Raw genomic sequence first — 72,089 nt, 5'->3', positions numbered from 1 at the left:
ACATGTATTTCTGGAGCAGCGGAATGTATTCATAGTCCAATTACAGATATAAACATTTTGTATAACTTTTGAAAATTCCCTATTTACTTCTCTCTGCATTGTATCTGTCAAACTAAGGATGTAAGACACTGTAAGGTCATTCATTTAAATCTGTAACACAGCTGTGCATTTCATTGTGTCTGCATCATACTCACTATTCACCAAAGAAAGAACTTCGCTCAATTTCATTTTATGATCATGTCTGGCTGGGATGGAGTTAATCTTCTTCATAACAGCCTGTATGGTGCTGTGTTTTGTATTTTTGACTAAAACTGCTGATATCAGAGCAGTGCTTTGCCTGTTGCTGTGCGGTTCTTTCACAGCATCATGGCTTTCTCTTTTTCCAACTCTGCTCCCTAATGAGTAGGTTTGGGGTGTACAAGAAGTTGAGAGGTGATGCAACCAGGACAGCTGGCCCTAATTGACCAAAGGGATACCCCATGCCATGTAACACCATGCTCAGTAATTTCTCAGTAATAAAACAGAGCAGGGGGAGTTTGGGATGGTAGCCATTGCTTGAAAACTGTCTGCGCAACAGTTTCCTTGTGGGAGGTGATGAATGATTGCCTTTGCATCACTTGTTTTGTTTTTTCTTTCTTCTTCCTCTTTGCTTACTAAACTATCTTTATCTCAACTCACATATTTTCTTAATTGTTCTCTTTCTATTCTTTCCCCTGTCCTGCTGGGGGAGGAGAGATGGAGGGAGGGAGTGGTTGAGTGGAGCTTAGGTGCCTACTAGAATTAATCCACAACAGATTCTTAAAATGTTCATGCCACCTGACGTGAGCTACCAATAGATATGGTTCAGATAGTGAGGCTAGCCTAAGCTTTTCTCAGCTCCCTCTAAGATCAATTGAGAGGTACAGGTGAGGACTCAGCTCGCTTGTTTCGGACAGCCTTCTCCTAAGGGCTGACTTGCTATCTTTGTTAGTCCATCTCCTCTCATTGACTGAAGAAGGAACCTAGAAATTACCTCTGGTGCTGATGTTACTGAAGCCAGAGGACCAGTGTGGAGTTGGCGTGGGCAAAACATTTAGTATTCACTTCACTACTTGGCCATGTTTTGGATCCCCAGCCTTTGATTGCCCAGACAGAATTATGCACACACTAATACATACGGGTGTTGATATACATGTACTGTGTTTCTCAGACAAGAGTCCAAGGACAGAACTCCAGGGAGAATTGTCTCACCTTTCCTGTAAGGTTTGTGTACCTAAGCCACCAAAGGGGCTTTCAGTTTCTAGAATGAAAGACAAAACCTTTTAAAAAATAAAACATTTCAGTCTGCTGAGTGAAACGGATTAAAATCAAATGTTTGAAAATAAAGCCCTCCTCTAACTCGGCATATTTTCACAGCACGAGTCCTTCTCTCCAGCTTTGGTTTGCAGTCCAGCAACTTTCTGTAGCTTGTTCCATTGCAACAACTTTTGGAGAAGCTCTGTTGGGTCTTTGGGTGGGCTCCCTGTTGCAAGCTGGCATGCAGCTGCCCTCAGCCCTGTGGGCCCTGGCAGTCCTGCAAGCTCATTGCCTGCTGCAGCAGCCTCTGGCAGCTTGGACTCCGAATGCCCTCTCTCAGCTCTGTGTCTGCTCTCATAAAAGAAGCAATAGTCCTATTTGTCCAGTGAACTGTGGCTGAAGCTCTGTCAGAAGCATATAGTCTTCTATGTTAGTCCAAGACCATGTCATTTTAGAAAAGTATGATATCCTGTTCACAGTAAAATGTGAGCAGACACATGAAACAGCCCTTCCGTAAGAACCAGACCTGCCAAACATTTTTTCTGAGCATGATCACTAAATCTGATGTGCACAGGAGGCATTTAACTTCCCATACATGTGGAGACCACATGAGAAGAGGATGTTCAAGGGGTTTAGCCAACACATCCTGGAACCTGCGCAGTTGCACGGTGCTGGGCTGGCTGCATACATCAATCCACGCAGGAGCAGTGCTTCCAACCAAAGCACGCAGCAGTCTGAAATCTTGGACATATGACTGAGAGCATGCCTAGTGTCTCCAGATGAACAGCAGCCGAGTATAATCATCTGCCCTGCAAAGGCTCCCAGTCAGCCTAAGTATGTATTACATTTCCTCAAGGTCCACTTTAAAAGAGACTCAAGGTGAAAAATAAATATACCCAGTAAAATCTGGACACTTGGTAGGCATGCTCAAGTTGGGTTCTGTGGTGTCACAGCTCCTTTGAGAGCAGTACTCATGTTAGCTTGTCGAAATGTTAAGGAGACTTGTCTACATGGGGTTCAAACAAAGGAGGGACCTCAGTGTAAATAGTCATTTGATAAAAGTTGTGAAAGGAACAACAGAAAGAGATGTGTTGCCAAGCACAGTTCTGAGTTGCAAAGGGAAGTTATGGAAACATGAGGTAAAATAATATTTTTGGATATTGGAGAGTGAATAGTATGGAAGATTTTTGAATTCACTTGTATTTGTTTTGGAGCTTATTTGATTAGGACAGATAGGATTTGGATTTTGTTTTGTATTTTAAATTCTTACCACATTTTTTGGCTTTTAGACATGAAACATCATGGAAGTAAAATTAGGTTGAAATAATTACTTAGATATTCTAAGAACCGTTCTTTTCTTACATCCCTTTCTTTCCTTTGCAACACACCTATGTTAAAAACTCAGCACTGATTGTGGAATATAAAACAGTATCCTCAGACTGTACAAGAATATCTCTTGGATATTTTGGATTGTAAGTGCATACACAGGAAGAAAATCAGGGACATGCTGAACTTCAAAAGAAAAATGACTGCTGAGTAGGAAAAATATTTAAAAAATATTTGTCCTCTGCATTGCTGCTGTGCCTCTGGTGCTCACCAATAACCTTCCAGAGTGGCAATCTCAAAACCACCTTTATGAGGGGCCCAAACAGTGCTAAACCTGGAACTCACGTTCCAAAATGGAACATCATAGTGCGTGTACAAAAGGATCTCCTTCCCTGCAAAGTAAAAATCAGGTTGTAACTATGAGTACCTTATATTCACTGAAAATGTCATGCTTTTTTGGCTCACATTTCTGACCCAAATCCCCAAGAAACTGATGTTATAAGCAGCTCTCTGCTTTGTTCTTCTACATGCCATTGTTGAGACTTTAAGATTTTTTTTTCTTACCAGAGATAATACTGGTAAAATAGGTGAATCCAGAGTAAAATTTCTGTCCTCAGAGTTACTATATCTGGTACTGTGGAAGAAAATAATTAATTTTTTCTCTTGGAACATAGATTTTTACCATATGCAGAGCAGCTCTTTTTCATTGTTCCTGCTTTGATTTCTGTGCTTCAGACAGTTCCCATACTGGAGAGCTCCTGGAAATAATTTTGGAGTCAGAAATTCTTTCTGTGTAAAAAATTTGAGACTTCCTGCAGCTGTGAGAAATGAGCCAGCAGACAGGAGATTTGGATATTCTTGCCAACTCCTGCACAGTGCATGGCAGCAGAAAGGCACATAATATCATCAAAGTTCGATTGTGGAGGTTTTCCACTTGAGAAACAAGGCAGCAGTGAGTGTTAAACACTAGAACAGAAATAAAAATATCATCTGGTTATTCAGGACAGCTATGTATATAGCTTTTTCACAATGATTTCCATGAAGAAGAAACAGCATCAGGCATGGCACCTGGTCCATTTACTCCTCTGTCTGGCACATTTTTTCCCCCTACCCACCCCATAGCCTGGACCTGGACCACACAAAAGGGCTTCATCAGACTAGAGAGTGTCCAGAAAAGGACTACGAAGTTGGTGAAGGGTTTGGAGAGGTAACCATATGGGGAGCAGCTAAAGTCACTTGGTTTGTTCAGCCTGGAAAAGAGGAAACTGACAGGAGACCTCATTGCCGTCTACAGCTTCCTCACAAGGGGATGAGGAGGGGCAGGCACCGAACTCTTCTCTTTAGTAACCAATGGCAGAACCCAAGGGAATGGTAGGAAGATGTGCCCGGGAAGGTTTAGGTCGGACATTAGGAAGAGGTTCTTCACCCAGAGGGTGATGGAGCAGTGGAACAAGCTCCCCAAGGAGGTATTCACAGCTCCAAGCCTGATGGTATTCAAGAAGAGACTGGACAAGGTCCTCAGACACATGGTGTGAACTGTGGGGTTGTCATATGCAGGGACATGAGTTGAACTCGGTGATCCTTGTGGGTCCCTTCCAACTCAGGACATTCTATTCTATTCTATTCTATTCTATTCTATTCTATTCTATTCTATTCTATTCTATTCTATTCTATTCTATTCTATTCTATTCTATTCTATTCCATTCCATTCCATTCCATTCCATTCCATTCCATTCCATTCCATTCTACGATTGTGCCACATGAGCATCCTGAGTCCTTGCTCCAGATGTAAGGGAGAGCTGCTCCCAGAATGGCTCCTGCCAGAAGAACCTCAGGGGAACACGCTGTGCTCTAGAGATGGGAAAATACACCAACTGCATTATAATGCGATATCACTTTTGTTAGCGAGATAGGAAAAAAAGTCTACTTGTTTTATGAGGGAAATTCTAGTCCTAGGGAAAGTCAGGAAGACATTGACATCAGCTTCAGTGATGACGGGATTTCATTCCCTGTCTTTATTGTCAAATTTAAAGGCTTTTCAGGTAAATACACTAAAAGCATTGCAAAGAGAATATGAACCACTTGGATCAAATAACCTTTCATGAAGGTTTCAAACTGTTTACTTGCTAGTTTCTGAAACATTGTTTTAACGGTTGGGAAACCCACATTTCTCTAGTACAATTCCCATTAGCAAAACAACCATGAACTGGTAAATTGACACCATGCTATTCTGGTTCATCTGGAAATCTTAGCTGAGGCTGCTATTAGTTCAGGAGCCTGTTCACTGTCTGTTGGTTTACACATTGTAGGTTTCCCTAAGACATTTGTTTTAAATAAATGTCCAAACTGGACAAAGCCAAGGCCAAGGGTAGTAGTATCCAAGCTGTGGCAAGAAAGTCTATGAGGAGAAGAGGATTTAAGGTTAACAGGTAAAAAAATACACATGTAAAAGGAAAACAAATCATTAGCTATTGGACTAGAGTAGTCATAAAAGCTTCAACAGGCATTGCATTGCCATCATGAACTTTTCACTAAGGACTTCAAACACAGAGCTATGGTAATGTAAGTGAGGACCAAACTCCTGTAGCTGGCTGGATAGAACAGGCAGCTGGACCTTTTCTTTCCTTTTACGGGACCTACTCCAGCCACACTGTACCACGGCTCTTTCCCTACTTCTGCGATGCCATGTCTCATGTTGTCTACTAAATGCTGTGAGAACAACAAACAGAAGAAAACATAAATATTTGTTTCTTGCCTCCTAACAAATTTACAGTGTTTAGCTAAGGTTAAAATGCTTAGCCATATGCTTGTCATATGTTTTTTGCTGTGGCTTTGCTTTGTGCTAAATGATGGTTTTATCCATCTAGCATTTCAGAATTTGATTTAAGGGAGGGAAGGAGAGAGTGGTCAAATGTAGCTCATAAGAGAAAAATTTCTCCTTTCCTCAAGGGTGGAGAAAATGAAATGAAATTTAAAAAAATAATAATTCTTGCCTTATGGTACAAAAGCCACACTAATCACAGGATGGGCTTGCCGGGCCTCAGGAGTACCAGTGAATCTTAGCACTTAACATTTAGTCCTCACCTAAACACTTTCCTAGTACATGCTATTCAGTGCAATAATTTCTGAAGCAAGGTAGGGGCTGACCACACAATTCAGCATCCAAAGACATAGTACCAGAGTGTTTTGGACAAAAGCTGTCTAGTGTATGCTACATCTGCTTAACATCATCTACTGCTCCTTGATGGAGTTTAGCTATAATCTATACAATTTGTAAGGTTTTAGTCTGCTGCTAAAACACAGGCTTCTTCATTAGAGATGTACTAGGGTGTCCAAGGGATCCATATGGGGCTTGCAAATATGTTTCAGGATGTGCAGAAGATCTGTGCCATGCTGTGGGCATTAAGTGTTCATGTACAAGCAGCTGTATGGATGTTGATGAAGTCTAGAAAGTTATTTGTCTGACCACTGCTGAGTTATCAACCATAGAGTCAGGTTAATTACTCTGTATGGACTTCATTGACCTTATTGACTGGAGTGCCACTGAGTGCTCAGACGTTAGTTTATGAACAGAAAGCTGGAGCTGAATCCCACCCTCACAGAGCATAGTCCAGAACTACTTAGATCTTTCCATATTTAACTCTGCTGTTTTGTCATAGAGATATGGATCCTCTCTTCTACTTAGAAAACAGAGGCAAGACTTCAGTTTTGCAGTCCTATGCTTCTGGTCACTTTGAGCATTTCTCCACAAATTGATTTCAGCCTCCATGCCCACATGCCACAGCCTGGATTCCTCTGACAAGAACACGTGCCAGGGCTGTGTTGCAAGGTCAGCACTTCCCTGCTGAGGGAACGCTGAGTGCCATGACCAAACCCCTGCTACATTCCCTCTTGCTATCTGAGGTGTATCCTGACATCTCGTTGTATGTAATTAACTTTCTCAGTTACAGTGTTAGCCAGCTGCAGGATTTTTACTCAATGACACATTTACCTCCCTGCCAAAAGGGCTTTGTTTTTCCTTCTTTGTTTTGTTTTGCTTTAATTTGTTTTGTTTCTCTGTATCAAAGGCAGCCAAACACGTTAGCCTTTCTTTAGGGATTTCTGTGTTCTGTACAATTGTAACATATGCAAATCTTTCTCAGAAGGAACTCTCAAGACCAAGCAACCTCAATTACACATGTTTTTACTTCATGGCTGTGTGAGACTGACTTCCCAACTTTTGGTGTTCTTGGCCTGTGGCCATGGTCCACACTCTTCCAAAACCACTCTCTTCAGCTGTGGGCCATACAGCTAGTTTAGATGGTCTCACACTCCCCAGCCACAGGAAATTTCTGCAGTGTTGTTAGAAAATCTCCCTAGCATTGACATTGACAATACAAACAGTTGGGAATCAAATGTTTAGTTTTACAGAGAAGCATCGAGGTAGACTATTCTATTGGCAGAGCTGTGCAGCAGTCTATTTAGATTTCAGGCTTCAGTTGCCTTAGGTGAACTAACTGCTTCTAAAACCCCTAAAGTGAGATGTAGGCATGAACAAAGCAGTCTAAGGTATTTCGCTTTATTCTAGTTCTTTGAGAAGTGTTGATAAACACAAAGGTGAGCAGGCAGACACTCAGTGACCTGAAGCCTGCGGTGAAACCAGATCCATGCCCATCATCCCCTCCATGGGATCTTTCACATGGAACATAACTCACACATCCAATTTGTCTGAAGGCTCAGACTTCAGATCTATGAAATGCAGTTGCCTGAAGTGGAATAGATTTAAGGGCAATAGATGGGCAGGTACTGCACTTACTAGACAAATATCATTTTCCAAAGAACGCTTTTAAAACAAATTGAGTATTTCACTAGAGAAGATATATATTCACACTTATGTTCTTTGCCAGCTTCTTACAAGATAAACCTACACAACATAAGTAACATAAAAAATTACTGGTTGTGCTTTAGCCATTGCCAGCCTCTTGCATAAATATTGCAATCCAAGGGACCAGGGAGCTCAGAAAAAAATTTATAGTGCACATGACACCATGTTGGCAGTGTTGAGAGGACAGAACTTTTATCACAAATATAATTTTTCATAACATGCAACAACAAGCATTTTAAACAAACAAACAAAAACAAAAACTAACAAACAAACAAAAAACAAACAACACATATCTTTGAACATTTCTTGCATAGGAATTAAAAACAGCAAAAGAAACCACACAGCAAAATGTGGTACATCTTCGAATGTGGAAAATCCTGTTGTGAATCAGGTGGTTAGATTCAGATGCAGACTTCCTTAGTTCTCTCACATGGCTGAATATCATAAAGTAATTTTCATGACCAGTCAAGACATCTTTTTCTGCAGCTGAAATCACAAAAACTTTTTAGCTCTGAGCATTCCACACACACTGGGACAGGACATTTTTTACAGGGTTAGCATTGGGAGTTTTCAAACTGTTTTTTAAGGACTGATGCAGAGATTATGAAACAATAGATACATTTGCACTTCACAAGATTAAAATTGATTTATTCCTTAAAGTCAGACATTTTTTCCCCTACGAAACAGAAGCTGACATCACACACCAAGGAACCTATAGGGGTGGTATGCTGTGATATCTGTTTAAGCAGACTTGGCTGGGAAAATATTTTAGATTTGTCTCTCAATTAATCTTTTACTCTGATGTTCAGCTATGTAACAATGACGCTGTTCTACTCCAGACACATGCTTCTTCCCTGTAATCACTTTTAACTTCAATGTTTAAAAAACCAGTTTCTCTATTCCAATCCGCACTTTAGAATCTTTTCAGTACGATTATACATAAATTGTGATTCCAGAATCAATATTGCTAACCCTCCAGCCAGAAAGAGCTCAGTCTTTTAGATTTTGTGATGACTTTTTCAAGGTTCTTAGCTGCTCAAAAGAGAGAACTTTTTACTTGTAATATGAGCCAAATTTCATATAGAACTAATGAAAGACAATAAACACATCCACAGTTTAAAGAGACTCTCAGATAGACTATTCAAATAATTCTAAAGCCCTGCTGCCTTAAAATTCTTAATTTTCTGAAGGGACACTTCTGGTCTTTAATGTCCATGCAGAATATTTGTCAGGTCTTAAATAACAGTATTTTTTTGAGATGAATATAAAATAGGCTGAAACCTACCATACACTTATCTTTCTCTTACTTGTAATGATACTTGTTGTGTTAGGAAGTTACAGAGTGCTTGTAGTATTCACGTAATTACCTCTGTGATGTTGGTAGCAGTCCAGAGCAAAAGACAGAAGATGGCAAAATGCTCCTCTTCAGGTTATTAGTAGTGTTTGTACAAACCTGGACATCCAGATTACAGCCTAGTACAGCTAATGCAGTTTACCTAAGTATTTCCAAAATTGCTAGTAAGTCTTTATTAAGACCTTCCCAGGCTTGTCTCTTGTCCAGACTTTCAGTTTTAACTTTCAAACCCAGGCTACTTTTAAAAGACTCTCAGTGGAATGTGATTTCCTTTTCAATACTTAGAAGGCCTCATTCATACAGCTTCACTGCTACAGAATTGATAATTCTCCATCTTAATGAAGTGCAGAAGTACTTCTTACTGAGAAGATAATATTCTGTTGATAGATTTATAGTAACTGAAGAAAACCATACATTGTCCACTGAAAAGCCACCCACACAATTCCAGATGCTTAATCCTTTATTGAGAACAACAACAAAAGAAAGCCAGGCAACTTGATGTTTTTCTTGAGCAGCTCATCTGCTTCTTAACCTTCCTAATGTGAAATCCACCATGGTAGAATGGGATTAACACAGTGCTATATGCTACTTAGTCCAGTTTAAGTCCCACTTGTGTTTGGGAACCTAGGTGACACTTGGTTCTTTCACGGGTCTTGTGCAGCACATCAGAAGTAAGCGATGATTAGGGATTACAGGCCTAATTCAGGTAAAAATTCCTGGAGTAGATACTGGTTTTTTCCCTCTCCTGAAATTCATGGTTCCTTCTTACGCACGACCCAAGCACATCACATTATTTCAGACTTCAGCCAAGGACTTTCTTCTTTCTCTCCTTCCTGACTTCCACCTGGCTTAAAAGTTGGCCAGGTCGTTTGTAAATTTTGGTGTAAAATTGGTGTCATTGCAGTAACTAAGACAGGAGAGGGGAAAAAAAATATGCAAAATCTTGTTTCTGTACAGCTCAAGCTTGAGAGAGGAACTTTTCAGAGGAGAATGACTTTATTTTTTTAGTAAATTTCATGTCAGTTAGAATTTTGAACTTTATTCCAGTGATGACTAAGTCACTCTTTAGAGTTTATTTAAGCTGTTTTTTTGTTTTGAAGGATGGACTTAGAAACTAGCATGACATTTTTTGGCTTCATGTTACAGCCAAATTAGAAGACTGATGAGTGTTCCTTCTGTTCCTTAACAAGTTCATCTATGTGACCAATCACTTCACCTTCACCACCATGCTGCTTTCACCTTTCTCTGCCTTTGCTTTATCAAATGTCTTTTTTTCCTTTCTTACACACCACTGTTATGGCTTGCATTTTATATACTGTCAAAGATATAGTAAATAAACTCTAGACAATAAAATTACTAGTCACTGGTGGATAAACACTAGAATAATAATAATAAAATAATAATTTTGAAGCAACAGATTTGTAAAATATCATGCAACTTATGCATTTCTCCTGTTTCCTGAGCGTGCTTGTTTCCAGTTGAGGACCTTTCAAGACAATAGTGTTTCTTGCCCTCTATTTACAGAATGGGCCCTAATGATCACTGGAACCTCCAAGGAATACTGCATTGCAATCAACAGACAAAATAACAATGCACAAAAAGAGAATAACCTGTCTACCAGACCAAAAGATCTAGTTCTTCTGTCATTATTGCATAAATGTAATCAGATTTGACCAAAATTATTCATCTGGGTTTTCATTGCCAAGGAAGCTTTGGTAGACCATTTTGACCCAGACAAAACAATTATAGAGTTGTCTGAACTATAAATATTCCTGTTTCTTTCTTCAACCTTGGCTTTCATTCATTTTTCTTCTACTTAAGCAATACTATTTCATTCTGAAAGGTTCAAGGGGAATGAATCAAAAAATTAGTAAATAAAATAAATATAAGATAGATACATAACAGGACACTATGGTTTATCTAACCCTCACTAGTCATGAGAAAAGAGTTCTGGGGTCTTACAAAGGTTATACTGCTTGGGTAGATTTCCAAAGATTACGAAGATTGAGACTATAGCCTTGACATGGAATAATAGATAGTGTTGAGCAATCTCCTTGCAGTATGATGTGTTCATATGCTTATGAAGTAATTTGGGAGGTTAATGAGTACAAGAGCATGCTGCAGATTCTCCACATAATTTTAATCCTCTCAAGAGAAGAAGACGCAAAAAAGCTCTTAGCATATCCTGATAAATGGTAGCAGAGAATTTTTGGAGGAGGAAATACTGCTCCAGGGCCCCCTAGACACCCAGATGTGTCATTCTTGTCTACACAGTGCTGGACTGGTTACGTTACAAGACATATCTGTTGACAGTAGCTATTCCTTCCCTTTCCAGAAAGATTTTTAAAGCACTCCTGCAGTGCTTGCTCCAGCTGTCAGATCCTCAGGGCATCTTGTTACAAAAACTCTCAATCTAGAGAGCAATCCAGATCTCACTGTTCTTGGAAACAAGACTGATTTCATGATAAGCTCTCCAAGAGCTGACCTCTGCTTTAATGCAGAAGAGAATATCTCAGGTTGAACATTGTGGAATCAGCAAGGTAATCTTTATTTTGATAAGCAAATGAGACCTAGGCTAAAGAGCGTGGTAAATCAGGCCAAGGAACTCTGGCAAACAGAAACATTTTCCTGTCTGCATAGTAGACAGTGCAGCTGAAACTGGGTTTGTGACCTCAAAAGTCCCAAAAATTCTATTGTTTGTACCACATCTGTTGCTGGTGTGTTTTTACCCAATTAACCCACGAAGAATGCTGTGCAAACTATACTAATCTCAATACTTATATATCTCAGATGTAGTCTAGTCTGGAAAAAGACTGGATGAAATTTGTAAGAACAAACGATAGCTAATCTCTGAAAGAAAAAATCGCTCTGACAAATACAAGATGGAGAGTAACAACTCAAGGATGTGATGTGGGGCTAACAGTTGGTAACCATCTGAAACTGCCAGCACTGTTATACAGCTGCAAAAACCCAAACAAACAATGACTGCATAGTCAGAGTCCAGCCTGCAAAATAAATGAAGTTGTTTTGCTTTCCACTGCACTGTGTAGACATTGCTTAACAGAGTGCTATGTAATGGATAGGGCTCTGTATTTCAAAAAACATGTGAACTAACTGGAGATAGTTGAAAACTGATCAACTGCTTGGAAAACGGGAGTTAAAAGGAAAGGTTAAACAAACTGAAATCGGCAGAAAACAGGGGGAAACGTAATGGTCCTACACGGCTTGTACAAAGAGTTGTTAAAAGAAAGTCTTTTTCCTGAGGTTGTCAGTGGTAAGTATCTACCAGAAGTCATACAAACACAGTTAGTACTTCCTTGGATGTAACACACTTATTTTTTTATCCAAACACAGACTAGAAGTGAACATTTAATTCTTTTCCATTCCCTCAATTATTATTAATGTACCTATACAATAATGAGCGAATCTATATATTTCATTCCAATTGTAAATCCTTTTGTCCATTTGCTTCTTTTATAGTGTCCTAACTTCAATCCATATTGCTTTCATTTAAATAACTGAAAATTACACCAATTTTTATATACTAATATGGACACATCTATGTGTACATGTCATGTAAAGTGCATGCATGTGCATACCTGAAAATTCATCTACTGACCTCAAAAGAGAAAAAGATGTGTCATTGTATATCTATGACTTTTGCAAGCATGTTTAGTTGATTCCACTTTCCATTGAAACTATTTCTATTAAAAAAAAAAAAAATAGTGCCCTTGATCTGCATCTTTGACTTTGGGCATGTAATAAAAGATTTAAAAGATTTCCTAATTACTATTATCCACTTATTTTGAATTACTATGAAAAAGCAAGTATTTGATGACATTTTTCCCTGACAGGTTTCTCTGTTGCTTGATTCTTCAGTTCCTACAACCCAAATCCCTCCCCTACCTGAAGACATCTTTGGTTACAGGCTTATGATCTGAGGCTATGCTATTTATCTGCCAGCGCTCATATTAAGCACTTTTCTTGCCATATCAAAGGGAATATATAAATGTTGCCGTAACACCCTGTTAAACCATAAGTATCATCGATAGGTAGGGACTGACTCACAGAAATTAGGCATGGCCAAAGTGTCCTAGGCCACATGTTATGTGATCATTCACTTAATATGTATTAATTTAACAATGTAAATGTACACACCTTCAACATTAACCATGTTTTGGACTAGGAAGAAGCCATTACAAAGGCTTTTTGCACTTTTGAGAACACAGTGAGATTGCTGACCTGCAACTGCACTCAACTGCTGTGGAGTCCTTATTTCATGTACAAACCTTTCAAAAGGTGTGCAGGGATGAAAAGTGGTCTCTCCAAATGTGCAAACAGAGCTTCAGGAATGAAGGTGTTATTTCTGAATGTGTACCAGTAAGAGCAGAGTTGAGTTATATGAAAATGAGAAAACAATTTTTTATGACTTTCTAAATAAAATGCGGATGTTTCCCCATGACAGAACTTCTTGAAAGAAAAGGATGAAGCATCCACCAGTCCAGCCTGAGTCATTATCATAACTTGTTTGAAAAAGCCAAAGGTCATTTCTAGTGGGATGTCAGAAAAGACATCTCATCAGGCAAAAGCTGTCAAGTGAGAAAGAGGCAGCAGTTACTACAGAGTTATTAAAGGCAGGAGTAAGGACTGACAAATAACAGTGACTGTGGAGCAGTCACAGCCTGACCATCTAAATCCTCCATGCTAAATTTCAGTGCTTCTTTCTCCTGTCTAAATTCAGAGACTTCTTCAATTCCCCATGCACACACACAGAAACCCCCCAGGAACATTGTAAGTTAAAGAAAAGGCACTAGGGATTAAAGAGAGAACAAGGCAATCCCCTTCAATAGTTTGTTCCTTTTTATTGATGTCTCCGTCCAGTGACATGTAAATTTTGTTTCTTAATTTTACAGTACCCTTTAAAATCATCACACTGTCAGAAAGACAGAAGCCAAACATTTGAACCACAAGCATTAGGACTTGAATTTTGGTGCTTTACTTTCAAATAGCCTCACTTCTCTGAGTAAATGTAGCTTAATATATTTGGAGGAGAGTAGCAGTAAAAAATACACTCCTTACATCAAGTTGCATAACAGTTTAGCTACCAGTAAAAATGAAAATAATGTATTGCACATACTGGCATTGTTTATGGAATTTAGGACACTAAAAGAAAATCCATTATTGTAGTCCTGGCCTTAGTGAATATTTGTTGTATATGGAAACAAACCAAAACAAACAAACAAAAAATACCCCAAAACCCAAACCAAGACAAAACAAACAAACAAAAAAACCACACAAAAAAAACCCAAAACAAACCACAAAAAAAGAAACAACAACAACAAGAAAACTACCAAACAAACAAACAAACAACAAATAATGTCAACATATATCCAGAAAGAGCAATCACTTTCAAACCTCTTTATAGGTAAATTTACCTCATTATTTGTTTTACAAGGTTGGTGGCCAGGGTTTCTGAAGCTCTTTTTCGGTCTGCTTTTAAAGTGAGAATATGGTTCATCCTTCCTGCAGGGCTCCCCTACTTTTCAAGACCTTGTCATCTTACACTTGTACATAATGGAGTTGTTCAACTGTGGCAGTAGGTGGTCTAATGAAATATTAATACATTATAGCTTCAAGGAGTCCTTTGACTTCTTGTGTCATTTATCCTTCTCAATATCAAAGTGTTTACTTTGGACTGTTTTGCTGGAATTGCTCCTTGTTGTCTGATTGATTTGATGAAAAGAAGGACTAGCTGCCTCTGCCCCTTGGTCCCTTTCAATAATATAAATGTTTCTCTGAGGCTGGCAGCCTGTGCTCTCTCTAGGCACTGGTCCAGGTTTCCTCTGAGAAGCAGCTCTTTGATGACACGTAACCAACTTGGAAGAGTCTTGTTGACATCATCAGAACTGTCTTTCTTTCCACAATGGTGGTAGGAGATGTAACTCAAAGAAACATGAAACGCAAGAGAGAACAGGGGAAAGAATGGTCTTCCATGAGCTGCAGATCAAAAGCCTTGTTTCTTCTCCAGAATCAGAAATGGATATCTTCAAATCCAAACCAGGAAATTGAGGCTGTCGACCCGGCTGCAGTTGGGAGTCCAGCTGAGCTGCTGTTGTTTGTTTAGTGACAACAATCATTCTCAGCTAGGACCTACAGAAGACAATATGTGTTTCTAGAGGCAGCTGCTGCTGCAAAGTACTGAGTATCTTTATCTCCTTACTCTGATTGCAGTGGGAGCCGAGAGCTTTCAGCACTTTGTTGTTAGTGATCATCACCTCATGATTAGGTCCATGGACAATAAATGCTTTCAGATATTACCCCACAGAAGTGATGAAGAGTTGCAAACATGAGGTTCTGATTCTCGTTACTGTTACAAAGAGTGACTGCTGAAGCATTTATTTCCAATTTGAGTATTTGTCCGTATGTCTACTTCATTATTGGTATGCATACACAGTACCGGCTTGAAATTTGAAATCTTTGGCCAGCGGTATCTGCTGGGGACATCCCTTATTCTTACATGTCCACCTGCTGTGATGCCAAAAGTGTAAAGGGCGGTTCAGGTATAATAGTACAGTTCTTCTCAGCATTCACGTTCTCCCAGTATAACCATTTGTAGTGATGTTAATATACACAGTAGTTTTAGCTTAACAGTGCTAAGTAAGTAGTTGATCTCTGAAAATTCTTTAATCAGATTTAGTTCATAGTCAGAAAGCAACTGGATTGAAACATTGCCCATCTTTTAAGACAGAATTATTTCTTACTTAAAGAAAGTACTTCTTTAGAAAGAAGGACCTCAGAAACTGCAAGTAGTTAAATATTATTAGACATCAAAGGGAAAGAGTTTATAGATCTGCTAACTACACGAAAATATTTCAGTCTTTTTGTGATTTAGTAATAAAAAGAGAATCCACACAGAAGAGAAATCTTAATCAATCCCATCTGTGCAAAAATCATAAGTACTTAATAATCTTAGAAAAGTTGGTCAAATTCAGTTCTGTCAAGTCAATTAAAATTAGTCAATGAGCTTAAGAGTTCTGCTAGTGACTTACTAGCAAATGATAGACAGATAGACAGTATGATCATGCCAGCTTTGTTTCTTTGAGAAGCCAGGATTAGTAAAAAGCCTACTTCAGTTCCTAGTCCATTTTTCACTGTAAAATTGTTTTATAAGGTACAAATCATGTTCTGTATCCTTAATGGTTTATTTATTTTGACTGTTGTTTTTGTTTGTTTGTTTTTCTATTTTATATTTTTGCTGTGTAGTCTACAGACAAGGGAAAAGGTTTATGGTGAGAGCAATAAAGAAGTAGAAACCCTGGAGAAGAAGCAGCATCATGATGCTCTGCAATTGTCTGATTTTCTGATGGAGAACAGGTATCTTAGGACCAACCAGGCAGTTCTGGTAATGGTTAAAACTGATGCCAGCTCTAGACATCTGTTGGTCTAAATAGGATTACACTGACTTTCTGTGCCTGTCTAATAGTATAGTCAGGACCCTCTCTTCCCTTAGGGTCTGTGTAACTTGATGTCCTGCATGTTGTACTAAATACAGTCTCACAGTATCACTGTTCCTTTTTTTAAAGTTGGATTTAAGTTCACCACTGATATACTAACCAATTAACAGATTTTCATACTCAGCCTAATTTACTGTTGAAGCTCTGCCATTAATGATGAAGCACCTGAATCCAGTGCTTCTAGCAGGTTATGTAAAAGTTTCTTTAATTTTCCATGATCTTTTATAGAGTCACAGAGTGGTTGAGGTGGGAGTGGAAGGAGACCTCTGCAAATTGTCTAGCCCAACCACCCTACTGCAAGTTAGAGCCAACTGGAGCAGTTGCTCAGAACTGATTTTTGGTTCAATGCTGAGATTTCTTATATCCCAGCAATAGCCTGTATATCACAACAGCGTTCCTAATTTTTTAGGATATGATTTATATGTATTTCAATATCGTTAATATTTCTAGAATGAGCAATGTCAAGTGAATGCAGCTGCTATAGGATGCAGAATTGCAGCCATTTAAGTCGTTCCTTCTGGTCAGAGTCTTTTTGCCTAAGCTCAGAAATAAGTCATTAATGATTCCCTCTAATCAAATGCCTCAATGCAGGGGTGTGAGTAAAGCAAAAGTCAACTTCGATGAAGCCAGTCCAGTGAACACAGGTACTGAATCCATCTGAATCAGCATAGCCAGAAAGAAAAACTTTCTCTGTTTGTCTGGATAAAATTAAGTGCACCTTGAAAAACCTTTATGGAATCATTTTTTATACCCCAGTAATACTGCATAAGAGAAATGTTTTCACAAGACCATATCAGAAAAATATCTGTAGTGTTGTAGTCATTTATGAGTGGAGCACAACAGTAAAGATGCTTTCCTTCCTCATCCTAAAGAATAGTTCTGTCAGTGCATATCTTTTTTAGCTTGCATTTGAGGCTTTGAGATTTATTTCTTCTATTTTATACACCTAAATTAAAAGAAAAAAATTGCTCTAGGAAAGCCTGTTTTTCTTCACTAGCTAAAAAGGAAGTATAAGGAGTTAGGGCAGGTGTAGATATTTACTTCTCAGATAATTAAATCTCATTTCTGTTTTTGTTTGGGTTTTTTTTTCCATTTATTTACCAGAATATCATCTGTCTCGCACATCTGGAAACAGGGCATTTCTTACAGCTATAGCTGAAAATCGGGCATTGTGATACACAGACCAAATGGCCAGTCCTTTATGACCATCATTCCTTTGGGAAATATGATTTAACAGTCAACCTCAGCTCACTGTTAACGATCACAAATCATTTCTGTTTCGATCTGTAAGAGGCTTTGGTATTTCTAAGGTATGAACATGGATCAGTGGCTTTCATTCTGATCTGAAATGATTAAGAAAAGTTTCCCAAACAAAAAGTATCTATTTGAAAAATGCCACCTCTGTAAGTTCAGTCTGAGGAACGTAACTTCTGTATTTTATGTGTATGTCTAGTTCTTCAGCCTGTCTTTGCACAAGTGAAGCAAGAATTTGGCTCTCTGTTTTTATAATCTATTTAATAAAAAATACACAGTGATGAAGAAAGGCTAACAGCTGGATTTTGATGCACACAGCACAATGGTTCCCCAGGGATTCCTGCCAGGCATCTTAGGTGGTTCAGACACTGGCTGATGATCTCTGCAGACTAGATCCTATATTTCTGCAATTACTGATTATGACTTTGAGCAGAGTATTTTTCTCCTCCTACCCACATACTTTGTGTGGCTTGTCAGTCTTTATAAAATTTTGTGCAATTTTATTCCTGCTGTTTTCCCCACATTCATTCCTCAAAGCCACATCTGGTATGTTACGTGTCTCCATCTGAGAGATTTCTTCTGGCTTTTCAAAAGCTTCAGTAAGGTGATACTAGCATAGGTGCTTTGAAAAAGTGGAGGCCTCTTTGCAGCACATATCATCACAATACGCCTCCATCTGCCACTGAGCAAATAAGTTTAGTACTGATTTTTTTGCCTATGACTATTTTGAATCAGCAGCCATGCTTTTGTTAACAGGAATTTAGCAAGAGGTTAATTTTTCATTATGATTTACATGCAAACCCCTGTGCGTATGTGCACTTTGTACATGTCTATATGTAGGTTTGTCTATGTGCAAGTGTACTTAAAAATGGATATAGGCACATAGTGGCTGACCCAAGGTGAGCAAAATAAATATCCTTAAGCAAGTAATCAACAGAAAGCAATAGACTTTATTAATAGATTTTTGCAAGGTTTTGTGCCTCACAGTTGAACCACACAAACTCAGATGCCCTTCTCTCTCCTCAACCTGCAATATGTCTGTCTCATCACAAGGACTGAATTTATCCCTTTTTCCCACAGCAGCACCTCTGTCACTTATGTGGATCACTATCACTTTCTGAAAAAAAAAATTAGAAAACCCTCTCTTTGATGATTAAACAATTATCTTTATAGCATACAGTATGTGTCTCATTCAGTATAAAAATACAGAGGAATTTTTTTTTTTTTTTTTCCCAATGTACTCCCTGAAGTTTCACCAATATCAAAGTGAAGCATCATCAATGGAAGAGAAAGAAAGATCAAGTGATAAATACGTTTGACATTCACTGTCTTGTATGAGGCAAGTTTTGGTTTTTTTTTTTTAAATCCCTTTGGCTTAATACATTTAAAGAAGTTAATATTTAACCTGAAGAAAATTTAGAAACCCCTAAAATCCTCCATCAGGAGCCGCTCTTCAGTGTTGTGGGACCTGGCAAATAGTTGTACAGATCAGTCATATCAGTCTTTTTGTGTTCATCCTTCTCCAGTTTCCTTCTCAGCACCTGCTGGTTTGCGACACTGGGGAACTCTGCTGCCCACCACCTTGACATTGCTGTGAACTTCCAAGAACTGTGGCAGGGAAAAAAGGGAGCATTTTCTACCTTTTCTACAGGTTATCCCCAGGAGAAATAGAACAACTTCTCATGCAATAGTGACATCACAGTGCAGAATACAAACGTGTAAAAGCTTCAGATGATGAGATACAAAAATACGAATATGGTAGGAAATTAAAATGCTCTGAGATTGTTTCCTTTTGAATTAATAACTTTTTCAATGGCTTCAGTTTTATTTTACATTCCTAATGCAAAACACTTGCAACATAAGAAGTGTTGGGCTTTTTGCTAAAAGATGATGTATGTCCCTCAAAATTAGGAACATTTGTATGAAAAACTGGTAGTCCTAATAAGGCAAATTGACAACATTGAATTATCCCACATGGACACACCTACGCAGAGAAATGACTAGGGCAATAGAAGAGATAAATATGTCTCAGATACTTGTCATTTTTTACTTATTAATAAATTCACGGTGAAATGTTTACAGTTTCTTCTAAACACTAATCTTTCTTCTTGAGAGATACCAGTTCTGCATCTTGACTTATGTACATTGATAAAATCTTTTCCAAATCATCTGTAGTGTCAACATTTTAAAATGCATATAAATGTCTAATCAGAATCGGACAGAAAGGTAACTTCCTTTTAATAAGAAGGCCATACGTGCAAACAGAGCATTGATTTATTTTGAAGCTATAGAAAATATTGCAGTGGTTTTCTAAGTAATTTTCTATTTCTGCAGGGACTGCAAAAACTGCAGTGGCTCCAACCCTGTTTCGGGAATTAGGCAGGACCTAAACAGTTGATATGAAGTAATAGCTGATATGAAATAGGTTGTGATTTACCAACTGCATTGTTAAATCACAATATTTCGTTCTCTATTGGGAGAAACAATGCAAGAAAGAAAGAATGTACGTAACTACTGAGCTAAACAATGCACACTTTTGAGAAATAGCAGCCATCACATTATGAACTCATCCTGGACAGGAATTAAGAGGCATAAGCAATGATCCTTCACAGTGCTACAACACCATAATTCTTTGCACTGGAGTTTTATTCAGAACTCTTTCAAAAAATTATTTCACCCTCTGGGACATACAGGAGCATTATGAATCCCCAGTTCATAGAAGGAAAAAACAATGCTGGCATGAAAATTCTAGAAATAAACAAGTAAAACTGTTTAGATTTAATCTATCCAAATCATTAAGAAAAAAAAAAATCTTAAGCACAGCATTCAGGTGTTAAATCTGGAACTGGACTGTAGGCAGATGCATTGACATGAGAATAGGGTAAAGTATTTTAAGTATAGGCAACACAGCAGCCATGGAGCTGATCTGCAGACCTCAGTGTTTCAAGTAACTCTCTGTGGGTTTAGCACATTTTCCCCCTCTTCCCTGCTGGGGAGAGCTGCTTGCAGGTTTTCTTACCCTGGCTATGTCTTTGGCTGTCACAATGGGCCAAGTGAAACATGCCACATCTGCCAGCTCTCGCTTTCAGTAACTCAGTTGTACTATTTCTCTCGTCAGAAAGCTGTCAATGCCCACCGCAGATAAATGTGCTTGGTCTTCACTCTCCAGCTCTAAAGTACTCAAGTTTCAACAGCACAGAATGTCTTAACCATTGGTAGCCACTGCTCCTGAATATCTCTTAAAGCAATCTGAGATTTTGGTTTTGCCAGATCTTGAATCATTGTCTCTTTATGATAGGCAGATCCAACCCTAAAATTTCTACTGGATGGTGTTGCTTCTTTCAAGAAGGAAGCAGCAACAACTCCAGGAAGAAAACTAGATTCAATGTTCAATCAGAAGATTATCTGAGAGAAACCTGCCTTTCATGAAACTAAAAACTCTGGATTTATTTTTTTTCTCACTTATCTAAAGAGGCATTGGTCAAAAATGATCCATCGTAGCAGCTGACAGTATTTGCAGCTTTTCACTCTGTCCTTTGTTTTCCTTTATGTCAGGATGATTTAAAGAGAGGAAATCAGCTCACAAAGAGTGCCAAGACAATATCTCCTAAAAGTTACTCAATTACTATGTAATCTCAATGACTAAAAAAAATTTCCAAGTTGAGTTGCCTTGTTACAGCTGTTGCTAAGATTTGAAGTGTGATTTGCAATGCACGCCTCTAGCATCAAGAGACTGCTGCGTTCAGTGTTGCTGAAAAGAGTCCAAAAATGTCAGCAAGAGTCCAGAAATGTCTGAAAAGAAGTTCACTATCTTCTAAAGAAACATCAAACATTTTCACATCTAGGTCTACAAATATCAAGATAAATGGGTAACGTTCAATGACTGTCGATGAGATAAAAGGTTGTAAGAGATCTGTCCAAATCATTTGCCTGATACCAAATGTGGCTGGTAGCAGATGGCTAGGGAAATCATTAATAACAAGACAAGCACAAAATGACCTTTATCCTTTACAAAATACGTAGATTTCTGTGTGTGTGTGTCTGTGTGCATATGTCTATGCAAGAGCTAGACTTGGAGAAGGCCATAACCATGGGCAGCATCCTGTACTCAAACAGAATTGCAACATGACAGCTGATCTTTTCAGCAAGAAGAGAAAATTTGATGTACTGCATGTATCCATTACAGACACATGCACACAAGCAGTAAAAGCAAAGCAAAGCAGTAAAAGCAAAGCAAAGCAAAGCAGTAAAAGCAAAACAGAATATTTTTTTTTCTAACATGAAGTTTCATGACAAAATATATACTATTCACTCCTTCCCAAAGCCTGTAAGAAATAAAGCGTTTCAATGAAATTAAACAGTAACCAACCCAAAACTAGTACAAGGAAATTTATACTTTGTATCATGTATAATCAACCTCCAGAACTCTGAATAGGCTGAGAAATGGGATTAAAAACCCAAGATACTTGTATGAACAACAATAATATTTGCAGTTATGTTAGTGCAAAATAAGCCGTGCATGTACGAAAGCAGAAACCACCCATTAACTGCCTGGGGCTAGGAATGATGCTTCTCTTCCAAGTATGCTAATGTATGATTTTTAGTAATAAAGATTTTACACCTTCCTCTGGTGCATTTGATATAGGCAGCTTTCAAATAGCAGGATAAGGGATTTGGTTTAATCAGTCTCAGGTTTCTTTTGCTTCAAAGTTTCCCATCCTGATCTACAAGGGTGGTCTTCTCCACATTGGGAACAACACTGTGCCAAGTTATTACATAGTTATTTATTTTTCAAATGGCTTTAGAGAGCAGATGTTCCCATGTGAGCATTAGAGCTCTTCCTCTATGGGGGTTTGCAGCACAAGTTGAAACCTGTATCTCATCCAGATATCACTCAAGTCCATAGGAAAACTCCCACTGAGCTGACCAAGATGAGGATTTGGCCCAGTGACTGTGACAGTGTTCAGCTTCTGCCGCCATTGTGTAGCTAGCAAGGAGTAGACACAGATGTTAGCATTCATGATCCTAATATTTGGGCTACTTGATGTGCAAAATCACAGGTATACTCCTTGGGTGGATTTTTTTCCTTCCTTTCTGGAAGAAACTGTGGTAAATGTATTGGTCTTATAATGGACAAATCCTTAAATGCTATTAATTCAGCTTAACTTTTCAAAATTCAGAGGCTTACCCAAGGTTTATCGGAAAAACCTGTGTTTTAAAAATGATCAAGAAGTCTCACCAGTATTTAATTTTTGGGGAGTTCAGTATTTCGTTATTTCCTGGTTTTTTGGCTGTCCCAGAAACAGAAGATACATAAAACTTAACAAAAGTATTTTAAAAGGGAGGAAATTTATCACTGACTTTTAGTAGATGTGAGCCTCATGCTCAGGAGAACAAAAATTTCTGCCTTGTATCATGCAGGGGTCAGGAGCAGCATCAGCACCTGCTCCATTCTACTTACCTTTGTGAGAAAAACAGCATCTACAGGGATTTCAGGGCTGCTTCTTCCATAGCCATATCTCTCTGTGAATCAGAAGTGCAGAGGCTGACAAAAATTTAAATATGTATTTTTCCCAGGTTACCCAAATATTCCTGAATATCTTCAAAAGCCTGTTAGAACAATGGGCAGAGGTCAGAGGATGTTACTGCTTTATGTGAACCTGCTCGGTCACAGAAAAATATTTGCTGCTTTTGGTACTTCCCTTTCTTTTTCTCAAAGAACCTGTACTAGTACTGAAGTGTTGCTGTTATAGTTTCATGTGTTTACACTAGTTTTATTTCCCTGCATCTGTTTTACTGGGTCTTGTTTTGTTGTCATGAAGGGTTTTGGGTTTTTTCCCTTCAAATTGTCACTGAGTGTTTATTCTCAAAACTCTCCTATAGATCCATATCAGAGACTTACATGGGATTCTTGAGAATGTGTGTAACAGGATCTTTATCACTCTATTACCGAAACAATGTCAACCATTGATGTCCTTGCAGCATAATAGAAAAAAGCCACCACTCTACAAGACTGAACATCTCTGCTAGTTTAAAGGACTCATCAAAAGATTGTGCTGAAGACTACATGGCTTTCTTGTGTAACATTGTGACTACTGGCACTGGAACCAAAAGCCAAGGAAATCAAATAGCTGGGATGACTGTAAAACCAAGAGAAGCAAATACTTGGGAGATTCATGAAGTCAAGAAAAGTTAATAGTTGGGATACTTTTAAGAGAATATGACTTGAGTTCACACTTCCAAATTGCCGCTTTGGAATGCTGGGCATTCTTACTTTCCCTAATCCAATTCAAATTCCTCTCCCTGGGAGCAGTTCATACTCAGGGCAAAGACCTCTCAGGCTAAGAATTTTTTCTCGTATTTTATTGTTTGGTTAGTGATGATTCACTGGTTCCTGAAATTCTCCAGCAGGAAGGCAATCCTCGCTCACACCATCAAAGCCCAGTAACTCTGATGGGACTCACAGTGGAACCAGTTACAGAATAGGGTCATGTATTTGTTCAAACACATTGGCCAAGGAACAGTACAGTGAATGTGCATATGAGCCTAGCAAAAAAAAAAGCAGGACCAAAATTTCTGAGTTGCAATGCCATAAACAAAACTTGGGATAATTTGACAGATAAAGACCTGGGGGAATGATTTCTTGTCACAGAGACTAGGAAATCTGCTGTTTACAACCTTTGAAGACAGTCAGTGATGTGTAACCAAGCAACAAATTTGCTGATTTGCTTGAAACGAACTGGTTTATAGCAAGGCTTATTTAACTGAGGGCTTTGGGGAATTGAACATTTTCTTTAAAAAAACATTTTAAACTATAAAAAAGGTAAAGAGAATTTTGTTTATAAAACCTTTTTACAGTTTATTTCCTATCATTAATTTCTTAAAATATATATATATAAATGAGGATCTGACTAAATGAATCAGGACGTTAAACGATAAAGTTCCGTCCATGTAAACAAATAAATAATTATTTACAATCTTTGGCAAAATAAAATGAATTTTCATTGATCTCACTCTCTCACACACACTTGCAAGGAAAAAAAATGAATAAAGAAATTAAAAAATCATAAATAATTTACATAGAATAGGAAAATTATCATACAGTCCAAATATTAACATCTACTTCCCCCACACTGATGTCTTTCTCTGACAAAACAAAAAACCCTACACAGCCATTACAATCATTACATTTAATGAAGCCACCCTCCCTTCTGCTTGGGACTTGGGTATACAATTTGAAACACCAAAAGAAAGAAACTGAAATATTTAAAAACCTCATGAAGAGGATTTGGGGGGGTGGTGGGGGGGAGAAGGCAACAAAACAAAATTGAAACAAAAGGAAAAAAGGATTTCATAATATGAACACTATAAAATGTGCAATATAGCCAGCAACTGTGGAATCTTTTCTAATGAATATAGCAACAAAGTCTATTCCAAGGGAGAAAAAGTTGATTCAACATGTAGCTCACTGTGCCCTATAAGAAAGCAGAGGTACTGTATTATTCCATTAGTTAACCCATCTATGAATAAAATTACACCAGGATGTGTTCTGTCTGTGAACATACCTCATACAATTTAAACAAAACAAACCAAAATGTTTAACATGTTTATACTATTGTATATCTGAGTAACTGTTGTATCTGTTTATAATAAACACTGGTATCCCTTCAGCATTATTTAAGTTCTATATACAGCAGACATAGGTAACAATACAAAATATTAAAATTAGGATAACTGGATATATGTTAAGGTTCCATTTATAAATTCCTTATTATTTTTCATTTAACATTAAAGCATACAGGAATATAACCCATGAAACTATACTTAAGTGTATACCATGCTTTGACAATATCTACACATTGTGATAGGTTTTTAAAAATAGCTTTAAAATATCATTATTTGTGAATGTATTACTGATGCGTTACATGGCATGCTTTAAAATAAATTATCAGAGAAGGTAGCTTGGTGTGATAATCATAATAAATACTAACAAAATATTTATAAATGGAACCTTAAATTCATATGTTATCAAATTAAGTAATAGTGGCATTGCCACCTTTTCAAAAACCCACATCAGGATTCAGGATGTCAAAGTGCTTTTTACAGCCGAGGTGGGAAAGCGGTACAGGTTCATTTTGCTCCACGTGTTCATGGTATATTATTTATTACAAGGGAATGCAAAATATAATGGAAATGGAACAACTGGAAATAATTTTTTGAAAGTCAAACAACACTGACAGCTTTGGATATTTAAATGAATCTTATGTTTCATATGGGAGTTTCTAGTTCAGTTCTGTTTGGCCTGAATTAAGCTTCTACTAGACAACACTTTAGGTTGCAAATTTGACATTTTTATCAACTAATTTTAGTGAGTGTTATTAAGAGCATCCTCATCAGTGAAATAACATATTTTTGGATCAAGAAATGTTCATAATCTATCTTTAACATCCAATGGCATTTTTATTGTCATTATAGATACTGTTGGTGTGGCCCTCCACTACTTTGCTAAAGTTAGACCCAGAGGCTTTGTGTTGCTGAAGCCCCATCCTGATCAGAGCAAGGAATTGTCAACAGTACACCTAAAAAGTTATCTGAACACATTTTTCCTCACTTAAAGACAATGATAATCATCACCCCTCTCTTTTTCTCCATATATATATAAATATATAAAGTAATTACATTTTTAAATGTAAACGTCATTCCTAAGAAAAGACAAATAAACAAACAAACATGTTTTGCTAAGTTTTCACTCAACAAAAGTGTTCTAATGTATCAATCTGCTTTTGCTTCAGTGGTGGGTTGGACGCTCACATTTAGGTTTCATTAGTCCTGGCTGTGAGAAGGCACTTGGGTGGAGGGATGGTTGGTGCACCCCGGGCAGCTGGGAGGTACCTGGTGAGTGGAGCACGAGGACAGAGGACAGGAGGTACACAAAAATAGAAACTGGGAGTACCAGGATGTATTGAGGTGTCTAGGTTGCATAGCATTTACAGTACTTTGCTGGTAATGCAGCAACCATTGCTCAAGCATCTGAAAGAAATGGGGAAAAAAGATATTAATACTAATCATTTCATTTCATCAGGAAGTTAACCACACAAGAACCGAGTTCCATCATGATACAGTATAGGGATGCAACACAAAGAATCCTGCTCTGCATTTTCCTACAAATGTGAGGACATTTATAGAAAAAGAGGTTATCTGCCCATATAGACAGACACACACATACCTGTATGTGCACCTACATATATAAATGCATACAAAAAAAAAGAAATCACATATAAGAAAATCTGAGAAAGCATTGCTGTGTATCAAAACATTTCAGACAAGGCACTACAGACAGACATGCTCATTAAAAATATCTGTTCTCTCCTTTATGCCTCTTGAAAGAGTGGTGATTCAGAGTAGCTCTCTGCCCGCAGGACACACTGAAGTAGCCTACAAATGAAAGTGGATATACAGAGAATTCCAAATGCATATCTTGCTCAGAGATTTCTATCTCATTTTTTCCAGGTGGGTAGTATTAAACATCTGGGTGTTGTTACTCCAGTTGAGATGACTACAGGGGCAAAGGGCATTCATGGTAATTCAATAAAACAAAGTTTCCTCCATGCTATGATATAGCAGATCCTATTCAGTAACTAGAGGATCCTTTTCGCTTCCACATCTCATGCTTGCTCCCTATGTTGTCAAAGGCTTCAGCATTTTCCAGACATTCTGTGTAACTAACCTCTGCATTCATATTTGAGATCAGAGAAATAGACCATCTCTTGAGAGAAGACAAAAAGACCTAATCGTCCACCAGCAAAAGTTGTATCATAGATGGGTCCAGAATCCACCATGACTTGTTTCCCTTCATACACTAAGACTCTGTAAAGAGAAACATAATTTAAGTTAGACAAGGGTGATAACACAGTGTCCAGTGCTAAGGGCTGGTAACAGTTCCCAGGAACTGAAACAGAATTGATTTTAACAAGGCACCAGAAAATCTAACTTCATTGTAAGGATCACTTCTCATCTCTATCTCACGCCCACCTGGCTGGCAGCCATAGCACATTAATCAGAAGCAGCAGAGCTGTTCCATAAGTAATTTTATGCACACCATCTGCAAAATATTTCCTAATTCTTTATTTAGAACAGTCATGTCTCCTGGAATGAACTATGTCATGTACTAGCATTCACTGATAAGACCCTGTTCCTGTGAACTCAGAGGTTAGCACAAGACCTCGCCACATCACTTAGCAAAGTTTTCTTTACAGTTGTGTGAATGGCTGATTTATCTATCTTGAGGTACAAGGGCCAACATCAGAAATTGGAAGAACCATCCCTTTAGAGTCAAACAAAACATTAACTGGAGACATGCTGAACCTCCATTTCTGACATTTTCAGAGCTTAATCAAAGCTGGAAGGATTTGGACACAAACAGCTAGACTAATAATAAATTGGAAACTGGAAAAGGAGAACTTGGGATTTTTGTTTGTTTGCTTTTGGGTTTTTTTAGTGTTTCAGGCTACACCCTGGAGCCAAAAGACCTCCAAAGACACTTCCTCATTTTCCTTCTTTATCAGATAGACTGCACTTCCTTGAACTTGGATTCTCTACTTCTCATGGGAGACCTTGAGATAGTCAAGGTTCTTAGGCTCTCAGTCTTTTAAAATAGCTTTTAAGCCAAATGAGAAATTACTCTATAGCCTGTTAATTAGAGCAATCTCTGGAGGAAGGGATTATGGTTCTGCTTCAGTTGACAATACATTAGTTATACAAAGCAGAATAGCTAAACATGAGGATGAACACACTTGAGCAGCTTCCTATAACTCAAGGGTTGGAGACAGATATCTACTTAGCCAGAAATGCATATCCAGCATGTGCTTTACCTTGAAGACTTTTATTTTCTGAAGAGTGCCCCTGAAAACACCATTTAAGGGATGGTAAAAAGAACAGCAAAAAAAATGACAGGTTTTCATGGTCATGTAACCCTATTTAATGTCATTCTCAAAACTTCAAGAACCCAAAAGACACGGGAAGAGTTTAACAAATTATTCATTCCCCACAAAAAAAAAAAAAAAAAAAAAAAAAAGGCAGCTCTAACCATGTTAACACTAAATTGCTATTTCTTTACAAATAAAATGGTTTCATGACTACATTACTGAAATAATTTTATTTTATTTATTTATTTTCTACAAAAACACCCTAAAATGAAGGAATTTAATGTCCTGGATCATAGAACTTGTCAAGCTAGATTAATCTAATGGGATACTAATTGAAATGTGCTCTGTCTGACACTAATTATATTTGCCAAAAAAAGATAGAGGTAACAGCAACATGAATGAAAACCTGAAGTTTGCTTTTGACCTGTATCAGTCAATGCTTTGCACTGCAAAATGATGCATAAAAAATCCTCTTTTTTTTTTTGAAGAAAAAGATAACTTAGTTTATACAAATTTGTCTTTCACAGCCAAATGAAACTCCCCTGCTCATAAGCACAAACAAGAGATCAGGCTCTGTCCCATGGAAAATGTCCTTTACAGTTACAGTACTTAGTAGAAGATAAAATTGACATGCACAGTTAATGCTCATTCTTTGAAACATCAGATAAACAGCTGGGCTCTAAGGAAAGTCATATGCCACAGCTCCTTGCTGTGTGCATTACAGATGTGCTCATGGCTTCTTTTGCAGTATCTCGTATAAGCCACTATGGGAGACAGGATGCTGAAGTAGACAGGTCATTGGCCTACTTCCCTGTGGCAATTCTGATGTTTCTAATTAATTTCATTCATTCACATTCCAGAGGCTGGGTAGGAATCTCATGTTCTAATCTTGCTTTGAGTTTTGGTCAGGAATTTTTGGTCCCTTTACAGAAGAGCTATTGAGAAATAATTTTATTTTTCCTTTAATTTAAAAATATTTAGCTGATGTAAATATTGAACCACCCAGACTAAATTAAATCCATTTGAAAAGGGCAAAAAACTTTATTCTAAAGGTAACAAAATGTCCCCAAAATATTGGAAAAAAACTGTCACATGCTTCTCACCATTATCAGAACTAACAAAGAAACTGCTAACACAGCTTTTACGTCAGAGACAACAATTCTGCAACTAGAAAATATAGAGGTGCATAAACATTTCTTACTTTATTAATCCCGTTTTAGGCCTATGAATCAAATGCCACCTGTAAGCAGTATAATCTTTCCAGCCAATGTTCTTGGGATCATGCCACAAAGTGCGCACCTACAGTAGGAATATAAAGCCCTTATTAGAAACAGACTGTGCTCCAGTAACTGCACATTCACTACAGTAACCATAGATTCAGTCAAAACTTATTTGCTACACAGGCATGAACCTGAAAATAGTGTTCAACCCTTGATGATCATGATGATCACCAAATGATCATCAGACCTATTTTACAGGGCAACGCTAATGAAAATTTCTGTCTTAAATTGTTGATCAGTTACCCATCTGTAGTTTCATAGCTGGAGTCACTGAAGACCATTTTGGCATCGAACTTGACTTCCCTTGGGAAGTGCTGCCTGTTTGCACATACACCCCCACGCTGCCTAGTCAATACTACTTTTCCACGCTGTAGGAGTGCCTCCATCTAAGGAGGGGGACTACAGCTTGTGCAGATGTTACTGCCTGTGGCTTGCTCCTTGCAATCTCTTGCACTCAGTTAAGGTTCTTTTCCTGCAAGGAGCTCAAAACTGCGAAACTCCTATCCACATGTAAAGCCCCACTAGCTTCATTTCTAAAAGGCACAAGTTTCTTCCATGGCTGGGCCCTATTTGAAACAGCAGCAGTTTTTCTCCCTCTTTGTTTTCATTTCTTTTCTCTTTGGCTGTCACTGGTTACTGAACTCTAAGCCATGTATAATTCAAATGAGCTGGAATGCCAAAGAAGCAAGTGCCAATATAGAGATTCACAAAGGATTTGTGGATAACCGAGACCTCTAACTCCTTTTTTTTTGGACCACACCACATCTTCCCTTTCATATGTGTAATTTTTTCCATTCATAATTTTTTATACACGTGATGTTTTCTTTGAAACACAATACAAATGTCATTATTGACATTAGTAACATGGGAATTCAAGAAAATCTGATAAACATCTGTGAAAATTGAGGTGTGAAAGGAAATTCTTTTCGAGACACCTCCCTTTTTTTTAAAAAATATTAGTCATGCATCATTGGCCTGAGCTTTTAAATCTCTCACCTGTCCAGGGGTGTTTCCTGTGTGCCAGAGAGCATTTCTCAAGTGTTCACCAGCACCAGTTGTTGAATTCACTACTTTGAGTGACACACCAGAATAGCCATAAGCCCTGGTGGGTTTGTCCTCCCAGTAGGTCTGAGTGACCTGCTTCCACATCAGAACATAAAACCGACTGCTGGACTGGTAGCCAAACACAAAGCCAGCATAGTCATCATCACGGTCTGTGTTAACATAGAATGTCCCACTAAAGTCAACAGAGCTGAACTCATCATAGCCTGCAAGAGGACAGAAGAGACAAACCATTAAGTTAAAATGCTGGGTCCCAGATCTAGCCTGAGTTTTACCAGGTGTCATAAACTATCTTTTTCTGTTTCCTTACCTGCAGGATAGGAGGTAATGAAACTTGCCTACCTATGGCATAGAGCCTTCTGGAGAGAAGTAAGTTGTTTACAAGTGATGTTGAAGACAGCAGACACTATACTTATACCAAGTTCTTCAATGGGGTATTTTGTATGTGTCACAGTAAGAGATGAGATGAATGGTCGAAGGCAAACCGCATTAAGCTGGTTGTAATTTGAGCATATACACTATGCCCATGCGTCAGTCCAAAGCTTGCAGCACAAAAAAAGGTGTGCCTGCATACTTTTTTTTTCCTTTCCTTATCACCAGCTCATTGGTTACTTCTCCAAAGATGATGGCTGACAAATGATACTCACCTACAGCTATTCCAGGATCAGAGTTGGCAGTCTGCACCAGTTCCTTGCCTTGGTGGCGAATAACCCAGTTGGGATCAATCTGAGCTGTTCCCTTGGGGTCCAGGGGGACCATCTGGAACTTTCTGAAATCAGTTTCACTGATGGCATTGTTTTCAGGGCATACATCATAAATATCTGGGACACTGTCATTGTCAAAGTCATCTTTGCAAATATCACCTCTACCATCACCTATAAGAAATGTAAATAAGCAAATGCAAGTTTTAGCAATTTATTCAGCTTTCCTAAAAGCTCTACCACTGACAGAAGAAATTTATGATACATATGAGTATGTTATTCTCTTGTTTCTCAAATAACGCTCCAAATGACTCCAAATAAGGCTTCAGTCCTGAAAGTTCATTTGAATTGTTGCTGGTAATGGCTGTAAGAACTCATCAACTTAAATCAGGGCCAAAATTGTTGTTAATAAAATTCTCTTGTCAATGATCAATCTGGCCCCAGTCTATACACTGCTTTAGAATCAGGGTTAGATAAGCTAGAAGTTTGCTATGTGGATGTAATTCACTAATGATTTGTCCCAGATGTGGACACAACACCAGATTTTAATATGTGGATACAACACCACATTTTAATATGTGCAGTGAATTAATTCAAACAATAGAATTAAAATCTTAATCTTTCTGCATGTTACTAAATCCTTATATACTACTGAAGATATTAAATATTTTTTGAGACAATTTTATAATTGTCTCAAGATTCCTTCATGAACATTCCATCTAAGGTGCTTCAGATTGTAGGAGCATCACCTCTATATCAAAAGAAAGTGGGGACAATATCGCAGTGAAATATGCAAATATGTTTAGTCACGCTTTCACTTGTGGGTAGGATAATTTGTCTTAGAAAAATTTAACACTTCAAAAACCGTAAGAAAATAGAAAGAAGCACTGTATCCAACAGGACTGGCCTTGGAGGAATGGAAATATTAACTTTTGTTATATGAATCACATGAAGTTTTTTAGAGACCCTAAAAATACATCCACACAGCTCAGCTACAGTTGTGCTTCTGCTCAATGTTTCTACTATGATCAATATTTTTTTTAAATTAAAAATTATTCTCTTAATTTATCCATAACATTGGTAGAAACCAGGAGATGCGACTTGCCTTGAATAGCAGCTGGTAAAAGGAGGCATATAAAAAAAAATAAATCTATTTGTCAATGCCGCTGCTATTGAGTGTTATTCAGAGGCATACAATAGTACGAACACTTGAAAATAAAGTAGAAAAACTTGGCTAGACAAGTATCGAAAAAATTCACAAATGGTTCTGACTTTTACAGCAGAAATCACTGGATATTACACTGGGTACTAATGTAAAACCAGAACTGTCAGCTAATTTGTTTCTACCCTCATGTAGCATCAACTTTTGTGTGTGTGTGTATGTGTGTTTGTGACCGCTCTAAAAACATGGGAATTAACACAATGGGAAACAACAATGATTTAGCTCATTCAACATTGACCTCCTACTAGGTGCTTCACAGACAAATGGAAAACTATATTACTATGCCTAATCAACACAGTGTTATCCAACTATGAAGCTTTCAGAGAGAATGAGTTTTAGGCAACAGGAAAAAAAAAAAAAAAAAGTAATTCAGTAATCTGAAAAAGCTGAAGAACCTAATGTCTCAAAGACTTCCTGCAGGTCACATATGTGGTAAAATGGTCCTATTTTCCAACCTGGCTATCAGTCTTGGAGGACTCCAAATCCTGACCAGCTGTGTGCTCCTGCACCCATTTGCCTTAGTGTTTATTGGAGAAAAGAAAATGAAATTCCAATTTTATTTCCTTCAGCAATAACAAAGAGGTAATTCTTGAGTCACAGGAGAATCTAATTATTCACTGAAAGTCCTGCTGACCTTCATTTGGTACTGAGCTGCTGCTGACAACATTGATTCCCTGTCAAGGAAAGTTATAAAGCATTTGTTTACCCAGCCACGTCCAAGAGCTCTCTCCAGGGCTTCATCTTTATATGCTATAGCTCACATCTTCAAGATCGTGGGAGCATCTTTTGGTTTTATTTATTGCTTTGCCAAGATTTCTGTTGGACCTACCACTAATGACACTGATGAGTTGCCTCAACTGTTTAAATTTACATTTTTTGTGAATCCTTACTCAAAACATAAATGTAGTTACCCTTGCAAAATGCAGGTGACAGACAATTACAGCAAACTATCCCAGTTTGGGGGCACCCTTATTCTGGAATATTTCTGAAATTAAGGGACTATTCCAGAGATTGGCAAGTACAAAGACACTTTGAATATGCAATTGGACTGAGGGGTTAAGTAATTTAAGAACTACTACTGACTACCAACCAGAAACTTCCTACTACCTGCAGTTGTCTTACCAGGAAATCAATCAGGCCACAGGATTTTATCTTTCTAAACATACATAAAACTCAAAACAGAAATTGCTCACCTGTATTTATTGCAAGGGCCATTACTTATAGACATATTATCGCAGTTTTCAAAGGATCATAAATGTTTTCTAAATTACATCTATGATCATGAAACTATCACTATTTCATTATTAAAATACTGCCAAGCATAGAGGACTGTTTGAGAGTGATCAGCAACATTTTACCACAGAACTGGAGAAAAGAACAATTATGTATTGACTTTTTAAACTCTGACATGTACCTCATGAAGACGTACTTAAAGCTACTTAGAAAGCAAATTTGAGAAAGGCTGCTCAGAAATCTTTTTTACAAAAATAGCTAAAAACTAACAACAGTTTTAGGAGTTCAGGAGTTTCAGGAGTTCAGTTCAGGAGCCTGAAGAAATAGTCTGTTTTTCAAAATAAAACAGAGCAGCAAACCATATTTTTTCCATTTTAATTTTCAGAAGATAACTTGTTTTGAAAGTTAAGCAGCTCTTTTTTCTTTTTTGAAGACAATTGAAATCCAAGCTATTCAAAATATCTTCCCAGATTTGTAATATTTCAATTCAAAGTGAAAATCAGAAGTATAAATTTGTTAAAAGTGTTCTTCTATAAATAAACATGTGCATGTTTGAGACTCTGTCAAAGATGCTTTCTAATGCTCTAATCCTGGACCAAACTGGCCAGTTCAGTTCCACTGAAGTCCATGGTGTCTCAAATGTCAAAAGAAGCCCAGTTTGATGTAAAGTCTTTCTTTTTCATCACACATAAAGACTACAAGATTAGAATTGGATACCAAGAACTAAATTAAATTAATATGACATTATTCTTACCATCAGAGTCCTCCTGCTCAGGGTTGTATCTGAGGCGACAATTGTCTCTGTCATCTGGGACACCATCATTGTCATCATCAGGATCACAGGCATCTCCTTTACCATCTTTATCATGGTCAGCCTGGTTAGCATTCGGGATGTAAGGGCAGTTATCCTGATTGTTCTGGTGGCCATCTTCATCTATGTCCTCATTGTTGTCACACTGGTCACCAACAAGGTCATTGTCTGCATCAGTCTACTCCCAAAAAATTTAAAAAGTAAAGTTATTATTGTTACTTCACACAAAAGTATGGACAGCTTGGTACTTTATTTCTAAACATTTCTCTTCAAGAAATTCTCTGGAGACAAGTGATAGCATGACGACAACGGTGCTTAAGGCAGAAATGTTACATCAAACTAGTATGGCTACTTATTCTCCTATCAGTGTGTAAGATCTGGTGCCCAAGACATTTCAAAGGCATGTCTTTGGCCACAATCTTCATTGCACTCATTTCAGAGATCACAGGGGAGCATCAGTCTGGGCAGTACATTTTCTGATTGCTTCTGTATACTTGATATTACTTATCTGCACATGGACCAACAAACTCTGACATATCAAATGCAGCCCTGAGGCTGTACTCACTTGCCATGGGGCAAGAAAGCAATTCACCAAAGGCTTGAAGATGAATTAAAGGTATCATCACTCTGCTTCCCTTTCATTGGACACAGAGATCTGGCAACTCAAGATGTGAAAATGAGTAATGCAGATCCACCTCTGCAGTTCAACAGTAAACAGGAACTAAGGCCAATTCCTGTGTTCTTTTATCTGCCCTTGTTCTGATGTTACTATTAAGGAAACTGACTCTAACATTTACCTGGTCTGGGTTATGCATCAATGGACAATTGTCACACTGATCACCAACTCCATCACCATCTGTATCACTCTGGTCTGTGTTATAGACGTAAGGACAATTATCTCGTTCATTAAAAATGTCTATGAGAGAAAAAACAACATAAGATTGAAGAAACCAGAATGATAAAACATCAAGCACAGATAGTCATAGACTGTAGGAGTCATCAGTAAAGAAGCAAGGCTCTTAAAGGGTTCATAGGTTTTCTGATTGCTACATTATTACTACAACATGAAATACTGAAAAGACTAAAATTAGAAAGAGAAATGATGGTATCAATTCCACTTTTCTTGCTATGATAAAGTCTTCCATATGTATTTTCCTAAGGAATTTAGCTAGAGTGAGGGCCAGTCATGTCTTAAGAATTTAGCCCTTCTACATAGAAAAACAGATAAAGGGTTGGAGTATTTTTCTTTTCAGATAATTTGATTTGGATTTTCTTCCCACACTCTAAGAAATGGCATAGAACACACAACTATATCACGGTTTTGTACAGGAGAAGAGTTTTGTATAGGAACAACTGCATTAATGTTCAGTTGTCTCACCACTAAATAATTTAATTTTACCCAAATATGTGCACCATTTATTGTACAGCATGCCAAATTTTCAAAATAAACAGTTCCTCCTCAGGAAACTTTATTATACAACAAACAATCTCTGTAAAAAATTATAATATGTTGGAAAGAAACAAAATCCAGACATGTTGGCATATCTGTCTGGAAATGATACAAGGACTCTTTCCTTCATTATATGATCTCTGGATATTCGCATAATCTTTCAGCCAATAACATATGATACATTTTTCTTCAAATGCAGAACTACCATGAGTACTACTAAGAACCTAATAATCAGAAGGATGAGAGGATTTCAAAATGTTCAGATGAACTGAAGAAAATACAAAACTAGATTTCTTCAACTTCTAGTACTTGTGGATCTCATAAATTTGAAATGCTGCAGGGATGTGATTTTTTAAAGACATTTAAGTGCTTTTACTGCTCCTTAATTCTGATCAAATCTGGGTCATATAGGCATGTACTGGAAGATGAAATTAACACTTTTAATAATATTTTAAGATATAAAATATGTGTGTTTGGATTACTGTGGGCTTTCCATTATGTTCATAGAAAAGCAGATTAATTTCCTACAGATGTTGTCTTAACTGCATGGATGTTCTGATGTTCTTTTCCCTCCCTAAAAAGGGAAAAAAGTCAACAGAAGTGTTATATTAGACCCTGATTACTTTGGAACACAGATGAAGGAAAGATTTTTTGTTTTGGTTTGGTTTTTTTAAGAGTACACTGATAAAAAGTTGTTGTGCTTTATTCTTCAATACTGTAGTCATTTAGGGATTTTATACAACTATACTACACAAGAGTGATAAATGTCAGTCTTCTCTTTCTTGTCCTGCCTTTTTGAGCTGCTAGACCCAATTTTATTCCACATATAAAACAAGGTAGCCTGTCATACTGAACATAAAGCAAAGTATATTTGTGGAACAGCACTTAATTCTCAAAACTGAAAGCATACCATCGCCATCAATGTCCACAGCACATGAGTCGCCCTCCCCATTATTATCTGTGTCAATCTGCGCAGGGTTGTGCACATAGGGGCAATTATCACAGCGGTCACCAACTTCATCCTTGTCATAATCAAACTGACGAGGGTTGAACAGAAGAGGGCAATTGTCCTAGTAAGAATAAATAGAAGATTTCAGGATACAAATCACAACCCATGTTTGCGTACTATGAAGTGGTATCTCTTCTCATTCACCTCAGACAGAGGCCAAAAATCAAAATATTAATCCATTATTTTTTCAATGGACAAGCTGTACCTACACTGAAGATCTTGGTGGTAGCAGGTTGGCATCTGGAAAGCCTGGCTCACTGTCTGATTTTGTGGTTTTGTACAACGCATGCATGAAAAATGTATTCTGTATCTCACTAGGAGAGATCCATTTTAAATTGGATCTGTACTCAGATACTTTAAGGTAAGTGTATCACTGGTACATGCATTTTTTTCAAAAAATCAGAATGTGTTGCACAATCAGGCCAACTTCAGCTGCATATGACATTTTTTTTTGAAAAAATGAGAATTGTTACTCTAACTTTTTCAATCCACTATCAATATTCTCACTTTTAAACCACATATTTCGATTTTTCGATTTAAACAAAGATTGACGATAATAAAACGTGAACAGTTTCATAAAGAAATGTTAAAATGAAATACTCCTATTGACTGAAAATATTTTTTTCCTCTGAGACCACTGCTTTTAGTGGAATTTGGAAAATTTCATTTCACCTTAGTCCCTAATTTGAAAGTCTGCCAAAACAAGAATTCTTATGTTTCACACATTCCCAAATCACACATGGACTTTTGCACAGGCATGAGGAAGCACTCAGTGTGGAAAGCAAAGAAGAATGAAACCAAACCAAAGCAGTGGGAGTGGAGGCTACATCAGCATCATGGAATCTGAAGGGAGATCATATGGAAAAAATCTCTGTGAACTACTTTTCCTCTGCTAAAACAAAACCCATTTACTGGGAAATTTTTAGCACATTTTAAATTCCTCAGAAATACACTTTATGTACCCAAAGACAAGATATGGAGGCAAGCCAAAATTTTATACTGATCATAAAACAACTTTTGGCTACAATTTTTCAAATATATGTACTAAATCATATTATTTTATCAAATGATTGTTTGAGTTTTTATATATTCCAAATAGAGGCTCCATGAACACAGTTCTAACCCAGCTTTAACTGTCTGAAGCTCTAGAGCATCTAGGCTCCCTCTGAAGGGAACAAGGAGGAGCAGTAAATTCCTAACATGAATTCATTTATCCTAAACATGTTCAGAAAAGGCAGGATGAAGCCCACTCTTGAGATGCCTCTGTCCTTTTGCTGAATGTACAAGGAGAAGAGGTTTAGACTAACTGCCTACCTTTTGGCTCTGCAGGTAAATGAATTTCAGTCTTGTGGGGAGATCTGAAGGAGCAAAGCATGAACCAGGCAAGGTACTTTCCTCCTGTCATTTTCCCTTGATGCTGGCTGTGTGTTTATAGTTATTATTATTCATGATAACTTGTTTTCAAAATACTTCAGATCTAATATTTACCAGCTTTTCAAATACAATGGACATACCATTCTTCCATTGTAAAATAAAAAGTTCAATACCATTTTCCATTAAACTGTTTTCATGCACACAACTGAAGCCAGAACTGATACAGAGAACATAATTCAGCCCCAGGTTCCCTGGGTTGCTTTGCTGTGCACAGTGCTACTCTCCTTTGACACCACACAGCTGTACTCTGCACCAGATATCGTTCAAGGGAGGCAGAGCAAAATAACTCAGCTGAAGCTATGAACAATAAAGCTCTCATCTATTGCAATGTTTTTCCTTAAAACCAGATGTTTAAGTCAACTGTACTGAAAACACAGAAATGTATCTTACTTTGTCATCTTCGACACCATCATTGTCATCATCCTCATCACAGGCATCTCCTTTGCCATCTTTATCAAAGTCTTCTTGGCCAGAGTTAGGCAGAAGAGGGCAGTTATCCTGTCCAAAATAAATCAATACATTATGTCTACATTATGTCAGAATGACTTGCTTGGGCAGAAGGGTAGATATGGTACACCAGAGACTATAAAACAAGAACAATCAGTCACAAATTCTCTTTGAAGTGCCTGTTTCTTTGCTGCCAAAGATAGTAGTTCATTTGCTGCTTTCATATTGTAAAGTAAGTAAAATCCATCTGCAAATCATTCTGTTTCCCAGTTCTCCTTCCATTAAAGGGATGTTTCCAGTAAATTTGTGATGAAACTATCTAGCAGAGAACAAATACACCACACGCACACACGTGCAACCTTACATCAACTTTTTATAGACAACTCATGAACTATGTTTGAATGTTACATATAAAATGACCAGGTTTGGTTGCCAGAAAAATACAGATACAAGCCAGGAGGTGGTCTTCAGAAATAGTTGTTCTTATGGAAAGTTACTGGAATGATGTAGTACATAGCAATGAAGGGGAACAGTGTAAGAAAGGGTATTGAAAAATATGTCTTTATACTGTTCTGCAAAACAGTACCTTTGCACTCCCATGCTCCCTTGGCTTTGAAAATAAAACACATTTCACCAAGTCTGCTACAAAATGAGCATGTTGCAACAGTCAAAGCATAATGAAAGCAACCATCAGCTTGATGCTGAAAAGTGTTATTCACAACTACTTAGGAAAAAAGGAGAGAAAATTTGGTTATGTAATGGCATGTTTATTAACCTTTCTTTACTTACCTTCATACAATGGTATGTTGCATTAGCAGCACAGACCAAGTTATTATTAGGCCAGCCATCCAAATCTGAATCTTCACCACAGATGTGGCCATCACCAGCATAACCTGTTCTGCATTCACATTTGTACATTGGATCACTGAAATGGCCCAGATAGATGCACTCTGCAGACTTATGGCAGCTGTGTGTCTTGTCCTTGCATGGATTCTCGGGTTCACAGACCTGTAACAGAGCGTACTTATTGAAACATTATGATACTCACAGCCAGCTGTGCGTGCTTCAACTTTGTCAAAAACAGGACAGCTAGTTATATTCCTAAAGACAGGAACTTTGTCCTACTTGGGGTTAGTAAGTAGTACTGCTCTGTCAGTTCACAACTCCAGACAATGTGTACAATAAAAATAATTAAAATAAAGCACAGGAAAAATTGGACATTATTCAAAAAACAATTAAAGTGATTAACATTTTCAGAACTCTGCTTTCTTCCAGATGTCAGTAATTCCCAGAAGCTACCTGCAACAGAAAGTAGACTGTAGTCTCCTCTTTCCTTTAGTGTTCTGCCTGTCAGTATGCAAGGACTATCGTATTTTCTTAAATCAAAGAGACCCTAATGAAATCCTAAGTTCCCTTCAAGTAAGTTTTTGTTCCCACTTTCTTACAACTTTGCTTATTTCCATTGACAGTATCTGAGGATCTTACACAGAGGTTTTACGTTTAGACTTCCCATGTTGAGCTAACCACAGATTGATTCAACAGCAAAAAAGAGAAGGCATCCCATGATATCCATTTTAATGTTTTTGTCTTGTCTATCAAGCCATAGTCTTCAATATCACTTCCAATTCCTTCTGTCCTTCAATGCTGGTAAGTGTTGGTTGAATGGAATTTAGGGAGTGAGAACTTCAGACACGTCTCTGATGACACCCACATTAACAGCATTATATCTATGGAGAGAACAATCTTGGTTCTTCAGTTTCTAATCCCTGGATTAGGTATATTCACCTGAAGAAAGGAGTGCAAAGGAGAGGGATGCTTGCTTCCGGCATTTTACGTTCATTTGGTGCAACAGGGCAGATGTCTAGAGAGAATAAAACCCTTAAAAAAAACCAACCCCAAATTCAGCATCTGTTACTTGAACCAAAAATAGCCTGTAAAAGCAGTTATCTGTTTCGGGTTATTTTTGTTTGGTACCCAAGTTTATCACATGGTTTCATTCACAGATATTTTCAGGTGAGAATTACTCAATTTCAAAGCCACCAGATTCTCTTTGACATCACTTACTTGCTTCTCTGTCTTGGCAACTTCCAGCCCTACCCCATAGGGCTGACTTCCTTTATAGCGTGGAGGGCATGGCAAGCAGTGGAAACCCGGATTTGTGTTGACACAGCGATGGACCTGATTCACCTTAAAGCAAACATCTGACACGGCTATACACTGCAGGAAAAGAAAGAGAGAACAAACCAATTAGATGGCTGTTTAATTCCCAAATAATGAAGACTTCACAGTGATTTCTTAATGTTAATAGAAACAAGTCAATACCTCATCAAGATCCTCACAGATGGTACCATTGCCAAGGTAACCTGCTGGGCATGGCCCACATGACCAAGACCCGTCTGGGTAACTGTTGCATTCTGCTCCAGGAAAGCAAGGATTTGACAAACATCCATCTGGCAAAGACACATAAGAGTGTAAATCAAGTTAGGAGCATAAAAGGCATGTAAAACTTCATTTAAGAAATGTGTATTCTTTGTTCATTAGCTTAAACAACATCTGATGCAACAGACTCTTATAAAAATCCTTAGAATTAGGGTTATTAAAGGTATTTAATATCTTATTGATTCAATATGAAAGTATTAGAGATTTCTGCATCCTGTTGACAGCAGATTGAAGTCCTGTTCAAGAAACACAATCTTATTCAGAAGTCAGTATTAAGAATACATATAGAATCCCACTGATCTAAACAGCACCCAAAATAGTTAAATTTATTTTCCTGAAACAGAAGTATAATTAGTAGATTTCCATAGTGTCAATTCATAATTATCCATTAAAGAAATAACAGCAATAATAATTACTCAGAGTGAATAAAGAATGACTAAATACCAACCAATTGGGCAATCCTTCTTATTGCACATATCATGTTGCTTGGTATCTCCCACACATGGCTTTCCTCCGTACTGTGGCTCTGGACTGTTACAGAGGCGAGACCTCTCACGAATTCCTCCTCCACAGGTAACAGTGCAGGCAGACCATGGAGACCAAGGACCCCACTGGCCATTCACTAGAATACGCAGAAGAGAGGAGAAGAGCATCACAGGCAATTTACTGGGGACATTTGGTGCCAATGACAACAATCCTTTCTTCAGATCCTAGACTGGGGACAGTTCCTCACTACACACGCAGGAAGAAAGATGCTGGCAAAGTCTTACACTGAGATAGCAATATTTCAGAAACAAACAAACAAATAAAAAATACCCAACTGCTTTATAGGTATTTTTTGGCCAATAATTTAAAATTACACACTGTGCCCACTGGCATGGTGTATTTCCGTTTAAGCTGCTTGATCAGAACAAGTACTGTGCCTTCAAAGCTCCCTACTAAGCTTTAATTTTGTACAGAAAGCAGGCTGTGACCACAGGATACAAGCATCTGCTGTACCAAACCTGAGCTCTATGGCTTTTTTTTATGGCAACAGTATGCTCAGTAAGGTTGCAGTTATTGTTCTGGTTTTGTAATCCACTCATCAGTTTATCTTCAATAGTATTGCTTGACTCAGTATAAATAACTTATTGCAATGATTCTTCTGCACATTTTATATTGGTAAGACCCAACCCTACTGATCCTGTTGTCATCAACCCTGAATGTTCCTGAAATACAAACGCCTTTGAACCAAACTGTGTTTGTTCTTGGTACTGAAAAAAACCACAACATAAGGGCAATGGTATGTGCCCTTCAATAAATAACTTTTGCGCTAAGTTTGCATGCACAGGTAGATCAAAAAATAGCTTAAATGCTTAGAGCTATTAAAGTACTATTAGTTTAGAAGCTTGACATAAGTTTCAAGTTCATATTCTACAAGCAGAAAAGAAAGGCTGAAGAGAGGAGGGAATGAAGAAAGATATACAAAGGGAAAAAAGTGAGGAAAAACTATAGGAAGGTGAAAGTGAGTGGAATAAAAGGTGTCTAAAAAGGTTAAAAAGTGTAGGTGTAGAGGAAAGAATCATAATAACAATTAAATGTGTTGAATATGTGTATGCATGTACATGTATGCACACTTTCAAAGAAACCTGGATATTGGGAGACTGTATGTCTATTCCTAACACATACAGTGTCAGCTTCCTTTTAGATAGAAAATGTTTATATTTTTGATATGCAGAAATTTACTACTAAGCTATCACATGAAAATTTCTCAAACTTTTAATGTTTAAAGCCAAATCATAACTTGGAAGGCTTACAAAACCTCTGACTGCATCATTGTCTTCATTTTAAAAGCACCCTTGTGTATTGTTTCACCCCTAAGCTACAAATTAGATTTTTCATCATAGAAACTCACTGTAATTTAGATCTGACTGAAGAGAAGGAATTCAGCTGGAGTATTATTGTGTCACCTTGGATTCAAGACCACAGACATACCTGGACATGGAACCTTCTCACACTTCTCCGTTTCACGCCCATTTCCTACGCAGTTTTTCCCACCCATCTGTGGGACAGGGGAATTGCAGAGGCGGATGCGGGTGATATTTCCTACTCCACAGGTGACTGAACAGGAAGACCAGGGAGACCAGTGACTCCAGCCACCATCTTGACGTACTGTCCGAGAAAAGAGCAAAATTCAAGGAAATAGCCCACCTGCAGCAGTAATACAAACTCACAACATCAGGTTAAACACCTGATGAATGTCCTATCTCTTTCCTACCACTGTCACTTACAAAGCCCAGCATGTGAGCTCAGGCACTCAAGTACAGCTTTCTTAAGAATCTCAGTGACCAACACATGGCTAACATGGATGTTAGATATTTTACTTAAAAATAAACTGTCCCAATGAAATGGACACTTGTTTAAAATGCACATTTGGACATCTTGCATCTTCAACAATAGCCATAGTTACTACAGGAGCCTGGACACAGCAACTACCTGCAATATTATTAACTACAGAATGTCAGGAAAACGATAAATATTTGAAAGGGGGAAATGACAAAGAATCTAATGATAGCTACTTTAATTATGCATATATGAGTGCTCAAATACATACTGTCCTGACTCGCAGGCATTTATAGGAAATCCAGCTTGTTTTCACTTAGAGATGTCCAAAGAAGCTTTTAAAAATGGAGAATTTTTATTACTTACTGCGATGGTCACATTTCTTAAAGCTGCACATCCTTGTCTGGATGTGTGGGCCTCTACAAGCACTCCTGGTGACATCACACGACCTTCCTCGCATCTGAGTCCCAGAACCACACGTAACTGAGCATTTTGTCCAGTCTGACCATGGTGACCAGCCTTCCTCACTGTCATCAGCTGCAGAGCAAAAGATAAGAAAAACTGTTGAGCATTTTAAGTCACTCTATTATCCTATTGAGAAGATTTTCACTTTTTTGTTGTTGTTTTTCTATATAACATGTACTTTGTCCTTTAGATCTCTTTTTTTCTAATTTTGCTTTCCCAAGCTGCCACTAAACTTAGGAAATTATGGTTTAATGTAATTAGAGGTTAGCCCAGACAACAATACCGAATCTTGTATGCATTGTATGCATGAAGCACTGATCTTCAAAGGAAGAAGAACATCTTATCTCTAGAATTGACTGAGTCAAAAACTCGAGTTCCAATTGCCTTTGATTTCAAAACATGATTCAGTACAATGAGATGTGGCCTCACCTCTGAATACAACATAAGGGTGAACACGACCAAGAGCACATTGTAAGAATATGCCCTATGCTTTGGATAGGCAAAAAACCCCCTGAGTATATTCCAATGCATTTTTATTTAGAACATCTAAGCAACCATTTTCTCCTGTAACGGACCTCTCTGGTACAGACTGAAATGTACTGGACCCGCACTGAAGTCACTTAATCAGTAAAACTATTTAAACTATTGTCACTCCAAAGTCTAGTTCACAGCCTGCAATGTTGCCTTTAATGTGGAACAGATTGTCAAGGTTTGTAAGCAAAGCATTACACCAAAAGAGGATACATGACAGAGAAAATATAAAACAAAGTAACAGAATAACAGTAACAGAGAGAACACCGCTTGTACTCTTAATAAATATTGCATCAAACTGCATGAATCTTTTGATCTGGAACGTAAACATCCTCCACAAGGAGACAAGAAGACATCCTAACCCATGTTAGCCTGTTTTAACCAGGCAGTATGAAGAAGAAACAATAGTGCACAGTGCTATAGCAAACCAACAAAAATCAGAATGTTCAGCCTTGGAAAACATCACTGGGAGGAGCATGCATTTAAACTTTAGTGTCCAACTTAGGTAGGCCAGTTATCAGCTCATTTCTAAGTAACCAATATAATCACTGTAGAGAGACCAACTCCTCCAGAAAGTAACTTCAGGCAGCCAAACTACTTCATATGATCTTTGTGTATACATAAGTTTTTTATTTGATCTTACCTGCCTTGACCTCTTACTTGTTTTGACCTTTCCAACACACTAGTAGTGATTTTAAATATTGCCAAAGAGTATCTTTCTCTTTGGCTAAATACTCACAGTGAGAGCAGACTGGACAGCATTCACCTTCAACAAAAGATGGATTGGCACAGGAGACTGCTGGGCAGGTGATTTGATGGCACACAATTTTAGAACCCTACAGGCAAAGAAATCAACTTACTGACATGCTCACATACAGAGGCAAATAAAGGTAGGCATCTGTGGAAGTTTCATGTGTAGAAATTCTTTGATTTGTTCTGTCATGGACATGAGGGCTACTTTTTATAAATATCAGTAAGTCTAGGCCAAGCTCTGGGTAAATGCGACCTGACCTGGACAGTTGAGCTGGGTTAAACACACTATCCAATTTTACAGTGAAGAAGAATGTTCCCAAAACCTTACCTGGCAGGTACATTTGGTGCAGCTATCTACAATCCAGCTTTCACTATCTGCAAAGACACGGCCATCCTGCCAGCAAACTGACTGGTTCTTCAGTGTTTTGTTGGGCCCAATCAATTCCCACATAATTTGGTTCTCTTCAGACTAGAAGATGAAGTAAATAAAAAACAAATTGTGTACTTGGTAAACAAACCATTTTACATAAACAAAATTGAGACTCTACTGGATTTAATTCTTCCATTAAAAAAAAAAAAAGTATATTTTTCATATTTATGTACATAAGGAAGATATCTCAGGAACCACAATACTGCATAGCAATTCTTCAGATAATAGTGCAAACACAGTCGCACAATACTAAGGAAAACCTGTTCTTAGCATTTTTTCTTTCTTCTAGTACAGCTCATCTTTAGATGGGAAGATTTTAGTCCTGAGGCACATGACATAGTAATAAACTTCTTTCAGGAAAAATTAATTGATTCAGAATAAGAAAAGAGGCAGACTTCAGTAAAATGTCACCATCATACTTCAACTATGAAAATCCCATACATTTACTTACAGTTTAGGTACCCTGTGTAGCCACTTCCTAATGTATTAATAAAATGATACCAACACTTCAAGAGTACACAGGCAAGTTTGGGTTTGTTAGCTTTTGATTTCCAAACCTGCAGTAACCTTTAGGAGGATTGATTTCCCCCATGTATGAGTGCATGTGTGTGTGCTCTTTTAAACCTAGTCTGTGTAAACAAAGACTTCATTAAAGTGTTATACTCAAAAACTACCTAACTAGTCACATTGAAAATGTAAGTCATCTCTACATTATGCAGATATAATCAGGTACACAAATGTACATACAGAAAACTCTATTAACTGCCTCTGGTATAAAACAAAGAAGGAAAGGGCACTGTACTGCAGACCTCTCTCAGTTCTTCAGACTTACATGCACCTACCACTTTTTGGAGGTTATCAGCCAAGTTGTTCACCACAATGCGCAGGCCGGTGAGCTCTGTGAACATCGTTCCCAGCTCTTCACAGGAGCGGTCACAGAACTCAGCCTTCTTCTCTGGTTTCTCACCCACGTACTCAGTTGTAACAGCAGGGCTCAAGTGAAGGATTTCAGTGCTCTCATTGATGGTGTTCACTTCAGCTGGTAGGCAAGAGAAGAAAAGAGAAGAGCAGCATATACAAAGTTCTTCCACAGATTACAGATTCCTGATGAAATCACAGATTGGCACCCATGGATAGGGTTTAAACACATCTATTTTGGCACAACTTCATGCTAGATTACACCCGTGAGTAAAATAGAGAGGTTACATGTCAGCTGGTTCCAATTACAGGCTTTCCCTTTTCAAAATTAAGAGCCAAGATGCATCTCAGATAGCCCTCACTTTAAAACATTGTTGGCACTGCAAAACTTTAATTTATGAAGGCATAACAAAAGGACATAGTGTCAAAAAAGCAAACTCCTTTTATTCACACAGAGCCATGAAAGGTTTCAGACTTTCTCATGAGCTATCACATTTTCTTGATGTAGAGCAAAAGGCAAGAAAAAGAGCTTCCTTGCAGATGAACATTGTCCCTGTTCTGCCCATAAATTCCATGGTTACTTGGATCAAATTTTGACCATCGTGCCACTTATACCAGACTCTAGGCTGCTCTATGTTGCACTGCCTGGTGTTAAACTCAGAGGAGCTGTTATAATGATAGTTTAATTCTGAAGTGAAACGGAGGAGAAGGTAAGATCAGCATATTTGCTTTGTCACTCTAAACACTCCTCCATGAAGCAGATTGTAATCAAAACAGAACTTGCATGCATTATAAAAGGAGAACTGGACAGGTTGTAGTATCAGTTTAAAAGACTTCCCTGTCTGTAGCAAATTCTTGAAAAATAATGTAACACAAAGCATCAGTAATAATTCATGAAAAAAGAACATAGCTAAATAAAACAGTCTGTGTTCTGTTAGGCATTTAAATCCCCATTTGGTTAATATCTTGTGGATTCCATGAAAACCTTCTCTAATGACTCCATGGTACACTCAAATTTGGTAGCAGCTGTACAGAAATCCAGTGTGCCCTGTCTCTCAGTAAGGACTTGTTTATCAGATTTGGTAATGTTGTAATAATCTAAGCTTACCAAACTGAAAGGAGAAGCAAAGCATATAGCCATTTTAGAAGAAGAAATCAGCACAGGAATGTGTGCTATAAAACATATGCTTCAAAACACCCCAACACCGTTCAGTGTTGACAAGTCACAGAAGGTGGAAACACTTCAAAAACTTTAAGGGTTTGATTTGATGCTTGACTACACAATATAAAGTGTTTTATTTAAATGTACAAGCAGTGAAAATATAAGCAAAGTATTCTTCATTCATTTAGAAGGCTAAAAATAAAAGAACAAAGAAACAACCCAAAAGATTACATTAAGTAAATCCTTCTCAACCATGTTTAAAATGATTGGCTTGATGTGTTTTTAAATTAGCTATGAACTATCTGCCACCAGCCAAGGTCTACAAAAATTGTTCACTGTATTCCAGAGTTGAAGTAATTGTCCAGCTTCACTTACAGGATGGGAGAAAACTGATATACCACATAGCAGATCAGAACTCTCTGTGTCATAACTGTTTACTTCAGCTGCTTTTTTGATTCCCTGGAAAGAATGAATTTTTCCTACCGCATTGAAATACTAGGTTTCTCAGATTCCCCCATAGCACTTCTGAGGTCATTAATTTCACATTTTTCTAGCCAACATGGAGTGTGCCTTGACCGGAACATTCTGAGGACATTAATAAAGCTGCAGTCTCAGCAGGAAACATAAACCAAAACTATGTTAGAAGAACTAAATCCACACTTCCTACTGGTACTTGGCATTGACTAAAAGAAGATGCCTGGGGATCACTGGGAAATCAGTTCTCTGGTGCTGGCTTCCTGCTAATTTCCTAAGGACCACATGATTATCTTTAAAATGAGAAACCAGAAGAGCAGAATGTGCATTCTTTCACGTATGTAAATGTCATTCTGTTGATCTAGCTGAATAAATGATTTTATTGATGTGCCTATTTAGATATGGTTTTGTCATCTCTCTTACCTAGTGCTAAGTCCTGCCTAAAGTATTTGCAGCCACCACACTACTGAGATACTTCCCTACCCTCAACCTAACTGCAATCCCAAGCTACCATTTCACCATACCTCACATTCTCATACTAGGAGTAAAGATACAGTAGGAAAACACAGTCCTGTTTCCAAAAAAAGAGCAGGTTTTTTGTGTCCTCAGAGGCGAGGGCACTTCTCTGGTTACATCTGCCATGTTGTTATGGGACACCAATACATAAATAGGGCACCTTAGTGCCTGTACCTCAGCTCAACGAGTGGGCCATCAAAATAGGAAAATATGTACCTTGTGGTTAGTAATATACCACCCATGGCTTTTCAACTGTGGTAATTAAGCTGGATAGACAGTGCTAGGAAATCAGCCATGCATGTAACAAGCCTCCCAAGTAATTTTGATGGCCTCAAGCCACAGAGTGCTGCTAGCCATATTCTGTTATTGCACAAGTAATTTCCACTTTGTAGTGTTCTCTTGGTGCTACAAAGTAAAAGTAAAGATACTGTGACTTGAACTAAATACTAAATTGAACTGTGAATTGAACGAAATACTAGTTGCTACATACTTCCCAGGTAGGATAAAACAACAAAAACAAACAAAAAATCTGTATATTCTGTATAGTTTATTGGACCTGAAGATATGTGATGTGATGTGATGTGATAAAAAATATATTAAGAAAATATTATCTGTTGGTTATAGCTGCAATAGCTGAAGAGTATAGGAATTCCTCCTAAGGTATGTATCAGCATGCAGAACTCTGCTATCCCTCTAGGCTCCCATTGGTTTCCTCTTCATAGTAGAAGTACAAGCAGAAGCACATTTTTACTTGGTGATATTTCAAAACATTTGGCCACACTATTTGCCACTGTGGTAATCAATCAATGACAATATAAAAGATATGTAGACACTCACTGTCTTTCATTGGTTTTGCTGGTTCAGTCCCCCTACACCCAGGGATCCCATCCCCTTGACTGAGACTTTTTTCCACCTCTGACTGCTGAATGTGTCCTCAAGATTCTACCTCAGCTTCTGGGAATTTTGTTTCCACTGGTAAATGAACCAGCATAGCTGAACTCCATCCTTCTTGACACTAGCCTTCTCTTTTATTCAGTTTACGATTAGACCTAAATACGTATTTTTATTTTCCCACAGCAGTTCTGCTCAACTGTTTTCTTACACTAACAAAGTTGAACACTAGTAATCAGTAGTTCTGAGTAGTTTCTCCATAGTTTCTGAGTACAGAAGACAGCTTGGCTGGGAGAGATAACAACCAACAAATGAGGGCATGTCTTCTTGCCTTTGCCATCTAAGATCACTTTAATTCTAGCCTATGTAGCTCATTTGTAACACATTGTCTCACTTGTGTCTCAGGTCCTGCACCTGGGCACACCTCTGGAACATAGGAAACAATCAATCCTTTATTACGATTTAAAAGCAGACTAGCAAGCTCAGTTAATTTTTTGTGCATATACATATCTACGCACTCCTATACAGATATCTATATAAATTTATAAAAACACATGTATATATCTTATAGAGACTTTTTGTTACAAAATCTCAACATTCTGGCTCCCTTTGAAGAAGTCAAAACCTGCTACTGCTTAATTTCTAGATTTTGCATAAACAAGGCAAAATGATGAGTACAGTTCGATTAACTGATTTTCTCTATGTCATACATTTTAGCAAACTGACAGAAATAATGGAATTTCAGATGGCAGGAGTTTAAAATAAAATCCTGAAGTCCTTACTGCCTTGTGCACACACCACATTCCTCTGACAGACTCAGTTGTCTCTGATTCTTGACTGAGCTCTTGCCAGTTACAAAAACTGGAAAGTAAAATACCCAGCATCTCCCATGAGCTCAAGTATAAAACCTTAGTGCATACTTGACGAATTTTCATAACTCTTTCATGACAAATCCAATATACTCCCTCCCACACATAGAGGGCTTCCCTCCTGGTGATATCAGCATGAAGTGGACTAATAAGAACACATCAGCCTGTCACATACATGCCTTCCATCCCTCTTCATTTTTTTTTCTTGTTTTCTTTAAGTTGTTTTGATTAACAATGCTTTGGGATTAAAACCCAAAGCCTCTTTCAGTCAACAAACTTAGTGCAGAGCAATTCAGTGTCTTTAAGACTTGCAGACTTGTTCGTGGGCCCACTGAGAGTCAGGAGCAAAATTCAGAAGCAACTTTACCAGTCTTGTGCTCAGACAATCATGGACATCTCAGGAATAATGTAGATATTGTCATACATAACACATTTTTCCTTCTATTTATATTAATTTCTTGCTTGATAACTTTTCTCCCAACTTAAAAACAGGCTCAGAGTTATCAACATAAGCAATAAGAACTAAAATAGTAGGCTAGAGAGTAGAAATGATATCTCAAGATAGCTAAAAATATGTTCCTATTACCACAAAAAAACTACAAACCAACTCATTTTCTTTTTTATTTTGAAGGGCGATGTTGCATGGTTTTAAGATAATACGTCAGCATTGACATTTCTAATTTTCAGAGTCAAGTGAATGGTATTAATGAGGTAAAAAAGCCTTACTTGACTGGCTTTTCTGGCATCCTTTCTTACGCAGAACATCCTCTATTGAAGTATCAAAGATTAACTGAATATTTTGCAAAAGACCCTGTAATAAAAATAAAAAGTAATTAAAAACCAGTTAGATCAATTTTGGATTAACTAATAACTGATCTATATCTATCCCATGCTAATGACTGGATTCAGCCATAAATATGTAAAAAATAACCTACATGCATCACACCTGAAAGACACTGAAAAAAATGTGTTTATAGCTTTGCTATATACAGTTTCAATACTCTAAGCAACAAAATTATGTATGTTCTGAAATAAGTAATGATAAAAGTTATTAATCAGCTATTAGCTCAAATCTCTATTTTCATAGTGCATTTTAGATGGTAGTTCTATGAGACATTTGCCATGGGGTCAAAGTCAACTTTTGACGCTCCTGCCCCATCACACTTCCATCGTTAGCCAGTCATTCCCATGCACCACACTTCACTGCCTCCTCAATTCTGCTGACACTGTCCTGAGACAACATTATAAAACCAGACTGGTATCTGTTTCACTTAAAAACAAAAACAAACAAACAAACAAAACAAAACAACAACAACAACAAAACAAAAAAAAATATGAAAACCAGATTATTTCAGTAACCCTCTTAATAGTATAGCTCAATAACCACTTGTATGAGCACAACTGATGGAGAAACTTCATCATGGAGGCAGGAATGAAGAGACTGTGGACAAGGACTTCTGGCTTCCATGACAAAACTTGTCACCCCATGGAACGACACTCCAGCATGTCATGCTCTGGTTAACAACTAGATGGCACAATAGGATGTGACAGAAAGGGCTTTCCAAATTTTTTGAAGCCATTCGTTCAAGCTGGATTTTAGCTGTGAGTGAAAAGAAGCCATCCTTAAAGCACTTGAGCGAGATCACACCACTATATGAGGCAGAAGGTAATTTTTCTTTTATACGAAAACCAGAAAGTTTGTAATTGCTTCATTTTAAAACAAAAGCGAAACAAAAAAGGTTTTCCACAAAAAGAAAAAATCACATTTGCAGGACTGATGATGAAAAATGTTTTCTTTTTTTCTTTTTTCCTTTTTTCTTTTTTTCCTTTTTTTCCTTTCTTTTTTTTTTTTTTTTTTTTTAATTGAAATGAAAGGTCGTTCAAAATGGCAAATCAAGATATTCTGTTAGGGAATGGACCAACACCACATGCTTCAGCTCCATTAAAAATCCTTTTTTTTCTTCATCTTTCAAATAAAATCTAAAAATATTGAAAGGCTCTTACAACTTGAATAGTTATATTTCAACAGCCAAAGAGTTCTTCAAGAAATTTCCAGAGAATTCTACAAATCACCACAAAAAAATCCAAGAGGTGTTGAGAGAACATAACTGTACCTACTGCATCTTCTCAAACTACTTGCAGTTACTTTCTTACCTCACCAGAGGCTTGAGCTTCTCCAGGTTACCTACCCTGAAATGATTCTCCCGAATGGACCCTTTGGCCACGTACATTCTGCTATTCTCTGCTTTCAGTTGCTCATAGAAAGGTTCCTCCAGGATGAAGCTGTCAATAAGGTCACAACCAACATAGAGGTTGTAGTTCTCCCCTGTTATTTGCACGGTGAGGTTCTTCCACTGTGAGTCGGCGAGGTCCACATCTTCCAGGGAAATCACATTCTGGAAGCCATCCACCCAATAGATAAGGTCCAGGGTGTTGGCCCGGCCATTGGAAATTATCTCAAACTGCCTCTCACTGATGCCAGGACCTTCTAAAGCAAGGATAGTGCCTCTAGATTGCCTGTCCTGTCTCAGGGTGGCTGAAAGGATAAAGCCCTCATTCTGCCGTATGAGTCTGACAATCTTTTTCAATTTCTCTGGTTTACATGGAGGTATATGGTCAAACCGAATGAAACGATACGCTGGGGTAGCAGGGTCTGGACCCCGAAACAGTTTTGCTCCAACTGTCTTTCGGTTTATATTACTGATTTGAAGTAAATCAAAGGTAGTCTCCTCTTCCTTGTCACCATCTGAAAAAGTTAACAGTGTGTGACAATGTGTATACAAAAAGTCTTATAAGAAACAACTCTGCACACTATATGTAGTAACTGCAGTTGCATGACAGATGTAAAGATCAGCGGAGTAAACCCAGCACTTTCCTACTTCCACAAAGACAACTCTTCCTATTAGCATGCAAATGAATTGCATTTTCCACCTGTCACTTTCCTTTACATGACAACTCTCTCCTTCTATGTGTGTAGGTATAAATACGTTTAATTCTATAACTAAACATACGGCTATATATTTTATAGCACTATACAATACACACTTGTAGATATATACAGGCTGTATGTCATGTATACGCCTATGCATGGATGTATGTAAAGATGCATTCAATTAATATTTTTAATATACATGAATGGATAAGGAAGTTGAGTCAATTTCTATATTTTGACTAAAGGTAATAAAAATCAAATTATGAGAAGCCATGTGGCCACATGACAACAGGAAGCAAGAGATTTACTTTTTAAAAATTCAGGCCAAGAAGTCAGATGTAAACAAGGGTCTGGCACTGTGCCAATTTACACTCTACTTATATTTGGTCTGTAGAGGTCTATTTCTTTACATCCATGTTTTTAAAGTGTTTACCCTACTCAGTGATTCTGTTTATACTACTTTCACCATACATTTCCACTGCACAGGAAAGTATAATAGCAGTTATTTCTGAGATTATATACATTTTCATCAATAAATTTTAAAGAAAGCAATTTGGGGATATTTATTGGGAAATTGTCATTTAGCAGTAAGATGTATCTACCAAAAATATCCTCCTACTACAGACACTTCTAAAAAATCATATATGATTACTTTGCCCACTGTAGCTCAGGTAAGCCAATACTTTACACCAACTTCTAGCTTTGGGAGTTACTCTATATCTAGTTAAGAAGTGTCAGAACTCACCCTGAGCATTTGAGGAAACCCACAGGGTTATCAAGACAGCAAGCCACAACAGCCCACTCCTCTGCAGCATAACTCCTATGAATAAACCAAAAAGTAGTAAGTATTATGGAAAAATATCTATCAACTACAAATATTTTAATTTACCTCATGAAATGTCATAAACAGAACCCTTATTAGAAGCAACTATACATCTAAAAATAAGAATTTCTCTTTTGTCTGACTCTGGTAATATTTATTCTGGGGGTAATTCTCGATGCCAGAAGTAAAACAGGACATCAAGTGAAGAGGAATTCTGGATGATAAAGCTCCTTTTTATGTAAATGTTCTTAATAATAGGAAAGAAAAGACATATATAAAAAATAGGCTACTATTTTCTCCCCAGTATTTCAGTAGCTGGCATAGGGACCACAAGACTACACAAGATACAGCATATTAGTAGCTACATTTTTACTTTGGAGCACAACGTTCAGCTGAAATTCTTTGTGAGGATAATGGGATCTCACTAGATGCTGCTCCTGAGCTAGTACCCTAGTAGGGTACTTTTCAGTACCTTTTTTCAGCGCCATCATAGAAACTCCTCTCTCTTTCCTGTATATACATATATATATATATAGTTTACCCATTCTTACAATTCTCTTCACCCAACCATAGCTGGACAAAGTGACTTTTAACGTGATTCCATTTTCGCCCTGAAGCACTATGCAGCTATAAGCCACGTAATTGCATCTCCATATGTGTCTGCACTCATAATGAATGGAGCAGACGCATTCACTGGAATGTGCAGACATTCGTTTCTTTGGATACCGCCGCATCACTTTGGCACTGCTAACTCCATACATTTCTGTAAAGACTCGGGGATGCCACCTTTTACTGTCTGTATTTCCTTTCTCTTACAGGGAACATTTTATTATCTGTCACCCCGAGGTATCACCGCTACCGCTAATTAACGGCAAATGCCAGGAGACTCTTGCACCTCTCTAACCCGGCACCTTTCCCGTGGTGCCCTGCTCGCTCGGCTCCGGCACAGCCCCCGCGGGCACGGCTGCAGTAGCTCCCGGCCGGCGCCGCACACTGCCTCCGGTGAGCCTTCCCCGGGGCATCTTTCACCCCGAGAACCCGCGGGGACGGCAGCGTGGGGCGCCCACCCGGCTGCCCATGGTGAGCCTCCGCAGCCTCCCCCGGCCCCGTCGGGCGGCAGCCACCCCATGCAAGGGGCTTCACGGCGGAGCACGGCGATTTCCTGCCTTGCGCCTCACCTGGCATGAGGGGAGCCGACGGCGCGCTGAGGCTCTGCCGGGACGATGCCGGTGGGGAGCGGAGCGCGGTGCCGGGCCGCCGTCGCAAGTCCCTCCACGGCCCCGCGCCCCGCGCCGCTGCTTTTATGGGCTGCGGGACGGGCCCCGCTGTCAATCAGCAGCGCCGGGGCGCGCCCCCGGCTCGCCCCTCCGCGGCGGTGACATAAGCCCCCCGCCGCCCCCTACCCACCGGGAGGCCCCTGCTCGCCTACCTGCGAAGCCATCCCGTGCCCAGGCCCTCCCCTGTACCGCCCCGCGACCGCCACACCGCCCTCCGCGGGCGGTGCGGAAGGCGGGCTGGGCGGCCGGTGCCTCCCCCAGGGAGCGGAGAGGCGCGGAAAGGCGGGGAGAGGCATCCGAACGCGTCTCTTGAAGGGGCGAGCGCGGCCGCCCCGACACGGCAGAGCCCCCGGGAGGCGGCGCCAGCCCCGGCAGCCGGGCTCCGTGCGCGGCCGGCGGCTTCGCGAAACCTCGCCGGCTGAGACCTCGGTGCTCTTGGCGCCACTGGGGCGAAATCCAGCCCTCCCGAGGACTGAGTCCTCTCTTTTTTATCATTTTTGTTTTTAAATTACGGAGCAGCTCAAAGGCGAGGCTTGCCCCAGTCATCCTCGCCTGCTCCTTTTGTCAAGTGCTTACTGGAGGTCGGTCAGCAACTTCCAAGTTGGGCCAAGTGTGCCCAGCACCTCTGTCACAGTATCACAGTATCACAGTATGTTTGGGATTGGAAGGGACCTCAAAAGATCATCTAGTCCAATCCCCCTGCTGGAGCAGGAACGCCTAGGTGAGGTCGCACAGGAAGGTGTCCAGGCGGGCTTTGAATGTCTCCAGGGAAGGAGACTCCACAACCTCCCTGGGTAGCCTGTTCCAGTGCTCTGTTACCCTCACTGAGAAGAAGTTCTTTCTCAAATTTAAGTGGAACCTCTTGTGTTCCAGCTTGTCCCTCCTTTCTCCATAGGAAGCACCATCCTCTTTGATCTCAAGGAAGGTGCAGTGGTCTTGTTTAAGCATACCCCTCTTCACAGAGGGCACCTTGCCTCAGGCTAACGAAAGTGGCGAACAAGAAATCTCGCTCTTGGGCTGCTCCCAGTCTCATTGGCAGGACTGAAAGGTATTTCCACAAGCAAAGACTCCAGTCTCCAACCTTGGACTAGCAGGTCACCATGCTGAGGAGCAGCCAGCAGAGCTGTAGGTACTGTGCTCCATGTGGAGCAGGAGAATCCCTGTGATGGCTCCACAGAACCTGCCTTGACATGCAAAAATGTTTCAGAAGTCAAACAAGAAGACCAACATCCCTGCTGCTGAGGCCCAAATTGAGGTTGCAGAATATCTGTGGAAGGATCATGCAGCTGGTGCAAATGGGCATGGATTTGGCTGAGTTGGCTGCAGAATCGAAGAAATGGAGCACTGTCAAATGTATAGGTAGAGAAACACCACAAATGTGAGCCAAAAAAAAAAACCACCACACACACACAAAAAACCAAAACAAAACAAAACACACCACCAACAACAAAAGACCCACAACAAACAAACAAACAAAACAGCATAGGAAGTCATCAACTTTGCTCATCACAATTTGAAATTCCAGTAGGAAAAGGTGTTGGTATTTCAGAACTTGGAAGAGTTCAAAAGGCTCAATCTGTCACTAGATCAGAAAACGCCAGCACAAGCATTGCTGGCTTTCCTTTTGCCATGGAAGCTCCTTCCAACTTGGCTGGCCTTGGCCTTGCAGATTAGCAGGAGCCCTCTCCCTCCCTTTTTCACAGGGTCCAGAGGATTAAGCCAAGCTAGGAGGGAGAGGGCTTTCTTGTCTTTCTAAGACATTTGTTTTTCAGTTTTGCGAAACCTCAAGAATTTTAAAAAACCAGCTAATTAAGTTCACAAAACCTCAAATTCTACTGAGTTTACTCATTCCCCCCACTATATTAAGACTTAGTCTTTTTATCTATATATGTAGCTGTGTAGCGTGTTTTCCAAAACACTTTTGAACAGCACTGGTACAAGTCTGATCAAGAAGCTGCTCTGGGTTTACAGCTGGAGAAGAGGTGACAGGAAATTGTTTAAGAGACCTAAAAGGTATCTTTGAGATAGTGCGGTTTAATATTGGTGCATTCACTTTTTACAGTGGAAATTCTTAAGTCAGTAAAAGGACAGTGCAAAGTAAAGAGACAAATTTTATCATAATCGCTTTTAACTAGCTGCCTCATGACAAAACTCTTCTTCCTGACTCTGTGGGCGTTGCAGGAATGAACGATTGATAGCATATTGTTTCAAGCTGAGTGATTTATATATAGGATGATGACCTTTGAGAAGACAGATTTGGTTCTGTTCTTTCCACGACTGTGAAAATGCTCACTGCTCACTTTCCCCGGCCACCTTTGAAGAGGTAAACATCCTCTTCTTTCCAAGATTCCTGACTGAGGCTCACAGAAATGAATGTGCTCTCCGCTTTCCCCAGCTAGCCAATGTACACATGCAAACATTGCAATTAAGTTCATGTTTCTCAATCTACCTGCTTTTTTAGTACAAGGAGAAAGTGAGCAATGGTAATTAGAGATAATAAATTCAGATTTAGTAACATTTTAGAACACTAGTGGAATAACAGTAGTTCTCACACTAATGATTTCTGTACTGTTTTCCCTTTCATTGTGTTTTGTTTCAGACTGGCATATCAGGCATGAACACGGGTCTTTCTCATTTCCTTATGCACCTCCCTTTGCCTTTTCAGTCTGTGGTTTTGCTTTTTTTTCCCTTCTGCACCAGCCCTAGGGGACTTCCACTTTGGATCATGTGAGTATCATGCAAGGTAACATGCGTTACTGAAAATCTCCGGAGAATGGCAGGATTCTGGTCCCACATTGTCTCAGAAAGAACTGTGATTTGGTGGATGTCCAACAAATAATCCTGGTTTTGCCTAGAAGCTTGTCACTCACACTCTGGCTTAGCTTAGCTTGTGGCAAGACTTGAACTCTCTACATTAGAAGAAATCCCACTAAAGCTCTTTCTTCTTTTCCCACAAAAGCATCCCCACTACTTGAAATGGATCTAATTGCATGAAAGCGATGAGGAGTCCTTCAGGTCTTATCCTGCAGTCATGGATGCTCACCTGATGCTGACAAACACTCTTTCTGAAATGCTGTCCCACAGGCATGAAGAAGTTTTCAGTTTTTTCTTCCTGTGGTAAGGTTTGATTTTCATAATTCACAGATTATTTCTGGTTAGCGTGTAACCAAACCATCCAGTTGTTAGAGTGAGCTTGTATTGATAGGGAGAGAGACCCGGGTGGTTCCTCAGACAACATGTTGTAAATACTCCAGATAAATACAGATTTTGAATACTGGAACAGATTACACGAGCTTCAGTGAATTTATCTATGATAAAAGAAAAAGCTATTTTTGACAAAAAATTTATATGCATTAGTTTAAGTTAAGGTGGATAAGTAGTTAGAAAAAGTGAGCATCATTAGCGGGTACTTAGTTTTCTATTTGATTCAGAGAGCGAAGTTGTTTCTTTCCAGCCTTCTTTAAATAATTTCCAGGTATAAGGATATTCAGATACAAATGGTAACACATTCTGTCGAAACAATGTCCATGGGCTGCACAAGTACCATCTGGTATACTTTTACAATTATCTTGTCAAAGAGGGAAATCTTGATGCCATCCATTTACGAACTTCATCTTTACTGAGCAAAGTGCTTACACATAAAGGCTTGTTTGAGTGATGTTAGCATGAGAACTTTAAGGCTGTGCACGTTTTAGTGTTTTGCTACATTGGTTCCTACATGATTTAATTGGTGTCACAGTAACTTACAAAAAGAGCCCTAGGCTTCTAAATCACGGTTGGCAACTTTAACCTGGAAACTATTTTTTCCCTGTCCTTACAGTGCATGTGATAAAACCAATATCTGTCTACAAACAGTTAAATGTATCCTTAACCATTTTACAGAATTTTTGTATTCTTTCCCTACATGTGAGCTGCTGAACATGTTAGGGCTGCCAAATATTTTCAGCCTCTAAAAAGGAACATTCCCCTACCAAATGCAATGCAAGTGAGCTCTGAAAATGTTCAGTAACTCCCATGTTGTTGCCCTGAGTTTCAAAAACAAACCCTTTTACTGAATTCAGAACAGATTAATTACCCACAGACCTGCTGTTATTACATCTTTGTTACATAGTTTCACGTTGTCATCACAAAGGTATTGATTTTTTTCATTTATAACAGGAAAAGAATATGGCACTACAGCACTGACTTTTAAGCAACTAAAATCATCCTTATTATCCAGGCTGGATAATTACAATTTTTATTTTATTTGCAGTACTGTGCCTTCTGTATGTCAAATGGAATTTGGTCTGTTGTAATTACACATTCAAAGACAGCCCAAATCTCGAAGCTTTTAGATGGTTTGGATTTGATCTTTATTTAGAAGTACAACATACTGAAGATGATAGTAGTTTTAGCTGAGGAACAAGTGAATACAACTAAAATGACAACTTCGGTGCTTCAGCCAGATCTTAAAAGTTCTTCAGCGAACCAGATGCCATTCATTTCAGTAGGAGGTAAGAGCCAAACTGCCTTTGAAGTTCTGGGCCTAGCTTCACTTATTTGGGTGAAATAAAATACCAAATTCTTACTGAGGTTTTAACAAGTTATCACAAATGTTTGAATGACCTCAGTCTGAAAAGGATTTTTTATTGTAATGAGACCCACATTTCTGTTTTCACCAGAATTGTGCTGGGTCCTTGCCTTACCTCCACAACTGCCCTGTGAAAAGCAGGTTATTCCCACTGCTGGATGTGTTGGCTGCTGGGGGAACCCATCCTGAGGGGCCTTTAGGGGCAAACACAGGATGGGAGCCCCTCTCCTGGACAGACCTGCAGCCCCATGCCTGAGGTTGCTGCCTCCCTCTGCTATGCTTTCTGCAAGCTCCTGGCAAGGCCCTGGACATGTGCACCCTTCCCCTTGGGCCTCCATTTTTCTACAGGTACAGCAGGGTGTCTGGCTGACAGCCAAGTATGGTCTCACCAGGTACAGTTTGTCCCTGAAATATGGGATTCACAGAGTCTGAAGAGATCAAGAGGCACAACTGGGAAGAGAAACTGAATGGATGGAAGCCCCAACAGGGCAAGCGAAAAACATACTCAAAAGAATTGAAATCAATTGCAAACAATTTGAAAGACCACAGTGAACAGTCTGGGGGTTTGATATCTCTCCATATGTTCAAAACTCCCACAGATGGAGTCATGGGTCTCACAGGAAGAAGTGAAGAGATGAAAGAAAGCAATTCATGAAACCACTACAGCTGGCTATGGGTCTCTAAGTGGGAGAAAGAGCATCATTCAGCTGTGGCCTGATAATGATTATGATGATTAAAGCTGAAGAAATAATTCTGCCACCTTTTTTTTTTTTTTAACTCTAATATGTGTTTTGCCTCTTTTTCCTCTTATAAGAACATCTACACACAGACCACAGCTTCCCCTAGCACATTAATTACTTGGGTGTGTTCACATAGCCATTACTTGCATTGTTGATGAATATTTAAAATCCAAATCATCTTACTTAGCTGTGGATGGTCAGAGGAGTCAGTTGAGGAATTTCAGCTCCCTAGTCAGCACAACATCACTTCCTGAACCAACACTTGGGCATACATGTTAAAAGTGGGGCTGCTATAAGAGTACAACTACTTGTGCTTTTAAGCATCCATTTTGGTCTGAAATGGTTCTGAAAGGCACCATCCACATAGAATTAAATACTTTGAAAAACTCCTATGTAATAGTTCAAATGTGAAGAAAATCGGTTTTACTGCTATGTTCCTTTTTCCACTGTGACTGTCTCTGAAAAGCAAACAGAAAAATTTGCTCTGGTGATAATCATAAATTACTCAAATTGATATAGTCATATAACAGAATGCTGGGGAAACTTGAGTAATGGGGAAAATATCTATTACAGCATATACCAGGAACAAAACAATGTATCTCCACACACATTTGTTGCAGACTTGCCAGTTCTTGCAAGTTATTAGCTTTTTATTTATTTATTTGTAATTAGTTCTATGTTTCACTCCATTCAAGAGCCAATTGGCTTCATGTCAGTCAAAAGGCTATAATGAAACTGCATTTTGTTCCCCTTCCTATGAAACATACTCTTCCTATTTCTATCCATGTTCTCTGGCAATAAAAATTATAAGCTAAAGCTCAATTCAACCTATGCGTGGTTTACTGATAGTAATATTCTTGCTTGTTTACTTACCTTACAGGAATTAACTACATTTCTTCCTAGTGATATTGTTTTCTTGCTATTGTTTCATTTTCCTCTCAATGAATGTTCACGATGATGTGCTGGAAATGGGGACACAGGAAAGGAGTGATATTCATCAAATTAAGAGGGCTATTAGTATTTATTATTGTCATTCATTTATTTAGTTAGTTATTGTATGTTTTGAGAGTATCCGGTTCTAGGAAACCACACAAGAACAAAGCTGGTTCTACTTCAAGAAAAGCTTTACTGACCAGAAACTGTTTCTTTTTTCTTCGATTAACCACATAATGCATCTTAAATTTGCATGGTAATTTGCATGATTCAAAACATTAAGGGAAAGAGAAGTAAAGTTGGTGGTTGTGGCATTTTTGCAACTGAGTGAATGTTTTTTTGCAGAGGTGGGGATGAGCCTGTGTTCATGTCACTGGTGGTGGATGCCTACATGTTGGTGAGGTTTGCACAGTGTTCCATTAAAGCGTTTGTGTAAGCATAAGTGTGTGACTGTTCAAAGATATGTCCCTCACTACGGTATCCCTGGAAGCTACCTGTGTAATGCGAGATTAAAGACACAAGTTCAGAATCGGCTTGGTTAAAAATGTGTATTTTTACTTCTATTTGTTTTTCTTAATCATATACTACATATTAATCCTATCATCAGACATTCCTTCTTCAAATACAGCAGAATGCCTTTCATTTGTCTTTTCATTTAGATTCAATAATTTTTTCTCAAAATTAAAAGAGCAAGCAAGCAATTCTTCACTTATTTAAAATTGTGCTTTCTTCTGTTTCTCATTCTTTTGCCCCTGAATCCTTAAGAACATAATATTTAACAGTTGCTAAAAAATATAGAAAATATGGAGTCAAGTCTAGATATCAACTTACAGGTCTAATACCTCACATATTTGTCAAACTTCATCCAGAATCCATTTAGGAACCAGCTCAATAACAACCTATAGGCAATATCATGTCCAAGGCAGCTTGCTAGCTATTTATTTGCCAAGTAAGAGCTGTGGCTATAACTTTCAGTAAGTTGTACCCATGTGAGTCCCCTTGAGTCCACATTCTTACATGTAATGGGAAGCCTTTTCCAGTATAATGAACAAAGTTTGTGTTTTCAAATTCAGTGAAATGTTGTTAGTTACTTAAAAGTTGTTTATTTTTCACACCTTCACAGATAATTAACTAAGTCCTGATTTGTGTCCTTTATTAAATTTCTCAGTGCTCTCTTGTTGTTATGATTTTCTCAAATTCATTTCCAGTATATGTAAATTAATGGAATATTTGGAGCATGAATGGTTGCACGTACATTTTGTGTGCCAAAATTAGACTGAGGTTCTTTGTTGGAAATCAAGTTTTCAGTAATTAATAAAAATCTAACTGCATGACCTTTGTTTAGAATTTCAGCATCTTGGATTGTATAGTAAAGCTAGACAGCACCTATAAAAAAGAAGATTTTATTCTGTAAATGGAAATAGTCTGATTTCTTCAGCAAGCCTGGGGTTCCTTGTAGGGATATATGGATTATGGTTTAGGATATGTTCAGCCAAATACTGCTTCCAGTCTCTTAAACCACCTTCTGAAGGGAGGTGATGAGTGGCACATAACCAAGGGATGAAGTTATTTGCACTGCATGGCCTAAGTGGCTCTTACAGAGTCGCTTTTTGGATGCTGATGTGTAAACTTGCTGATCACCCTGCTTTCTCCTCAGAGGTGTGCATCAGCCCAGTGTGAACGGGATCTAAATTTGGTTTAGGCGTCTCTCTGTTGTTGTGCGTCACTTAAAAGACCAGTATGAGATGGTCAGCACACTGACACCTTTAACATGTCACAGAGAAAAAACAATAAGCTTACAGGGGCGGTAGTTCAATCAATCTTGAAATACATCTGGCTAATGATGTCAGTGGTGTAGCCATAGATATACAAGTTGTTCTTTGACCATTGCTACTGTCTCAGTTAAGGGGGTGTCTATCATCTTTCTTTTAAACATGCAATAGTGACTTCTGCTCCTGGCAGGGCACTGTCTGTTCTTATCACATAAATCTGCAGTAATTAGTTTTGCCAGGAAAATCAGGAGAGTCCAAGTACCTTATACATATGACCTCCAAAAGTCAGATCTACAGAAGAAAGGCTGTGGTGCTGCAAAAGAAAATGATCTCAGATTATTGTTGGAAAAAGGACAATGAAAGATCTTTTCTGAGGTTTGGCCTTGTTAGAATACTGGTTTTCTTAGAAATTCATTCCCAGATGTAATTAAAACTTCTGCATCATAGAAGTCTGTGTAAGGTTGAACACATAGCCAAAAGGAAATGTGTTTAGGAGCTTTCATAACACAAGGCCAGCGCAAGATCTTCTTTGATCTTTACTGGATTGCTTTATAGACAACCTATTTCACAACTGCATTTAGTCATCTCCCTTTATGATAGAAAGCAGATTTACTGTATGCCTGTGCATTGTAGAAGTGGTAAGCATGTCATGGCACAGGACCATGGATGGTGTCATCTTGCAGACATTCCCTGTTTAGGTCCATTCAGCAGCTTTGTGACAACTTAGAAAGATGTCAAATAGCATCTTTTGCCAGGTAAACTAAAAATAAACCAACCAACCAACCAAACAAACAAACAAAAAAACCCAACAAACTCTTGTGGTTTGTTTTGTTGGTTTTGGTTGGTTGGTTGGTTTTTTTTCTTATTTCCATGAGCAAAAGGAGAAGGTCCATAAGGAGAATTTAAAACTAATGGGATTATGCTTTTTAAGGAAGAAAAAATGTCAAGTAGGAAAGTGAGATTTTAGAAAACTCCAATTGTAATGGATTGAGAGCTGCCCTAGCTATAAAAATATGTGTTTTTCTCACTTAACTCAGAAGATGGTTACACAGTTACACAAGTCTAATCTTAGACTGACGTTTTCTGTGGTCAACACAGAGACACAGGCATTTCCAGAAGATGACTCCTCCTCTCTTAAAAGCAAGTCTAAAATGAACAAGATCCAGAGGTGCTTACCGAAGACCAAAATGAGCAAAACATGCCTTTAAAGTTTACAGTGAGAGCAGTGAGAGTAAATTACAGAGATGTCAGAGTTCACACGTTGTTCTGATAAGCCTGAACATATTTTTTCTTTCCTTAGGTGTTATCACCTATTTAATCTTTCCAAGATCCCTTTGGCCTTTTCTGTTTAAAGTCTCCATGAGTTCATAATTTGTTCTCTGACTAGCAATTACCTGGCCTCACAATTCAATGTGTAGGCAAAAAAAAATGAATGTGGAAAATGCAGATACTGAAAAGTAACAGTGAAGAGAAAAAAAAAAAAAAAGTACTTAAAATCCCAGAGTGAATGAATGAGGACATTCAGCCCATCACACAGAAACAGGGGAAGATAGTATGTGCTAAATTCAGGTATAGCTCTGGATGAGTAAGTCAACGCTGAGCTCATAAAAAACAGATTGTGAAGGGGAATTAATTTCTCAGTGATCTTCAGAGCTCTACAACAGCAAGACAAGCTCGTAAGACAATCAGGCTGGTAGGGTAGAAAAGAAGAAATTATTCCATCTCTTGTACCACACCTCATTATTTAGGGGTTCACAAAGTATATAAGACACATTGAAAACACCCAGAAATTCCTTCATGTCAAACTACATTTACCCACAGGTTGGGTCATGAATATAGACTTCTACTAGACATTGCAAAGACAATGGGAAAAGCAGTGGCTGAGTAATGACTCAGGCTTTGGACAAGGATGGTTCAACACTTTCCTGTAGGTTTCAAACATATCTCTTGGGAGCTTTGGACTCAGACATTTAAAAGTTAAATTCCACAGTGAGGGTGCTAAAACTATATGTAAGTATTCTCTACCAAACCTATGCCTCTCTTTAATATAATTTCTTCTTCTCTTGCTACTATACTCCTTTGTCTTTCTCCTATCTAACATTCTGCCCTTATGTGTCCCCTATATGTGACACGAATCACCAGATGTCCTTCCTGCCTTCATCTCTCTTGTCTAGTCCTCAGATCTGCTGCCATTCTTCTGTCTCCTGATCAACAGTATTTTCCCACACTTCTGATTCCCCTGATCTGCTCCTCAAAGTAACTTGCAAACCGCATTGTTCACATTTCCAAGTCAGGCTACTTCCTGTTTTAATTGAATTTTGAAATTTTATTTCAAAAATGAGGACAGAAGGCTTCCCTAAGTGACTTTTTCATATGAGTTTGGGATATTGGATATAATATGGGCTCATTCCAACTATCTTTCTGAAACTTCCTAAAAAAATTAGCTTTGCGACAGCCTCAAAACCATAACATTTTAGTTTAGAGTACTAGCATGGCAAAAACTTTAAAGCTAACAAAAAGAGAATCGGACAGCCTTAACATAGAGAAGTTGTTATCTGCACTGCCTGTAACATTCCTATCATGTATATAGCAGTTGTTACTGGATGCCTGGGGATAATCCACAAGTTAACTACAGTACCAAATATTAAGCAAATAGAAGAGATTTATGTTAGTAGGAAATAGAAGTTGACCCTCACTGTGTAGGAACGTTCTTAGGAAGGGAGGATCAAGGAATTTTTCCTAGTCAGATCATGATCTGTTGAGTGATTATTCTAATAAGAGATTTCTCTCTAAATCTCTGACTAGTCCAAAGGACTGAAGTATGTTTGAACAAAGAAAAAAATGCTTTAATTCTGTACTGATTAGAAAATTAATTTGGACCTACTTATGGACAGACACAAACTAAAATGGCGTAAGTACAGTTTTCTGAAGCTTAAATCATGAAACAAAAATCTTAGTAAATACACAGTTCATGTTTCAAGCAGGCAACATGAAGATAAAATGTGGTACTCATATGAACCTCTGCAAGTAGAAAGGAGTCTTGTGGGAGAACTTATATCTTCTAGAGAAGTGGCATGCATAACACAAAAACTTCTAAAAAGGTGTAGCTGATCCTTTATATTTTTCAGGAAACTTTTGCATGTCTGACATATTTTCGTGTCAGTTCTATGTGCCCAGTTTATGTAACAAAGCTCAGCTGAGAGCAAAATGTATTGGGGAAATGCCTGATACTTCTTGCATCACAAACATACAAGACTTTTTGTTAGGCCTTTCACCCATGAAACCCGAGGAATCTCAAATGACAACTGTTAAATTGTATCCTAGAGACAGGCACGAAAAGAACTCCTCAACTTAAATGGATGACCATAAGTAACTCCTCATTGCAGCTGCATTTGGAATGGGGTGTGAAGAGGTCACTAAAGTATAGATCAAACTGGGAAGTCTTGCCAGGAAAATGTGCATTTCTGGAGTTGACATGGCAGCATGCAGTGTCTCAGCATTATAGTGTATGGAACAAATTCTGATATCCATACCCAGTTTTTAATCATGCTTTACTCAAAAATGTTACAGAATTAAATGGGAACAGTGCCAGAATAAAGACTGAATTATAGTTAGGATTGTCAGCGGTTTACTATTTCAAAGATGGCAGTTCCAAATACTCAAAAATTCCCATATAGCTCTGACTGGAAAACCGTTGATCTCCTGAGGCTGCAAGGCAGGGTTAATGTCCCCAGTTCAACATGATTTAAGCAATCAATTCCAAAGTGCCCCTCTCCCATACCCACAGAGCAGCACGCAAAGCCACTTGATCCTCCATTTTAAATGTACAACTAAGTCCCAAACCTTGGCTCAACCTTTCCCAAAATGAATCAAGACCTTTTGGATATATATGTCAAACACAAAATAGCCATGGCTTTTTAGGCAAACAGGTATTTGGAAGGGGTTCAAATACAAAATTTCTCGAGATTTAAGTTAGAAACTCAAAGCTAGGAAAATAAGCTGAAAGAAACATCATGTGAATATTGAGGTTTAGTATCTGTTGAGGAGCAAAGGAGCTCCATACATGCATTGACTCAGTACCTCAAAGAGACATGTTCCTCCTTCAGTGATGGTAAACTAAACTTCATGAGGCCTCTGGGGAACCTGTGGTATTCCTGCCTTCAGTCTAATGGAGGACCTCTGGGAAGTTTCACATGGGCATGTACAACTGCACAGAAAGTGTGTATGAAAGTGTCCTGAGCCATGGGTGATCCTGACTGGGAGATGATTGAAATGTGTTATACCTGCTTTCTGGCCTGCAAGATAGATTCCTCTTCTGAGGAAATGAGAAAATAAGAATACAGGAGGTCATAAAGACAGGCTTAGAATTTGCATTGATCACATTCTGATGCTATGTTGAGATTTAAATTATATGTGCATGCAGAGCTTAAAGTTTGAAGCATACAAAGATCTTGTAGTGTAGCTTTAACCCAATACATACAACATCAATAATTTTGGATGCAAAAGACTATTTCAAGGTGCTTGAAAAATCTGTATACAGATTCCAGTTTCATTTTACAAATACTTTCAAAGGAAATTAACACTGATGTAGTAGCTAGGATTATACTGGCATGCTTCTTGACCAACGGAGCTGAGTATAAAAAAAGCACAGCAGGTCACTAGGTCTTGTGGGCAAGGAATCCCTCATGCAGATTCTGTAGAATGATCTCTTCATAAGCTTTCAGATGTTTCTGAGGTGTCTTCTTGGGTCAGAGGGAATTTATGGGGAATGTCATCATAAGGAGAGAGCAGGCAACTTAGGAGCAGGGACAGAGAAGGTGTACAGTGCAAGATAGTGCTCCAGAGGCAGAGGAGATGAGGAAAGGTAGATTAATTGCATTTCCTTGTTTTCAGAAGGTGAAGTTTATATTACACTGAGTGGTATTATAGCTTTCATGTTCTCCTAAGCTCCGCATTAACAAAGTTCAGAGAAATTTCATGAAGCTGCAGTTAAGACCATGAAAATTTGACATTGTGTCTGTTCCAAGGTTTTTTAGAAGTCACTTGGAGGAAGTTTGATATTCTAAGACATTTCAAGAAAGTGTATCATTTGTTTCTGAAGTCTAACCAGTCACACAGTCACTGAAGAACTCCCATGGCTCTTTTGAGTCCATCTACTTTAAAAATTACAAACAATGGAAAGTTAAAAGTCTGCAAATAGTGAGAATACAGCAGTCCCCTGAGTGTTACGTAATGCATATTTTAATTGGGAAAAAAAATTGGTATTGATATTTATCATAACTGTATGTTTATATATTGTGGTTAGCCAACTGTAAAAAATATCTCCATCAGCTATTTCCTTTCTTGGTCATGGTTTGTAAAAGGCCTTCTGGAATATTTTAGACAAGAAATATAAAACTACTTTTTTTTACGTATTCCATTAGAACTAGTTCCCCAGTCCAAGAAAGTGGTGGAGGAATAGGTTGAATGGGGACTAGGCTTACCTAGTCAAATGTTGGTTGGCTTCTGTCAGATATCTTGGACAAAATCTTGACAACTTTACAGGAAAAAAAAAAGGCACATATGAAAAAATAGACTGGTGGAAGAATTAGAGATGTGAAGCATTCTCCATAGTGTATGGAAAGTTCTGCTACCAGTGGTGCACCCATCTTTGGCTGACGAAGCAGAAAGTGCATAGTGCAAGCAGATTTTTTTTCATTGACTGTTTTTTTTGGATTTAACACAAAGAACAGACTTTACTGACACACAATGATTGATACTGTACATGACGGCAATAAAACTCCTTTCACTTTCTCCTCTCTCTGCATGAGTGATGACTATAATGACCGTGTCTTTGTTCTTTTGTTCTCTCCTTGAATTGCTCCTTGCTATTGCCAAGTTGCTTTGCACCTGATTTGTCAAAAGAAAATCTCCTGTACCACTCTAACCTGGCAAAGGAAATCATCTGAGGTTGGTTCAGTGGTTTCCAGAGGAACACAGAGCCCTCATAGGCTATGTGTTATTTCATCGCCCCCTTCCCTTACCTGTTATATTTTTCTGATTGCCCATGATTCCTTTTCCTCTCTCAGTTCTTCATGTCATGGTGGTAGATCTAATTAAATGCCTGGAATGAGAGGCGTGTGTCTGACATGAAATAATTCTTTTGGACCTGCACATCTGCAACATAGCATTTATTTTACTTCTCGTTAAACATGTCAGACTCTGTAGAGTGAATTGTTTGACTTTGAGAGGACTCCCCTGCTGGGAAAATGATGACATGCAGAACTGACAGTTGCAGCTTCTCAGCTCTCCCCGATGAGATCCTTCTCACAGTAACGTCAGAGGCAGGGTTTCCAGATGTCACTGTCTCCAAAGGAAATCAGGGCTTCCGCTTTATATTACCCACACAATGAGTTTCAATTCAGCCCACACTACTACGCCAGGAGGGCAGTATCACATCAGTACTGTATGACACAGACATAGGCCTGACAAAATGTAGGACTATAAAGAAAACCTGGAGTGGGTGAAGTACAGTTCAGTGGTTCAATTCATGTAATGTTGAATCTCAACATTTGAAATCAATTAAGGAGTGACTGATTATATCTAAACTCTGGATACCCTTTATAAGGAAAAAAAAATAGTTTATTTAAAAAAAAAAAAAAGAAGTCAATCTGTACTCTCTGAAGCTGGCAAATGAAGAAATGTTCCCTGCTACAGCAAATGCAAGATATGTGACTGCCATTTATTAGATGACCTGAAGAGTGTACAGAAAAGCACAATTTGCACTCAGGATGAGCTCTGTTAAAACTGTCCATGCTAACTTGCATGTCAGTTGGGGCATTTGCACACTCAAGTGCTGTATTTTGTTGTAAAATTACAGCAAATACATGCAGGCATATTTTTTTTTGTTCAAAACATTGAATTTGCAACCAGCCAGGAGAAGGTGAATGTTCCTGTTTCAAACCTTCAGTACAACATCATTTGGTTTTTTTCTAGTGACTGCATCAAGGTTGTGTTGGTTTACTGCAGATGAGGAATGGACCTGATATGCATTTCAGAAAAAAAGTGTGGGTTTGTTTCCTACAAAGCAGCACACAGTCTCAATTAAGGCGCCATTGTATCTCCATAGTCCACTTAGAATGATCTAAATATTTACTGAGCACATCCCTCTGAGCCTGTTTCAAGAATTAGCCACGAACACTGTTTTCAGAGGGCAGATTTTCTCCATTCTCTGCCCTGATTCAAGGGCATTTTGGTCACTTTACAAAAGGTTTCCTGGAGTTTGAAAAGGCTGAAAGTTTAGATGTGTCCAAAACTCATTTTACTCTCCTTTTGGGCCTGACACTAAGATGAGATTGAACCCATGATGTTTGCATTCACTTGCATAGTGAATATTGAGATCCCTATGGGACAAGAACAGGAAACAACCATTATTGATATATAAACTAGCATGCTTTAGGTGCAGGGCCTAGAGTAACTAGTAGCTTTCTCTGATACTGGATACAGTTACCTCTGTATTTCCAGATGTTAACACTGTCCAAGTTTTGTGCAGAGTAATTTTAAAGGATATACAAAGCTGTGGAAAGTACATTAAGAAAGTAGCAGCTCCTTAAGTATCTCTCCTGCCTATACACTACTGAAAAGACCATCAGAATACTTTCCTTCATTTTTCTTCCTCATTTCCTCTTGGTTCTTCTGTCTGTAGTTACCACATTGCCCTGTATGTGATTTACATCTTCTCAAAACATAATAAAGGAAGACGTTATGGGCTGGGGCTGTTATTTGAGGAGGAATTAAAGAAACACACTGAGAATTGGAACATTTTTCAGAAGCTTGCAAAGGAAGAAGAATATGCAGGAGAGAAGGAAGGATCAAAGTAACAAGGCCATATAGTCAAGAAAGAGGAAGTGTTTTCACAAACAGGACAAAAAATATCATTCTTCACCAGCAACAGAAATTTCCCTCTTGCTTTGCTGAAGAAGCTATTCCAGCTGCTGCAGTCCTGAGGTTCAGCTGATTGTGACCCATGAGTTCCCTTCCTGGTCAGCGGGAAGGCTGGGACTGGGATTCTTCAATTCCTTCAGTAGTGATAATGGTGACTGAAAGGGAAGGTGAGTTGTAGAAACTTCTCT

General features: G+C 38.5%; 1 protein-coding gene across 2 annotated transcripts; it reads right to left on the bottom strand.

Annotated features, from left to right (window-relative positions):
• Nucleotides 1–24,420: 24,420 nt before the first annotated feature.
• Nucleotides 24,421–56,146, bottom strand: THBS2 (thrombospondin 2). Of its 2 annotated transcripts, none has more exons than XM_065833745.2 (22): nucleotides 56,116–56,146; nucleotides 54,609–54,683; nucleotides 53,121–53,677; nucleotides 51,658–51,742; nucleotides 46,944–47,140; nucleotides 46,000–46,140; nucleotides 45,658–45,754; nucleotides 44,289–44,459; nucleotides 43,575–43,751; nucleotides 42,049–42,222; nucleotides 41,484–41,611; nucleotides 41,226–41,378; nucleotides 39,951–40,169; nucleotides 39,105–39,212; nucleotides 37,182–37,341; nucleotides 35,619–35,737; nucleotides 34,765–34,999; nucleotides 31,502–31,729; nucleotides 30,789–31,060; nucleotides 29,714–29,811; nucleotides 27,315–27,454; nucleotides 24,421–26,617 (listed from the first exon to the last, which is right to left on the bottom strand). In XM_065833745.2, exons 2-22 carry the CDS (start codon nucleotides 54,676–54,678, stop codon nucleotides 26,610–26,612), a joined length of 3,537 nt encoding a protein of 1,178 aa, XP_065689817.2. In that variant the 5' UTR covers nucleotides 54,679–54,683; nucleotides 56,116–56,146; the 3' UTR covers nucleotides 24,421–26,609. The 2 variants fall into 2 exon arrangements, with proteins under 2 accessions (XP_065689817.2, XP_065689816.2); XM_065833744.2 differs by lacking the exon at nucleotides 56,116–56,146 and adding an exon at nucleotides 55,865–56,022.
• Between the last annotated feature and the right edge of the window lie 15,943 nt (nucleotides 56,147–72,089).

Source organism: Patagioenas fasciata, chromosome 3, assembly GCF_037038585.1.
Source record: "Patagioenas fasciata isolate bPatFas1 chromosome 3, bPatFas1.hap1, whole genome shotgun sequence".
Taxonomy (NCBI): Eukaryota; Metazoa; Chordata; class Aves; order Columbiformes; family Columbidae; genus Patagioenas; species Patagioenas fasciata.
Note: the sequence above shows the minus strand (reverse complement) of the source record. Positions and strands in the feature narration are given on the sequence as shown.

Coding starts and splice junctions, on each gene's coding strand:
- THBS2 (XM_065833744.2), bottom strand. Junction 39,213..39,950: donor CAACATACCATTGTATGAAG/GTAAGTAAAGAA, acceptor TATTTTGGACAG/GATAACTGCCCTCTTCTGCC. Junction 27,455..29,713: donor CCTAAAACGGGATTAATAAA/GTAAGAAATGTT, acceptor TTCTCTTTACAG/AGTCTTAGTGTATGAAGGGA.